The 72,089-nt window shown below is 36.9% G+C and overlaps 1 protein-coding gene across 1 annotated transcript; it reads left to right on the top strand.

The window, feature by feature from the left end:
- The first annotated feature begins 20,474 nt into the window (after positions 1-20,474).
- Positions 20,475-47,517, top strand: LOC129882535 (putative tRNA pseudouridine synthase). The gene is made up of 8 exons (XM_055956876.1): positions 20,475-20,724; positions 20,805-20,840; positions 35,486-35,598; positions 35,709-35,857; positions 45,001-45,145; positions 45,524-45,946; positions 46,460-46,886; positions 47,098-47,517. Exons 1-7 carry the CDS (start codon positions 20,538-20,540, stop codon positions 46,883-46,885), a joined length of 1,479 nt encoding a protein of 492 aa, XP_055812851.1. The 5' UTR covers positions 20,475-20,537; the 3' UTR covers position 46,886; positions 47,098-47,517.
- The last annotated feature ends 24,572 nt before the right edge of the window (positions 47,518-72,089 follow it).

Consider the following 72,089-nt stretch of genomic DNA (forward strand, 5'->3'; position numbering starts at 1 on the left):
GGAGTCTTATGAAATGAAAGAATAATTTAATGATGATGAAGGGCTTCTTAGCCAATGAATGGATTATATGTGTAAGGACAATCCTCACATGTTTGAATTAAATAAAAGGTTTTAATGAGTTATTCTAACAAATGATGATTTGATGCCTAAATTTATATGAATGCTTATGTTATTATGATATTTTTATGCTATTCCATATGATTTGACCTAGCACCAACTATATCATGTAGATAGGTACACGACCTAAAGGGTCCTTAAGTAAGTCTCATGTTGCACTAACTATGCGCCAACATAGGAGCCCTTGTAGTCTTGGTCTAGTGGTTCCACAAATAGCCCTTAAAGTTAAAGAAATTATTAAATTTGAAGGAGTTCTACCCGGAAAGTAGTCTCCCCATGCCAACATATGGAGTTATATTGAATTCCATAGAATAGCTCGCATGGTCTTAAATATCGGTTATGGTCATATCCCACTAAATGAGTATTTAAAGGTTATTCGCAAGAATGATTATACATGCATTTCATTATGTTTCATACTATACGAATGTTCAAATGTTTTTCTTGAAGTTCATGCATACCTACATACTTAGTACATTGAAAGTACTAACTACATGATATCACTATGTAGGGACCAGTGTTGCTCCACACTCTCCTCCACATGGCTAGTTGATCCATTGAAGGCTACATAGTTGGTGAGTTCCTATGTTTCGGAAATAATATCCCTTTACCTATTTCTAGCTTATGATATATATAGACTTTTGGTTATTTTTTGGTACTTTTGGCACTACATTTGAGGGTTACTAGGGACATGTCTTAGCTCCCGCTAAGTCTAAAGAAAGTGTAGGTATTGTTGGACAAATAAATGATGCATTTGATGTTGTTTATGACTCTTGTGCCATGATATTTCCCTTAGTCCCACTATTCCCTATTTCTTCCACTTACTATTGAATGTTATTATCTATGACAAGCTAAATGAATGTTAAGAGTCTTGGATGAGGTACCTCCGGGTGTCTTACTCGTTGTGTCACACCTAGGCCCTAGGCTTGGGTCATGTCATACTTGGTATTAGAGCTCGAGGTTTTGAAGTTGTTCTTGGAGGTCAACATACCGCATCGAATAGGGTCTTATTCATGATTGTGAAGCACGCCACAACCATGAGTAAGAGGCTATGGGACGTTTAGAAAAGTTTTCACTTCTTTCAAATTTATGGTGTGCCCTAGAGTGGTTTAAGACTTCCTCTAACTAATGCATCGCCTTATGTCATCTAGATCATGCCTCCAAAAAGATTACCCCTACAAGCGCAAGTGTTGTTGCTGAGGAATAAGCTCCTCAGGTTCCCGAAGCTCCACATCATGAGGAGGGGGTGACACATGTGGAATTTTGCAACATTATCACATTATTGGCTCAAGTCGTAGCCAACCAAGGAAATCAAGCCGCTGCTTCTCTGCCTCAAGTACCTACTCCGGTTTCTAGGATTCAAGACTTCAAGAGAATGAATTCTCCCAAGTTTGATAGTTCTAAAGTAGATGATGACTCAATAGAGTTTATTAAGGAGGTTTATCTTATCGTGACCATCATGGGTGTGCCTCCATATGAGAATGCCAAGCTAGTGGCATATTAATGAAAAATAGTGGCAAGGGTTTGGTATGAATAATGGGTCATCGATAGGGGTGAAGATATGAAGCCAATAGAATGGAAAGAGTTCAAAGGTGTCTTCCTACACAGCTTCTTCCCCTTGGAGCGAAGAGAGGCAAAGATCCAAGAGTTCATCATTCTTTGCCAAGGGAGTATGAGCATGAGAGTATGCCCTCAAATTCACCAAATTATCTAAGTACGCTCCCTTCATGGTCTGTGATCCAAGGGCAAAGATGAGCAGGTTCATTTCCTGCATTTCTAGCTTGGTATCCAAAGAGTGCAAAACGGCCATGTTGGTCAAAAAGATGGAAATCTCCCGACTTATGACATATCCAGAACAAATCAAGGATAAGAAGTTAAGGGAGAGGTCGAGAGGGTTCAAGAAGTCTAGGGTTGATGGTGGAGGGTTCAATTCTCAATGGTCCGGTTATGATAGTAATGGCAAGGGCCAAGGTGGGCAATAATTTATGGGGCAAGGTTCCATCAATAATCCTCCTCCGAGGTTCAACAAGGACAAGGGTGAAAACTCAGTGGTTTCCTGAGAAAATATTGGTGCTTCAGCTTTCCCCACTTGCAAGAAATGTGAGAGAACTTATCAAGGGGAATGCTTAGCTGGCTTCAATGCATGTTTCAAGTGTGGTAAGTCGGGCAATCATGCTAGGGATTGTAAAGTGATAGTACTAGGCCTCAAGTCCAAATTACTCATGGTCAACATGCTCAGGGAGGTGGCCAATGCACCAACCTATTTTATGGTGTGCAGGGGAGACAAGAGGTTGAGGAAGCACATAATGTTGTTATAGGTATGTTAAAGGTTTTTTCTTTTGATATGTATGCATTGTTAGATTCGGGTGCAAATTTATTGTTTGTTACTCCATTCCTAGCTAATAGGTTTGATATGCTACCCAAATGTTAGTAGAACCTTATTTGGCATCTACCGCCATTGGTGAGTCGATTGTTGCTAGAAAAGTCTATAAGGGTTATCCCATGTCTATCTTGCATAAACTTGTTCTTTGTGACCTCATAGAGCTTAATATGGTAGATTTTGATGTTATACTTGGGATGGATTGGTTGTATGCATCTTATGCCTCTATAGATTGTAGGACTCGTCGAGTCAAGTTTCAATTCTCAAATGAGATCTATTCTTGAATGGAAGGTTCATAATTCATTAGTGAAGGGTAGGTTCATTTCTGGTCTTAAGGCTCGAAAGTGATTGCTAAGGGTTGTATTTACCACATTGTGAGGATTATGAATATTGACTCTGGAAGTTCTTATCTTGAATCGGTTCCCATGATCAATGAGTTTTTCAATGTCTTTCCTGATGACCTTTCTGGTATCCCTCCCGAAAGGGAAGTTGATTTTGGTATCAATCTTCTTCCCAATACCCAACCTATCTCCATTCCTCTTAACCGAATGGCCTCGATGGAATTAAATGAGTTGAAGGAACAATTGAAGGACTTGTTAGAAAAAGGGTTCATAAGGCTAAGTCTTTCACCATGAGGTGCTCCCGTATTGTTTGTAAGGAAGAAGGATGGACCGCTTCGGATGTGCATAGATTACCAGCAATTGAACAAGGTAACCATTAAGAACAAGTACCCAATCCCTAGAATAGATGATTTGTTTGATTAATTACAAATGGCAAGTTATTTCTCCAAGATCAATCTTCGGTTCGGATTTCACCAACTAAGGGTGAGGGAGAGTGACATTCCTAAGACGGCATTTTGAACAAAATATGGTCACTTTGAGTTCGTAATAATGTCTTTTGGGTTGACGAATGCACCGGCGGTGTTATGGACTTAATGAATAGGATGTTGATAAATTCATCACCTTCACCTCCCTCAACTCTAAGGGAAACAAACGATCAAGAAATGCAACTTTGAAATCCTCCCAACCTATAGGGCCTCTTTCAACCCTTTCGGCCTTCCATTGGTCAAACCACACTCGAGTGACACCTCAAAGTCGGTAGGCCACCTTCTCTTCAGCAGACATCCCCATAAAATCTATAATCTTATATACCTCATAAACAAAGTCTTGGGGATCCTTATCACCTTTCAAACCATGGAACTCGGGAGGGTTCATCCTTGTGAAGTCTTTAACTCTTGAAGTCGGTGTGATCATATTTGGAGGAGCCATTTCTTCTTGGTTGACCACTATGTGAGCTAGCATAGTGATAGCGGTCCAAAACTCCTCATCAGTTACTTGATCGGGAAGAGGACTATTTTCTTAAGGGATTTGTCTTCTCGAAGGCATGTTCTGAAAAATAACAAGGAACAATCGTAAGAAAGGAAGGTCTTAGAGTGCCACTTTATCGCACGACATGCATCATGAAAGAAGTGAGAATTCCTAAAATGCCTCACAGCCTCCCACTCAGAAGTGTGGCATGCTTTACACCCATGACTAAGACTCTACTTAACGCAGCATGTTGGACACCCTAGGACACCTGAAAAACTTTGTCCTCTGATACCAAGGTTGTCATGACCCGACCTAGGGCCTAGTCGTAACATGGTGATCGAAACCCCAAAGGGCTCTAACCAAGTCTCTTGTACATATCATAAGCATACACAAGGAAAAATAAAAGCGGAAACATCATAAGAGAGTCTAAACTATAAATAGAAATTTAAGAATGTCATATGACAACATAGACTCGAAATATTTGTCCAACTAGATGCCTCTACTCATGAACATGGGCAGGAATAAGACATGTCCCTAGATCACCCTCAATATGAAACATAACAAAAGGCTTTGAAATAATAACCAATTCGATGACTAGTCCCCGATAGATAAGGACTCACCATAAACACCGCCGATAGAAAGGCTTAACTAGCCACATAGAGGAATATGATCTTCAACCTCAACTCCTATATTATGAGACAATGTAGGCAAAAGTATGCATTAGTATGTTAGAATGTACTAAGTATGTAGGCAATGCAATGCATAAAAAACTATGTTTGTGCAAATGACCATTTTAAAATAGCATAATAGGAGAAGTAGTAAAAATTATAAGTAGTCTTTAAGAAGGATCAATGCATAATAAATCATAAGAGTATCATATAAAGTGAAATATAGGATTAGTCATTTAAAACATAAAAAGGACCATACATATGTGGGATAGAAATCATAACCGACAATAAGACCATGCGAGCTATAACATGGAATCCCAATATTGCCCCTACATCGGAGGAAAGGGGAATCTACTTGCCAAGGTAAACTCTACCCCGCTAGGCGGGTCTTGCATATGTTATATGTAGATCCACTAGCTAGGCCAAAAAGGCAATCCTACGGTGGCACATAGTTATGAGACAAGAGACTTTATATAAATACCCCGTATTTTGAGTCCCCACCTCAAGTCCACATTTGGTGTTAAGTCAAATCCCATGGAATACATACATAGCATAGACTAATGATCATACTTTAAATCATAATTCATGCAATAGGAATAGAGATCATAAAATCCATAAAATACCATACTTTAATTTGATAGAAAACCTTGAAAAATTGATTGGGCTTCATGGATGAAAAAATCCATGAATCAATACCCACATACCTTAAGTGAGAACTCCAATTAATTTGGAAGAACTTGAGAGTTTTGATGGAGAACTTGAGTGAATTTACTTTAAGTCTTCAATGGAGTCCTTGAGAGTCTTTTGTAGAGAGAGAAATATTTGAGTAGGTGAATTGTAAAAGAATGAATAGAATTAGGGCTTTAGGTTAATTTATAGAGTTGAATTAGGTCCTAAAAATATCTAGGTTCATTAGCTAATAATTTAGTAAAAAGTCTAAAGTGCCCTTACTAAAAAACTAAATTTGGCCAAAAACGCATTGTCAGGTCCCGAAGCGGAGGCAAATAAGTCCGCGACGCGGACCTTACTGGTTTGCGCAGTTCCTTGAGAAATCTATCTTTTGATCTACGGGTCCTAAAAATCCACCAAGACTATTTTCCTGTAGGTTTTGATCCCCTGATCGATATTCCAAATTCGGGTTTTCCCAAAATATTAAGGATAATTCATTACTTGAGCGGCCTATTCCCAAGGCATTCTTAAGGCACTTGAGAGCATTTTGAAGGTGTTACATTTACTCAAACCTAAGGTACTTTATTCATGATCAAATGTTTAAGACTCTTATGTTTCAGTTTTTCTAAGTCTTCATATGCATTCATGTTCATGAAGTTGAATTTTAAAGTCATATTTTATACTAAGTTTAAAGATCTCATATTTATGCATTTTAAGTGTCATTGTATTCATATTGAGTTGCTAGTCCTCGTGCCATATCCTTTTCTATGCTACTGATTCTCATTCAAGGACAAATATTCCCAAGGGGAGATATTGTAAGACTCTAGAAATTTAGAAAGTCCTAAAACGAGGAACAAAGAATGAAAATGCAGAAAACTGGCTCTAGGTGTCGACCCCAGAAGGCCATCACGGGCGATGGTATGCACCACACCTCGTGGAGTACCACCGTGGTGTCATGACCTATGCCTAGGGCCGAGACATGACTTGGTGAATGAGGAACCCGAAAGTACCTCAAACAAGTCTCTTAGCATTCTTTTAGCCTTTCATAGGTAATGACAATAAATAAACAAGCAGAAATCATAATAGTAAATCTTCAACTTACATATGTCGGACAATACCTCTAATTTTTAGATTTAACAGGCTAAGACAAGTCCTTAGCTCACCCTCAATCATAATAGAAAGAAATGTCATAGTAAGTGTCTAAAGATCTCAAATATCATAAGCTAGAAAGATAAAGAAGTATTATTCCCGAAACATGGGAATTCACCAAAAGTAGTCTTCAAATGAAATCTTAACTAGCCATGTGGAGGAGAATAAAGAGGAGCACTTATCCCTACATGGTGATATCATATAGGCAAAAGAGTATGCGTTAGTACTTTGAATGTACTAAATATGTAAGCATGCAAGAATAATGAGGAAATATTAAAACATTTATGTAATATGAAACATAATGTAATGCATGCATAATCAATCATATAGATATCTTTTAAAATATTCATTTTGTGGAAAAATTATCATAACCGACATTTAAGATCATGCGAGCTACTACATGGAATCCAACATAACCCCTACGTTGGCCGGGGAGACTACTTGTCGGGTTGAACTCCGTCAACTCTATTCATTTCTTTAACTTTAACTTTAAGAGCTTTCATGGATCCATTAGTTAATGAGACAAGTCATTGTTAATAGGATTCTCTTATCGAATCCCACCTCAATGACCCATTCGATGCTAAGTCAATCCCACAGAATAGTTTAATATTTCAAAATAGTCATAGCATAGAGCATTAGAATTCAAAATATCATATTAGATAGAATAGCTCATTAAAACATTTAGTGATCAAATAGGCAACAATTAGCCTTATAGCATAAAGAATCCATCATTAATAGCATTTAATCATTTTTTTATTTTATAAGACTCTCTTTTATCATAGACATTGCTTTCATAAATATTCATTTGGAGTCGAAGCTTTTGAATCAAACTTTATTGAAAATATAGTAAAACTAGGTGGGTTCAAATCACTTCAACTTGCAAACATATAAATGAATATGTATAAATACTTTGAAATCCATTAATTAAAAATCATGCTTTAAACAACCCATCATAAATTTCAAGAACCTTTAAAGAGATAAATAGAGAAATTACTTGCAAATCATCAATTCATACATATGAAATCATGTTGCATTAAAATAGATCAATAATCATTAGTTTAATCATGATTCATGATATTAAGTAGAAATAAGAATTATCCATAAGAAAATCTTACTTAAAATCAAGAGATTTAATTGAAATAGCTTTAGACTCTGTGGATGGAAGAACCCATGGATAAAAACCCACATACCTTAGAGTAAAGCTTAAAAAAAATAAACATAATTTATTATATAATCAAAATACTTTAGGCATGAAAGTGGAGGAATACTCTTATTGAAGCCTTACACACCTGGAATCCGAAGCGTTACTCAGAATCGAAGGACTTAATAAACACTCTTGAATCCTAGCATTTTCTCCTCGTCGGAGCATTTTGTGTACTACCTGAAGTATATGAATCACTAGAATAGTATTTCTACCATACTAAGAACTAAAACTATATTTTGAGAATGAGTAAAGAAGTGTATAGAGAGAAGAATTTCTTGAGAAAGCTTGATTAACAAAATGATGAAATAAAGTAGGTATTTATAGGTGTGAAGGGGGAACCTGACAATAATTAAAATAAATATAAAGAAAAATCTAAAAATTTAATGAAAGATTGTGATATCATAGGTGACATCAAATGAAAGACTATTGATGTTATGGTGATGTCAAATGGATCTAGATCTTTCCATTATTGGTGAGATGAACCTTCTTTTAACGGAATACCCTTTTTCAGAACTATGTTTGAAAAGGATAAGTTCCTCATTAGGATTTGGTGTCTTCATATGAATTGTTTCTCTCAAAGTCTAATTTCATGTCATTCAAGAATCAACCGATTTAGAGTAACCTACAGTGCAATACGATTTTTCTTCTATAAATACTTTATTTCATCATAACACCATATCTTGCAACAATTAATTTATTTGACTTACTTAACCTTCAAAACTTAAAATATAATCTTCATAAAAGTTGTAGGTAATGGTGTTCGAGTTATTTAAAAATTTGAATCACCTAATTTGGACTGTCCTATTAAAAGTTATGCCCAAAATAAAAAAGTGATATTATTTTCATCAAGAATTGGAATATCATATACAAACGTTTTTAGGGGGTGTTACACGTGGTGGTAATTTAGAGGCTCAGACCAGCAGGGAAGGGACCAAATGAGCGACCACGAACCATGGTGAGCACCACAGGCCGTGAATCCCTCTATGGTGACCCATCCCTAAGGCCCTAAAGGAAACTTCCTAAGGCAAGGACCACAGACAACCACCATGGGCCGTATAGCTCTTCACAGACCGTGATGTGTTTCCGTAGTGGTCACTCTACAGGTCTCCTGCAGGACTTGCACCGCAATCACGTTTCATAATCCATAATGCCCTTCATAGACCATGAAGGTCTTTTTGAAGAAAGTTCAGAGACCTTCCCTACAAACTCTCAAAAACTTTTCCCAAGTCAATCATCACGGGACCCCACCACGGTCCATGGTAAGCATCACAGACCGTGAAAGGTCCTCGTGGAGCCAATCTGGCCAGACTTTTAAAAGAGATATTTTGGTATTTTCCTTGTGTTTTAACACAAAGTGGAGTGGTTTTGAAGGCTAAATTCACCTATCTAAAAGACATAAGTCTTTCTATAGCCATTCACTCTCACTCTCATTCTAAGAACTCAAACCCTAACCTCTCAAGGTCTTCCTCTTTACCAAGAAAGCTAGGGATTCACTTCAAGAAGATCAGGCCTCCATTTCTCATCAAGTTTGCATTAAGGAACTGTTTCTCCAAGGTATGTGGGTCTGATTCATGGGTTCTTCCAACCATGATGCCCAAGTGAATTTCCAAACTCAATATTTTAATTTAAATGATGAAATATTATGAGTTATTATATGATGATTCCAAATGCATAGATTATTATCTATTTGAGGTTTATTTACTCATATTGATATATATTGACTCTCAATTTTATGAAAAGAATGATTTATCAAGGTGTTATTATGAAGGCATGAAAATAGCTTTAAAGATGTATCGGTGGGTTGTTTTAAGATGTTTTAATTGATGCATTTCCATTACTCTCATGCATTCTAGTATTGTTTTAAATGTATTTTTAAGGTTGACTGAAATGAGCCCACCTAGTTTTATTATGTTGAAATGAAGTTGAATTGAAAGTTTTGACTCCAAAATGAATGTTTATGAATAAAGGAAATCTAATAAAATGAAAGAATGATTTAATGATGATGAAGGGCTTCTTAGCCAATGAATGGATTCTATGTGAAAGGACAATCCTCACATATTTGAATCAAATAAAAGGTTTTAATGAGCTATTCTACTAAATGATGATTTGTTGTCTAAAGTTATATGATTGTTTATATTATTATGATATTTTTATGTTATTTCGTGGAATTTGACCTAGCACTGAATGTAGCATGTAGATGGGGACTCGGCCTAAGGGGTCCTTATGTAAAGTCTCATATTGTATTAACTATGCGTCAACATAGGAGTTATAGGCTAAGGCTAGTAGATCCACAAATAGCCCTTAAAAATAAAGTTAAAGAAATAATTAAAGTTGATAGAGTTCTACCCGGCATCTAGTCTCCCAATGCCAACGTAAAGGGTTATGTTGGATTTCATAGAATAGCTCACATGGTCTTAAATATCGATTACGGTCATTTTTCCACAAAATGAGTATTTAAAGGTTATTCGCATGAATGATTATGCATGCATTTCGTTATGTTTTATACTATATGAATGTTCAAATGTTTTCCATGAAGTTCATACATGCCTACATAGTATATTCAAAGCACTAACGCACTTTATTGCCTACATGATATCACCATGTAGGGACCGGCGTTGCTCGTCACTCTCCTTCATGTGGCTAGTTGATCCATTGAAGGCTATATAGTTGGTGAGTTCCTATGTTTCAGGAACAATATCCCTTTACCTATTTCTAGCTTATGATATGTATAGACTTTTGGTTATCTTTTGGTACTTTTGGCACTACATTTGAGGGTGAGCTAGGGACATGTCTTAGCCCCTGCCAACTTTAAAGAAAGTAGAGGTATTGTTGGATAAATAAATGATGCCTTTGATGTTATTTATGACTCTTGTGCTATGATATTTCCCTTAGTCCCACTATTCCCTTTTTCTTTCGCTTACTATTGAATGTCATTACTAATGAAAAGTTAAATAAATGCTAAGAGACTTGGATGAGGTACCTCTGGGTGCCTCATTCATTGTGTCATGTTTAGGCTCTAGACTTGTGTTATGTCAGGATCAGTCCTTATGAAAGTCATTTATGAACTTAACACCCCAAAACAGAGACCCAACCATAGCTGAAAACAAAACTAAGCTGACTATTCTAGAAACCAAAAAAGAAAGTAGAAGGGTCTTTAGAGTTCTTATTAGTGGAGGTGTTTAGCTAATCAGAGTTCTTCAAACTTCTACTCGATCCTCTCCTTTATCTGGTATGTGTGTCTATGGATCAGAGTTTCCAAGGTAATGGAGTCAAAAAAAACTAGAGGTAAGATATGCGGACCCTTTAAAACATTCAAAACATGAACTCTTTTGTACAAATCTAGGATGTTAGTTTCTATTTTCTCACGTGTTGTGTTGTTTTTCTTGAAATGTTAGACCGATCAATACGATCAAGAGCCACTCAAAATCTCTCACTGGATGTTGTGGTATTGGGTTCCAATCGAAAAATTCTTCATGGGAAGGAGCCAAGATCATAGAGGAGCCTGAAGTAGAGGTTTTGCAGCCTCTACCACCAGTTCCTAAACCACCTCCTCCATTTCCTTAGAGATTGAAAAGGAAAGTTAAAGATGGGAAGTTTTTAAAATTCATATCATGCTAAAAGAACTCTTAGTGAACATTCCATTAATCAAGGCCTCGGAGATGCTAAGATATGCCAAGTTTATGAAGGACTTGGTCACAAAGAAGAGGATATTAGGTTTTGAGGCGGCAGATAACATGCGTCATTGTAGTGCCCATAACTATAAGGTCTGTGGTTTAGAAGAAAGAAGACCCAGGTGCATTCACTATTCTAGCACAATTGATGCATTCAACTTTTTCAAGGCTTTGTATGATTTGAGAGTTGGTATAAATCTCATGCAACTAGCCATCTATAAGAAATTGGGATTAGGAGCCCAAAAATCGATGAAAATCAGACTATTGATGGTAGATCGATCATTCAAGAGGCCTGTGTGTATTTGTGATGTATTGGTGAAGTCGATAGTTTCATCTTTCCAACTGATTTTGTGATCCTTGATTATAACATTGACTTCAAGGTTCTGATAATTTTGGAAAGACCATTTTTGTCCACAGACAAAGCATTGGTTGACATGGAGAGTGGTGAGCTCACTTTTAGGTTAAACAATGAAGAGGAAAATTCATTGTATGTGTAACACACCCAAAATATTCTAACTTAGATCAGCCCAAAAGCCATAGAAAAAGATTGAGTTTTGCACCAGGGAGTTCCTATAGATCCTACCTACAACCTGTAAAAGCTTCCACAGACCATAGGAGGGATCGTGGGATTGAACCTTGGCTACTACTTCAGAGGTTGAAATCTACGAACCAAGTCTACGGAGAGTAGAACTCCCTACGGACTGTAGACCTGACCCGTAGACCAAGTCTTGAGATTTAGTAGACAAAGTCCTGAGACCCTCTCTAGATCCCTTTGCTATGACTCGTATGATGGTTTATGACCCACGAAAAGAGTTTGTCGACCCAAACCTAAGATGACCCTCAGAGTTTTTCTATGAATGGTGTGGTACGACTCGTATGTGGGTCTACAGACTGTAGAATATCCCGTAGACCAAACTTCTAGAAATTCCAGTCACTCTAGTAACTTAACTTAGCTTCTCGAGAGGGCTCCTACGACCCATAGAAGCTTCTACGGATCGTAAGAGGTACCCGTAGACGACATCTATCAATTTTAATAAAGGGTATTTAGGTCTTTTTCCGTCCTTTCCAAGTCGAAACCTTGACATATTGGGACAACAAATAAGCCCCTTATCAGTATCATTCAACCCTTCTCTCCTCATATTATTTTCCAGAATTAAAGCAAAATATTAAGAGAAAAAGAGCTAGGGTTCCAGGAGCATTCATCGAGTCCTTCAAGTTTCATAAAAACTTTATTCTTCCAAGTATGTAAGGCTACTCAAAGTATTGGACTAAGTTCGTCCTCACGTCCAGCATCAAAATTCAGTCAGTAAAGGATTTATATAGGGTTTTAACCCAAGTTTCTTTGAAGTCGTGAGTTGAACCTGGATTTGTTCTATTGAAATTCGAGTACTATTATCGAGTATATGTTTCCATCATGTGAATTCTGATTTTCTTAATGTATAGTTCATGATTATTCCTCCATGAACACTACCTTGTTGAGAAGTTAAAGTTATTGCATTGTTATTCGTTATATATGATTTTTAGAACTTGAGTAAATAACGTATTTTGTATTACTAATTTATAATGCATGCATTCAGAATTTCAGTAAAGTCAAGTATTTTTGCATGTTTACCAAATGTATTATTAGCATTGAGAAAATCCTTTGTATTTTTATGAAGAGCATAAATAGTTTCAAAAGCAGATTCAGCTAGTTAAAAGAAAAGTTCGATATAGATTCAAGTAGCATTTTTGAGCATTGACTCATTACAAATAATATTTCTATTATTGAGCATAGTGCATATTTTGGGAGTAGTATTGAGCACCTATTTGGGTATGAATTTCGATAACTCCAACCCCATGACATACATCGTCAGCATAGATAGGATCATACCGTTATTTTGAGCGACTCCTCACTCAGTCTCAAAAGAGGACTTCTTAGATGAATCCATAAGTTATTGTCCTATACTCTAGCAAGGTATAGGATGGCTCTGGCAACGTGGGCATAATATTGTATCATCACAAGGCTCATAGTGATAGTTGTCAGTTTGAGAAAATCTCCAATAAAAGAAAATATTACTTTTATTTGAGTTGCATTTTTATCGCCTTATGTTTTTATTTTATTTAAAGCTTTAGTATTTCGTTATACTTGCATGTCATACTTTCAGTCGAGTTATTTGCAACGTTCTTTCAATTGAGTATTCAATATGTATGCTTCTATTTAGCCATTATACATACCATACACTTCACGACCTAACATCTTTTGATGTTGCATCATTTTATGATGAAGATACATGTGTTAGATATCATCAACAAAAGTTTCTTTGAATATCACACTTCTCAGCTTTTGGTGAGACCTTCTTGCTTTTGGAGGAACTCTTTTTTTCGTCTATTTCTTTCATTGTTTGTAGTTCTTTTGAGGTAGTCGTGGGCCTGTCTTGATATCCATTTATTGTTATTTAGAGGCTACATAGACAAAGCAGAGAGAGTTAGTTCAGTATTTCAGAATTATATTTTAAATATTGACTTTTGCCTTATATATTAGAGTATTTTCAGATAGTTTTAGGAGTTTATTCTTAGCATTTAAATTTCTCACTACTTTTAAAGTTATCGCCATCAAGTTAAGTCTTCAGCTTAGTAGTCAGCTAGGACAATTGTTTGCTTGGGACCAACAATGATTTTTGAGTACCCTTCAAGCCTAGGGTATAGACTTGGGGCATGACAAGGTTCCAATCCATGAAACAACTATAAGACATGAGTGTGGTGTCCATGATTGACATAGTTGACAAAGAGCCCATTGAGGTGTCTATTGAGCAGAGGTTCATTGTGAAGACTTTAGCTGTCGTAATCAAGAATTTTGATGGTGACTGTATTAAGTAGTACAAGGAGACAGTAAATGCTTTGCATGGCATAGGATCACATCCTTATGCCCCTAAGAAGATGAACCTGAATTTAAAGAATAGACAAACTCGCCAAGCCAAGCCATCGATTGAGGAGCCACCCATGTTGGAGTTGAAAGAGTTGTCTGGTCATTTGAGGTATGTATTCTTAGGAGAAGGAAACACTTCACTGGTTATTGTGGCTGCAAATTTGAGTGTGAAGCGAGTTTGAGCACTAGTGACAGTTTTGCAAAGATTCAAAAGAGCAATTAGTTGGACCATCATTGATATCATTAGTATACCTCCTAGAATCCGCACACATAATATTCAGTTTGAGAAAGACTATATCTCGATCATAGAGCACTAAATAAGGTTGAACCCACCGATGCAAAAGATGATGAAAAAGGAAATCATCAAGTGGATAGACGTAGGTATGGTATATCCAATCTCAAACTAGTGTGTCCCTAAGAAAAGAGGAATGTTAGCGATGGCAAATGACAAAAATAAGGCAATACCTCTCAAGCCGATCATAAGTTGACGAGTGTGCATGGACTATCAGAAGCTGAGCAAGTGGACATTGTAAAGCATTTTCAAATGTCGTTTATGGATTAGATGTTGGATAGATTGGCAAGTAAAGGTTGGTACTATTTCTTGGATGGTTACTCTGGCTATAACTAGATCTTTATTACCTTAGAGGATCAGGAGATGACCACTTTTACATGTCCTTATGGTATCTTTGCATTCAAGTGCATTCCATTTGGATTATGTAATGCTTCCTCTACTTTCTAGAGGTGTATGATGTCCATCTTTTATGATATGGTGGAATATACACTCCAAGTATTTATGAATGATTTTTTTTGTATTAGCTGATTTATTTGATGAATGTTTGTTGATTCTTAACAATGGACTAAAAAGATGCGAAGAGGTCAACCTGGTTCTTAATTGGGAAAAATGCCACTTCATAATAAATAAAAGCATTATTTTGGGCCACAAAATATCTGAAAAAGGATTGGAGGTTGCCAAGGTCAAGATTGAAGTCATGAGAAGTTTCCCTCCTATATCTGTGACAGACATTCAGAGTTTTCTTGGACATACAAGGTTTTATCGAAGATTTATCAAGAATTTTTCTAAGATTGCACAGCCCTTGTGCAAACTATTGAAAAATAAGGTAAACTTTACTTTTGACGAGGATTGTTTGAGGGCTTTTGAGTGTATGAAAGAAAAGATGATATCAACTCCAATCATCATTAAGCTAGACTGGTCAAAACTATTTGAGATGATGTGCAACGTCAGTGGTGTCGCATTGGATATTGTACTAGGATAAAAGTGAGACAAAATCTTTCACCCAATATATTATACAAGCAAGGCACTAAATGAGGCTCAAACAAACTACACTGACATAGAGCAGGAATTGTTGGTTGTTCTTTATGACATCGAGAAATTTAGAGCGTACCTATTAGGTACAAAAATGATTGTGCAGATAGACAATATGCATTGATATTCTTAATTGCAAAGAAAGATGCAAAACAAAGCTCATCAGATGAGTTCTGCTGTTTCAAGAATTTGACTTTGAGGTCAATGACAGAAAAAGCTGTGAAAACCGGCAGCAGATCATCTATTCTGGTTAGAGGTAGAGGAAAAGGATGGTACTGAGCTTCAGATTGATAACTCATTCCCGGATGAGCAGGTATTAGCCGCAATATGACACAACAAAATGATCCTCCTTGATGCTCTTATCTATAATTCTGTACTAGGTGTGCTAGACAAGCATAATTAAGCATTCACATTTTTAATTGATAGTTAAAATACATCTTGAAATTAAAAATTTATGAAAATTTAAAATTAGAAGTATGATACTATAGTAGCATAAGGAAAGTTGAAAGTTTTAAGAGTTCTTACAAATAAATGCAATATTGATTGAAAATTTTAATCTATTAGATATAGATCTTGATTCATTGTTACTATCAAATATATGTCTATACCAAGAAATTAACTTTCTCTTTTGAAAATGAAGGAAATTCTTTCAAAAATCATCCAAAAAATAATTTCATGTACATTTATATTTTGCAATGACGATAAATAATGCAAATGATCAACTAAATCGGGCCTAATATTGAATTAATTATATCAACCACACCATATTTTTTCACTTGACAAATTTTATCTTGCGCTTTTGAGAGAAATACTAATATCGAAAACCAAAGTCCTGGATCTCATTTAGGACAAAACAACAAAATAGTTGAAGAGTACATACACGATGATTATCGTCTATAAGGAAGTACAGGATAAGATATATTTCATTAAATGTTTGTACCTCATAAAATTAAACCGCATAAAAAAATCACATGTATTTAAGTAAACTTTGATTGACCATCTACTTAATCAACTTGACCTTAATCAGCAAGTAATTATACGACAATCCATATTAATGACTTATATAAATGTGTATTTTACTTTTTAATATTTTAATGACATCATTTACAAAATTGTGCACTTACAATTAGTTAATAAAAAAAGAGAAAAGGCTCATAAATACTCCACATCTACGAGAAAAGGCTCATAAATACCTTTCTTCTATTTTTGGTCTAAAGATACCCCTAATCTATTTTTTGGCTCAAGAATACCTCTAACTTATTGAAAAATAGCTCAAAATACCATTCCTCCACATTTTAGTCTAAAAATACTCTCAACCTTTGTTATTGGTTCAAGAATACCCCTTCTTCTACCTTTTAGTCTAAACATACCATCAACCTTTGTTATCTCTTTATATTTGTATATCTAATATTTATGATTTTAATATCATTAAAACTTTTACCATATAAAAAATTTATAATTCTATTATTGAACTATATCAAATTTTTTGTAAATAGTAAATTTTTTCCTGACTAAAAGATTAAAATCTATTTAAAAACTTCTATTTAAAATTTTAATCAATAAATAGTTACATATTTCTTTTTAGTATTGATGATAAATTGTTAAGTCAATGAAATATCGATTAGAATGTGTAATCTCCAATATAGTTTTTACTCGACTAAAAAATTTAGTAAATAGACATCTTATTAGCAAATATTCTACTTATAATTTGAATCAATATATAATTATTTTTTTAGTGTTGAGGATAAATCGTTAAGTCTATAAATATATTAATTAGCCAAAATTTATCTTTTTTCTTTTAATCTCTATTACTATTGTCAGGACCCAACTCCGTAGTCCATGACTAGTGTCCGAACTGGACACTCGTGTACACACCTGTTATCTATAGTTAATCCGCAACTAAACATGATATGGAACTTATACAGATGGAACGCTTTCTCAAAACTGTCACAAATATATATATATATATATATATATATATCAAAGTCACCTGTCTCCTGAGGAGTCACAACCATCAAAAGATAACATAGTACGTAAGCTGACAAGGTTGCCACTACATACAACATCCCAAAATATGTATATACGCAAGTCGACAAGGCTGCCACTACAAATGGGAACGTTCCAAAATATAAGTCATATAGACACAATGGCAGGACAAGGCCTCGCCGTACCCTTGAATAAACATATATGTACATCAAAAGGATCTGTACCAAAAGTCAAGGCTCCGGGACAATGGAGCACTCCAAGACAGTTGAATAGAAGTCCAAAGCTGGCGGATCACCAAAGCGCGTATCTGCACTTGCGGGCATGAAACGCAGCCCTCCAAAGAAGGGGGGTCAGTACGAGATAGGTACTGAGTATATAAAGCACGAAATACAATAAGAAAGATCATAACTGAAGTAGAGAGTCCAGGAGACAAGTATGATAATCAAGAACTCACTGTACTTGTGCCTTACGAAACAAATCATGCATATCATTATCATATACCATACCCGGTCCATTATGGGACTCTGTGCCATAATCGTATCACCATATTATCATATCATCATAAACATATACCGTACTCAACCCTATGATAACAACTCGATGAATAAAGTCACGTACACGTATACCGTACATGGCCCATCATGGGATTCGGTGAATGATGTAGTAAACTGTGCATGACAACATACCTGATCCAGGACTCGGTGAAAGATGTAATAACAATATGCACGAGCAAAGTAGTGAGTAACCATATGCATTTAGATCATCATTTCAGACCCAATAGATAAGTAGGCTAATTAATACTTGAGTATCAAGGCAATAGTCATGTTCAGTACTCTTTGAATGTCATTATGAACTATATTAAATAAAGCCTCAGGGATCATAGACACGTATCAAGATAATGCGAGACAACTGATGAGAGTTAAGGACATTAATCATTATAGGGTCTTTAAGAATAGGGACTTTCACATACCAACTACTGTCTAACGTATAAAAGACTCAAGGGCAGTAGCTCAACTACTTAAAGAGTTTTAAGGTCAAGAAATGAATAAGACTCATGAATCATACTCAGAACTTATGAATGGAATTACCCCAAAGCTCATATCGTATATCTCTTATATCTAAGATATGCCAAAAGAAAGAAGGGATAGCTTTACATACCTTTAGCGTTTATTCGCAATACAACACGTATATGCTGCCCAATAGTGTCTCAACCTATATTAAGATGTCAAAAACTATGGTTAAACTACGAGAAGATTCAAAATGCATTCTAACGTTAGTAACTCCTTTCTAGAAATTAGACGACGTTTCCCTTATATTCAAACCAACCACACAATGACTAAGCCAACACCAATAATCACACATTCAAGTACTATATCGAAGCAATTCAAGACAAGACTCGAGAACACTCCAAACAGCTTGCATTCACAATATTCGATAACCATCCACATATGACTACTACTTATTCAAGTTATCTTTAGTGATCCATAGTCTTAACGTTTTCATCGAAACAACCCTACAACAGCCCAACCAACATACAACACAACGTATAATCTTAACTATCATTAATCTTCCAAGCTCAATAAGAACAACAACAACATATCTAAACAGCCCCCAACTAACAACGTAAAGAGATACCCGATAATCTCACGAACACCTACGAACATGCCAAACGAACCATCTATGTTCATTATACATTACTTAATACATTCTTTCCATCCAAGTTCATGAACTATACCAGCAACCACCCGTTAACAACACCTTCTTATGTGCAAGAAAATTACATTAACATCATATTAACTCCTACAACAGCCCACAAAACAATTACGACTTCAACTTTAACCATTTAATTCCTTTATTCTCATCACATAATTCATGACAACAACAACCAAAATATTAATTTAAATCAGTTCACCAACTTTAAATAAAATAGCCCCTACGATTTTAACAACATTCCAACACCAACATACATAATTTCATACATCCAATTCACATTTACACATTCACAACACGTCCAAATTCATCCTAAAGCATATAGAAAATGATCAACTCGAACCTTAACAAATTGGCTCCTTAATTTGCTGAATTTAATGACTTCAATTAATTCAATCTTGCTGCCCCTAGGATCAATCCCACATTGCTATGGACCTTCTACAGGATTGAATTACCTTGTAATAGTAATTTTCTTATCACAAGACTTGAGACCTTCCATGGTCAGCCATGGCCGAAGCTTCACCTCTCTCTATCTCTATGTTTCTTGAAATGTTGAAGATAAGAAATGAGCTCTTAGTCACCAATTTTACATTATATATACAGCTCCTAAGAGTGACAAGTGTCCCACTCAAGGCTAGAGCCAATCAAATTTGGCCATGTCATGGGTGGGGTCCACACAACCACTAACACTTAATTAACATTAATTTAATATTTAAATAATCTCTAATCCTCACTTAATAATCTAACCACAATTATTTAATTCCTAATCTCCAATAATAATATTTTTACACTAGATAAGATTTATAACAATTAGTTCTAATTTAGAAATTAAAAATTAAGGGTTTCTATATCGTGTCCGAGAAGGGTTCTGTCTTTAACTCGCGTCGATTCTTTTGAGAATAACTTGACATATAAATATACGGGGTATAACAACTAAAATATTTGATTACATAAATAATTCATTTTTCATTTCAAATATAGTTAGACTTAAATATTTTAAATATTTTTGGGTGAGCTAATATTAAGAATTTGAATAAATAAAAAAATTATATTTTAGAATAAATAAAATAATTAATTAATTAGTAAAAGAATTCAATTATATTAAATTTGGGTTGATGATATTTTAGACTAAAAGATGGAAGGAGTGGTGTTCTTGAATCAAAAATAAAGGTTGATAGTATTTTTAGACCAAAAGATAAAGAAAAGGTATTTTTGAGTCATTTTCAATGTGTTAGGATTATTCTTGAGTTAAAAAATAGGTTAACGATATTTTTAGATCAAAAGATAGAGGGAGATATTTATGAATCTTTTGTCACGAAGGATATTTATGAGCGTTTTATAGTAATGACAAAATTACTGTTGTGCCCTTGATTGGACTCAGATAAACAGAAATGCCAGTGTCTGCACTCTGGATACTAGTCTCCGGTTTCTCAGCGCTCGTTGGTAACCCATGGCAGGCCTTTGTGTACGGCTTCCTCAAATCCCTCTCACAAATCTCAGATCCTCACGCCCTCTAAAGATAGTGCGCTGCTTATCCGCATCACCTGAAGATTTATGCGTGGAAAGCAACAAATGGGAGCCTTTCATCAAAAAGAAAGTTGTGATGCGCGTGGGATACGTGGGCTCTGATTATCGAGGTCGTCTCTTTTTCTCCACAAGCTGTTACACTGAAATAGCTAAATGTTTTCCCTAATATCACAAAAATTGTTTAATGCAGGTTTGCAAATGCAAAGAGATGAACATCAACTGTCCAGTAAGATATTGTTTCCCCTTCTGTTTTCAATTTAGCTATTCCTGTTTTGAATTTAGCTATTGCTTACCCTGATCTGAAGATGAATTCCAAATTTACTCAGGCAATACCTTTGCTTGACATGCATAGGCTGTTGTTGCGATAAACAATGCTTCTAGTCAGATGTTCTTGGATGACGATGAATAGCATTTGATCCCAATATGAAAAAAAATGCAGCGACACTCTTCCTTTCGTCTAGGTCCCCTATGTAATCATAAACCCATCAACATTGATTTTCCTCCTTCCGTGTACAGAAAACTGTGACTGGTTATGCTTCACAAATAGCTCAGAATGTGCTTAGGTGCAAGGAGATAAAACTTGTTTAGGTTTGTCCATATATCATTCTGATAAGACTGATTGCGTACACATATCAGGTGAGCAGGGGATGCAGCAGACTTCCTACTATCTGAGTGTTGTTCAATCAATATCTTTGTATAATGGAAACCTTGTTTAATTTCATGCTAGTATTGAATGGTGTGCAAATTGGATCACACTATCATTAACAAGCATTTCTTACTCATATTGGGCATCAGTTCTGAGCTGTTAATTGCATTTCAATCTGATTGTATAATGCCTCGTGAGTAGGTGCAAACACTTTCTCGCTCTCCTATTTGTATCCTTTGCTACAAATCTTACTTGATCTTTGTATATGTCTTCATTTTTGTCTTGAACACCTATTGTCCTAAACTCTTTTTGACCTTTGGCGTTGAGCTTGAGATCTTTTAATGGTTGACATCTCCTCATTTTATTGCCTACTTTGAATGCTCTCGGACATTCTTTAAAGTCTGTCTTCTTCAGTTACCTCATAATTTACCATCCAACCGGATCGCACTTTGGTGAGGTCTCACGAGTAGCTTTGCATGACAAGTTAAACCTCCTTATGTTATTCTATATCATGCTGCTTTCTCCACCATGGGTTTGCTATTTGGCATCAATATTTTTAGGTATATGATGCTTTGCTTCGTCTTAGTCCCACTGCCAAAGCTCTTCTTGTAAAAGATTCCGTGCTAATTATGCTCGTCGATGTACTGAGGCTGGACAGTTTTTGTACAATTTTCTAGCCAAGAATCACACACTTCTCTCCTTTGCCATTTAATTTCTTCTTTTTGCATTTGGTACATGTGCATTAGCAATGCAAAATAAAATTTCAAATAACCCATCAAGTCTTTTTCCATTTCAAGTTTCTTTAGGTGTCATGTTTTAAAAAGCAAATGTTGCAACGCCTCCTACTGAGGACATGCACACTTCAATGCTGCTTCAGGCTATATTTTCTTTGTCTCTTAATCCCAGTAGACTCTCACCATATTCATGATTCAGTTCTCCCTTTCACCCACTTCATTTTGTTGTGGAGTGTAGGTCACAGTTATCTATCTCTTAATCCCGTTAAACTCATAATTTTTTTGAAAAATACTGTAAGTCATACTAACTTCCTTCCAGCTTCGTTATTTTTTGCAGTTTATTTAAACATTTTGAAAGCTTTGGATTCTTGTCCAAAAAACACTCCGAGGTTTTCTTCTTTACTCAATCATAAATGTCGCAAATTACCATTTTCCACCATTTGAAGTTCGGTTATAGACCAATATTTATTTCAGTGGACAAGTTCTAGAACTTCTCCTTGTTTTTGAGTCCCTCCTTTTCAAAAAAGACTCCTTGTGCTTCTTCTGATGACACTATCTTCTCAAATACCAGATTCTCGTAAATTTGGAATACCAGTAACTATGTAAAAAATTCTTCTCCTCGAAACTTGAGTGCTCATATCTAAAATGCCCCAACCAAGCTGTTTCCTTTAGTTCATAATTTATCTTTAAACAAGACAATGGAATGTCAACCATCTTTTTTGCACAGTCCCATAACAACTGGCATATGACATTCCTTCTTCTCATTGTTTGGCCTTCAATGGGTTATGTCCCTCTCTATTAAAGATGCTTATGCTAGCTGGATATGTGGAGAGTTGACAACACCATCAAAAGGATCGGGAGGATGACCCCAACAATAATTTTTTGGAGCATTTGGAAAGAGAGAAACTGCCGATGCTTTGATGGAATATCAACTCCCATAAGTACCATTAAGACTAGGTGTTTAGTTGGTCTTTTCATTTGGTACTTTCTCTCCCCGTAAACAGTATGGATAATTTTTGGATTTTGTTTAGCTCCCTAATTCTAGCTCATAAGGGTTTAAGGGGGGTATCTTTTTGACTGCTTTACAGGTTTTTGCTTAGTTAACTTCATGTTTTTTTTCTTGTCTGAAGCAACTTTATTTTTAGCTGTAACTGCTGCGTCTCCTTGATGCCTTCTAATACAATTTAATTACTTAACCAAAAAAAAAGTAAAACATGACTATTCAACATGTTTGCCTTTTTTTTTGGGTTCCCCCACCTAGTGTTTAGTACCCGCATTGTAGTGCGACTAATCCAAATTCACGCATTGTAGGTCCATATCTTGATGCGGCTCCCAACATGATTTTTTCCATACCCATGACTCGAATTCAAGACCTTTGGTTAAGGGTGGAGGGATCCCTACAATTTTCCACCACAACTCAGTCAACATGATTTGCTTACTTGTGTTACAAGTGTGATTCTATCTTTTGAACATGACATCCTTAATTCACTTGATAGGCTTCTATTAGCAGATGCTTAGTAAGCAGGTCCTCACAACATGGTCAAAAGGGTATATAAGGGATTGACTTTAGTTATCCCTTTTATTTTTGGTCTGACATTTTCTATTATGGGAAGTTTTGAGTTATCTCCAAATTTCACAGTGTCTCTGAAGATTTCTCTCAAGTTGAGGAAGTTTTCTTGTTACCACACATATCGTTAGTGCAACCCAAGTGCCATTTGTCTTTGGCAGTTACCTCTTTTATTGTTTTTCTTTTCGAATATCTTTTACTTGACACGCATGTCATAGAAGAGTGAAGTTTAGCTGAAACTAGATAGAACTACTTTGCCTGGATGTAGATAACTAAGATATTTAGGTTTGATGTAAAAGTAGACTGATAACATAAATGAAGAAGTTACACTTAGAATAAAATAAGATAAGGCAATTAAAAAACCAAAATAACTTAATAAAGCAAAAATGCTCCTAGGCACTCTTTCCGAGGTAAACCTCTAAGGGCGCTTCTAGTCCTTGAGAGCCCCTTCTCTGACTATATTCCTTCACCAAAATCAACTTTCACTTTATTGTTTTAGCATCTCTTCTTTCGATTCTGATATGGGAGACAATTTTATTTATTTCGCGGCGGGATTCAAATCATACATCATAAGAAGGTCTCAAGAGCTGAGACTTGGTACGATTGGGTGGAAAGAGGACGCAATATGATGAAAAGAACGAGCTTCAGCCAGAGGACGATGGAATGGATATCCCAAGTAAGAGAAGCCTTGAAAACTAAAGGAAACTTAGTTAAAAGATGGAAATTTCATGACCATCTCTAAGATATTTTAAGTTCAAGAAATTTCAACAATTCTGGTCGATACATCAGTATTATTAATATGCAAGGGAAAAGGAGAACAATAATTATCATCCCTGAGTGGACTTTCAACTTAGGATGGTTGGATATTGCAATCAAAATAACAAAGTTCATAAATGCTAAAGGTAAAAGGACAACCATTAATTCATCGAATTACAGAGGAAGGACTACTATTCGCGGATATTGATAGGAACAATAAATGGACTATAAGAGAAATGAATGTAGTGAAAACCCATAGAAAAGGGAATTCTTTAGTTATTACTAATGTCGCAAAACCAAAGTGAACTCCTAGCTAGGAGTGTTGTAGGTAGTCTCCTTGTGGAGATTACGGAGATTCGTCGATGGTCATCGAGCACTTGGAAGCATCTTTATGGCGTCAACCTTTATGAGATGGGCCACAAGTCCTCTTCGAGTTACCCTTCAAGAGGGATGCAGACCATGTCGTAAAAGAAAGTTGGTTCTGGAAGAAGAACAAGTTCCATCTTAACTGGTGGACGCTGACGCCAAATTCTATAACGGAAAATCTGGAGCAGGTATGGATCAAATTGGTAGGTTTGCCACTCCAATTCTAGTCCCAAATGATATTCCAAGACATCGGTGAACTTTGTGGCGGATGGATCCAAATAGAGGAGGAAACAGAGCTCTGAAACCATCCGAAATAGGCGAGATTGAAGGTGAGAAGAGACTAGGTATCTGTCTCGAAGGAGGTGGAGTTGATTCATGAAGGGAAGATCTTCAAGATTCAAATTTGGAACGAAGCCCTAGCGAGAATATTATCTAATGGGCCAAAGGAGAGTTTGGCTTTAAACTGACAAATAATTAAGAAATCCTATGATGTAGGAGGGGGGAATTTGACTTTCACAGAAGCATTAAACCATGTGGGCACATCAGATTCCCAACAACTTTTGAATTCTTTAGTTGCTCCAATATGTGACTTTCCACCTGTAATGGGTTCAGAATCACATGAGATGGCACGTGGCCTGGGTTTAATAAGAGAAGAGAGAGGAGTTGGACCAAAGGAAATTGGGCCAGGACCTAGTGGCCCAAATTGTAAATTCCTTTGGAATTCTAGCAGAAGATAAAAGCCCAAAGGATCCTTTAAGTGATGAAATAAAAGCTCATCAGATTAGTCCTAGCTCTTCTCTTTTACAAAACAGGGGAAAAATATCAGTTCTCCATTGACAAAGCTCATGCATTCTAGTGAAGAAGATGATGACCAAGGTTTTCAGCAGAACTGATAGAAAATATGGAACCAATTCTTGATATATCAACCCCTCATTGGATTCGTCAAAATATAATCAGATTGGATGAGAAATTTGGGGTCCATTTTAGTGGCTGTGAGGAGATTGATGGGAAGAGACAGAGCTCGGCCAAAGTAACAAAGGCTCTGATTCTGATGACACTCAAAATAAAAGGATCTATGGAATTGAAGAGGCTAGAATCTGGGAACAATTTTTTAGCTATGGTACAAGGAGCGGGGGGATGCAACATCGACCAAGATTAATGAAGGTCAACGTTGTCTCATGGAACGTGAGGGGTCTTAATGATGCTAGGAAGAGACACATGATCAAAAGCCCGATGAATAACTGGAAAGCTGATGTCTTCCGTTTTCAGGAAACAAAATTACAAGGGGATATAAGGAATTTCATCAAAGATTTATGGGCAAATAGATAGGTAAGGTTTGTACAATTGGAAGCAAGTGGAACAAGGGGGGCATCATTATTTTATGGGATAACAAAATCTAGGAAGGGGAGATCTGTGAGATTGGGGCTTATAACATTACATTTACACAGTGTTATCAAAGGCGAAAAGCGCAAAAAAGCTCTAAGGTTTATTGGGGCTTTAAGCGCAAAGCGCAAATAAAGCGTGTGCTTTAATGAAAAAAGGCGCAAAGAGACAAAAAAATACAAATATATATGTTTAGTCCAAGACTAATATAATCATAAACATGAATGACAAATATATGACCAGAGAAATTGAAAAAAAAACTATGATAAAGTGAAATATCAGTTTTTTGGTGTCACTTCCTTAGAAGAGGCTCATTGGCAAGAAAAAGTTTGCCTTAGAACCTTGATGACGACACTGAAGCGCACATAAAGTGAGGCGAAGTGCTCAACACGTTTGAGCCTCGCTTCAGGGCTTAAGCGCGCTTAAAGTGCTCCTTTGACTACACTGCATTTACATTTATGGGCAAATCACAAGATTTCAGCTGTCATATGTTTGGAGTTTATGCTCCAAACAGTAGACAAGAAAGGGAGGAGGTTTGGTGGGAACTGGGATCTGTAAGAGGACTATTCTCAGGTCCTTGGTTGGTGGGGGGTGATTTCAACACTGCTAGATTCCCCGCGGAGAAAAAGAATTGTACCAGATTCAATAAGGTTATGATGGATTTCTCATAATTCATAGAAGACATGGAGTTACTAGGCCTACCACTAGCTGGAAACATTTTCACCTGGAAGAGACGAGAAGGTCATGACACAACAACCAGACTAGATAGGTTGCTCATTTCAGAAGAATGGGAAACAACCTTCAAGAATATCAAACAATCTATCGTACACCGGGCCACTTCAGATCATTACCCTTTGATACTTGAATGTGGCAATTGGGAAAGGTCTAATTCATATTTCAAATTCGAGAACTGGTGGATTCAAACAAAAAATTTCAAGGAGAAAGTAAAGTACTGGCGGGATTCCTATCCTTGTAGAGGCCGACCTGATTTTAATTTATTAGAAAAACTAAAGTATTTGAAAGTTAAATTAAAAGAATGTAATAAAACTAACCAAGGCAATTTGGGGCTCCAGAAGCAGAGTATCCTAAGCCAGCTGGCAGAACTGGAGACGATACAGGATCAAAGACAATTTTCAGGTGATGAGGCCTATGTTAAAGCTGTCCTCATACTAGAGTTTGAAGAAAATGCTAAAAGGGGGGAGGAGGCAAAGGTCCATGGAACTGTGGTTGAAAAAAGGAGACAAAAATGCTTAAGTTTTTTCATAGAACTACAAATTGTCACAAGAGATACAATTACATTGATAGGTTGGTTATAGAAGGTGAGTGCACTAAAGAACCAATAGTGACAAGAGAGGAGATTGTTAAGTTCTATCAAAGCCTGTACATAGAAACAGAGATATGGAGGCCTCAGTTTAATCCCAGATCAGGATCTGCAATCAGTGAATAAGACAACCTAATGCTACAAAGCCAATTCAGTGAAAATGAGATAAAAGATTGTGTCATGGCATGTGCTAGGGATAAAGCACCTGGCCCTAATGGTTTCACCATGGCTTTTTTCATCTTGTTGGGATGTAGTAAGCAGAGAAGTGGTTGTAGCAATACAAATTTTCATGATCAGAAACTATTCGAAAAGAGCTTCAATGCTACATTCATAACTCCGATTCCAAAGAAGTTGGGGCTAAAAATCTGAAGGACTTTAGACCTATTAGTCTAATAGGTAGCATCTACGAAATCATCTCAAAGGTGTTGACTGAGGTTGAAAAAAGTGGTATCTAAATTTGTAGATGCTCACCAAATGGCATTTATCAAAGGCAGACAGATCATGGATGCCATTTTGATAGCTAATGAATACGTGGATGTGAGACAGATCAACAAGATTCCAGTCATCCTCTATAAGCTGGACATAGAGAAAGCCTATGATCACCTACACTGGGGCTTCCTTTGGAAAACTATGGAGAATATGGGCTTTGGGGAGAAGTGGATAAATTGGATCAAATTTTGCACTACTACTGTGAAATTCTTTGTGTTGAATAATGGATCACCCTTTGGTTTCTTCAATTCAGAGAGAGGACAAGGGGATCCCTTATCCCCTTTTCTTTTTGTACTGGCAATGGAGGGACTCAATGATATGTTAAGGACAACTCAAAAAAATAGTTGGATAAGGGGTTTTAATGCTAATATGGATGACAGACAAAGTTTATCAATATTTCACCTACAATATGCAAATGACACTTTAGTTTTTTATGTTGCAGACAAAAATCAACTGAAATATTTAAGAGTCATCTTGATTCTGTTTGAAGCAACTTCTTGCCTTCACATTAATTGGAGTAAAAGCTTCATTTACCCGGTAAATGAGGTACCTAGGATAGATAGTTTGTCAAACATTTTGGGAGGGTAAATTGGAGAGTTGCCTACTGTATATCTTGACATGCCATTGGGGACAAGAGAAAATCAAAAGGCATGTGGAACAATTTGCTGGAGAAATGTGAGAAGAAGCTTGTCAATTGGAAAAGTCAATATTTGTCCTTGGGTGGTAGAGTTATTCTCATAAACAGTGTCCTAGATGCTTTACCTACCTATAGGATGTCCTTTTGCCCTACGCCAGCTAATTTGAGAGACAAACTAGACCACAAGGTAACGTATTCAAACAACCAGAAGATCCATTTGGTTAAATTGTATCAAGTCATAGCCAGCAAGAAAGAAGGGGGGATTGGGGACAAGGAATCTGAGGGTTCAAATAGCAGCCTACTAATGAAATGGTTGTGAAGGTTTGCTTCTCAAAACAATCTCTGTGGAGACAAGCAAGACAAGATATGGCATGGAAAACTGGTGGATCAGCAAAGCCACTTCACAGCCATACGGTACTAGTCTGTGGAGATCAATAAGGAATTTGTGGCCAAAATTGATTAATGATTGTAAGATCAAGGTGGGTGATGGAAGTAAGACCTTGTTCTGGGAGGAAAGCTGGGTGGGACAGAGACCTCTAAAAACAGTTTCCCTGATCTTTTTTGTTTGAGTATCCAGGAAAAGGTCACTGTTAAAGAGATGAAAGATGACCAGAGGTGGAACTTCAGATTCAGGAGACCATTGAATGACTAGGAGGTGAGTAGAATGGTTGGATTCCTAAATACTTTGGAGCAATGCAAGGATCTCAACACCAGTGAGGACCAACTAGTTTGGGTTCTAGACAAACAAGGGAGATTTCCAGTTGGATCAGCTTACAGGAAGTTTCAGAGATCAAGACTACAGTAAGGAGGTTGGCCATGGAAGATGATATGGAGTCAAGGTTCCATTCAAGATAACTAGTTTCTTTTGGCTTCTGGCCAAGCAGGCTGCACTAACTCAAGATAACCTCATGAAAAGAGGCTTCCAATTGTGCCCCAGATGTTCTTTTTGTGAATGCAAAGCAAGGACAATAAATCATCTCTTTCTAACACTGTAGAGAGAATGTGAAACTTTAGCAGATCTTCATTAATCTTAGGGGCATTAGCTGGACTATGCCATGTAATATAAAAGAAGCCTTAGTGTGTTGGAACAGGGATGGAAATCAGTCAGGGCATAGAGAGAGATGGAAGATTGTCCCAAGTTGCATTTGGTGGACTATTTGGCTAGAAAGGAACCAGAGATGTTTTGAAAACAAGAGTTGCTCTTTCGAGAAAAAGATGATGAATTGTTTGGTTCTTTTCTGTTTTTGGTGTAAACATGAATATCCTCAAGAAAAATATATTCCAAGCATTTTAGATTATTTATGAGATTATAGGAGGCTAGTTTGTTTTGTAAGTATTACTGGACTACGCTTGGGGTATACCTTTATCAAAAAATAAAATAAGATGGTTGAATGGAGAAGTGTTGTTGGAGTATTATGTGACAAAAGGATATTTACAAGAGTAAAAGGTAAGTTTTATATAACTGTAAGACAAATATTGTGTTAGAGCGAATGTTGGGTCTCTAAAGTCAAAAGTATTCACAATATAAGTGTTACAGAATTGCGGATGCTAAGGTGGATGCGTAGTCATACAAGATTAGACAAGCTTAAAAGTGACTATATTTGATAGAAGGTGCAAGTGTCGGTATTGATGATAAAATGAGAGAAGGTTAATTGAGATGTTTTGGTCATATCTTACATCGACCTCTAGATGCACCGATTTGTAAGTGTGAAACTAGTGCGAATGGTGATTTAAAAAGGGTATACCTAAAATCACGTGGAAGAAAACTATCTTGAAAGACTTTTAATCTCTTGAAGTTCGCATGAATCTAGCAAACAATAGGGCAAAATGGAAGGAAAAGATCCAACGATTGGAAAACGTGGAGATGTTTCCCTCGTGTCTTCTTGGCACTTCTTTCAGCCCATCTCCACATTTTGAAATGTTGAAACATTTTGCTCTAGGTTTTTGTCCCAACCTTCTTTTCTTCTCCCTTTCCTAGTCCAAGCTTTATTCCTTGATCTTTCTTCTACCCAGGTAAGGTGTTGTATGAAGTTGAATTCTCCAAGTGGTCCTTTGATGCTCTCCCACTTTGACCACAAGTAGTCCCAATGCTTTTAGCTTCTTAGCTTTGCTACGAGTGAAGGATCTTGAAACTTGACCACTACCTTGGACGCCTTCACGTAGTTAGTGAGGATCATATGACCGACCTAACTTGTTTGGATTGAAGCATAGATGCGTAGTTGTTGTTGATTTGATAATTGAGAATTTGACATTTACAACTTCAAAATACAGTGGATAATAATGTTACCTTCTCAAAAAAATAATTTAGTGGATAATGGGCTCGCCTCCTACCCTTTCTTAAATAAAACTTAGTTCCACAACACAATTTAAACCTTTGATGTGCATCTACCACGCATCTCATGATGTACTACCTTTGCTAGGATGTGACGGCTTCTATTACGTATAGGCAAAAACACTTGTTCACTCTTTCATGTTCTAGGGGTTTCACTTTTTCACCCGTATAATTTCTTTCTTTGCTGTTGTTCTGTCTACTACTTGAGTAGAGACTTGAAGGGCTTGAGAAACCTAACACATCTTTTTGCCTTATCCCCATATACCTTGACTAATTCTTAGACTTCCTCGAAGCTTTAGACTTGGTGTAGAGTGCCAATTCGGAGTGCATGAAGTTTCTACCTGTAAGTGACAGAAGAACCTTGGTACTTTTTTGATAGAGTCTCATATGTGCTTGGAGGTGTCTTTACAAAGAACTATCTCCAAGATCAAATGATCTATTACCTATAGCCTTTTGATTTGTTAATTTCAACTAGTCTATGTCATGACCCAGGCTAGACCCTAGACGTGACATGGCGAATAGGATCCCTAAAGACCCTAAATAAGCCTCTTAACACAAGCATGACTTAAGATAACATAATAAAAAACATAAGAATAAAATGCAGAAGATAGGTCTCAAAATAGAAATCTCAATATAACGATAATCTAAGCATAACATCCGATAATGCAGGAAATACATGCTAGTTTGACATAGCCTCTACTATCATAGATGGGGTATAAGACAAGCCCTGGCTCACCAAAATAAATTGAAACGGAAATAAGTCTGAAAAGAAAGACATAAAAAAAGAACTCATATCGTGGTTGTGCCCTCGAAGCATGAGGACTCACCAAAGTAGTCTAGTATCGCATAATCAATCCTAGCCACGACCGTGGGGAGGAACGTTAGAACCTATATTATGACAACAATATAGGCACAAAGAAGTATGCGTCAGTACTAGAGGATGTACCGAGTATGGAGAATGTCCAATGTATGATATAAAATGTGATAATGCAATGACCAAGCTATAACATAATAAAAATCCTTTAGAACATTGTAAGAAACATGAGACATGGTCAATGCAAAACTTGTAAGAAAATCATAAGTCAAAAGTAACATAATGAGAGAATCTATGTCTTTGTGAGAGATACCGGTAACCGACATAAACCATGTGATCTATAACATGGAGTCTAGTGACTTTCCCACACCGAAAAGAGGTTGTCCTACTTGCCAGGTAAAGACCATTTACATGGGCTATTTGTGGATCCACTAGCTTAAGCTTTGATTGTCCAACTTGGGACATCCAAAGGGGGCACGGAGTTATGGGACCTAGGTGATTGCTCCTAGTCTACTTGGTGTTAGGTAATCTCTCAATAAGAATATCATAATAAACAAATCATAGTCTTTGAGAAAAAATGTAAGAATCTAGTAATACCAAGTTTTTTATAAAATACATAAAACCATAAGAATAGCTCCTTAAAACATATCATGAACCTCAATCCAATCAAAGTCATAAGCGATACTTAATCAAAAGCATCTAGATCATGATAAGCTTTGCATAGAAAATCACACTCAAAATCAAAGTGGCTAAATCATGGAAAACCTTCATGATGAGATTACTTCTCTTTTGAAGCAAACCTTAGTTTCATAAAATTCATGATACTTTATCTAACAACATCCTTGAAACCATAGTTCATAAATTTATGATGCATGCATAGTTCTTAAATATAGTTTATAATCATAAAATAGGCATAATGCATGGGTTCAGGTAAATTTCATCAAAAATGTGTAACAAAGATTAATTCATGTATAATAAGATCAATTGAAGTGAAATACATCATAATTGATTGAACCCAATGCAAAGTCATCAAAATTCAGGGTTTAGGAAGAAATCATAAGAGGGATTTGAAAATAATTTGGGACTCTTGATGAAAGAAGATCCATGGAATTTTATCCGACCTACCTCACTGAAATCTAGCCTTGAAGCTTGAGAGGAGACTTGATTTCTTGGAACCCTAGCTTGGAGAAGAAGATGACCCTCGAAGATAAAACCTTGAGAGATTTTAGGAACTTTTTGAGTGATTGAGAGGGAATGGGTAGATTTTGATTGGTTTGAGTAGTTATAGGTATTAGAAAATAACCCAAAAACGACACAACTTTAATATTAATAGAATGGGAACTGTCCAAAATAGCCTTGAGAAAAATAACTAACGGCTAGGTCTACGGGTGCCTCTAAGGACCGTAGAAGCCTATACGGCCCTTAGAGGGCCATCGTAGAAAGTACCTTGAGTTTCTAGGTTCTATATCCAAGGTCTACGAGTCCCTTATACGGCATGTAGAACCTTATACGACCTGTTCCAATCATCCGTAGACTGAAAGCACTAAATGTAAAATGTTTGAAGAATCCTTTCACGATCCGCTTTTACGGTATGTAGAACGTTACACGGATCGTGTAACCCTCTACACCCTCTTGTTCTGCCAACTTCCAAGAATTTCAAGTCTCTGAATCTCCATCTACGACCCCTTCTACGGACTGTAGGACCTTATACGGTCCATAGATGATCTCGTCCAAAGCATCAATGGCCAAAATTTATTTTTCAAGTCTCAGGCCTCCTTTTAACGATTGCCTCCTATGGTCCGTAGGTCCTTGTATGGACCGGAACGTAAGAGGGCTCGTGCAAACCGACACCAGTAGATTTCTGCAACATTTTCTTTCGTTTCAACTTTCCAACTTCCGGATTATTAAAATCTACCGCTGCCTTTGGTGCTTCAGTTCACATGACCACTTGTGGTGAACTCCTAAAGCTATTTTCACTTTTCTTTTGACTTTAGAAAGCTTTCTGTTGACACACTCCAATGGTCATAAGGCCCATCAAATCGTGGAACATAATGCTGGATGAAGCTTGCAGATGCGATGAGAGAGAGCGTATATCAAAACATAGCTGCTGCAATAAACATATTTAAGTGTTCTCAAAGTATTTATGGTTCTGTTCTGGGGTTTTGAGAAGGGGTTGGATTCTCAATTTTTTTTTTCTGGACAAGTGTTAAATGCTCAGATTTTTTCACATGTTATCATAGTGAACGTCATACATTAGCTCCTTCTGGTTTATTTCTTTGTGCTTTCTCTCTCAATTTAGTCTATTTGTCGCTCTGAGTTCCTCTTTCTCAGCTTAGCCCATCAAGACACCAACTTTACGGCAAACTATGCCGCTCGAACTCTTCAAAATTGTCAATGAGTGCATGTAAGATACTCCAAAGGTTGTGCATTTTTGGAGAATTTGACACGGGTGCAACAACATTTTTGGAGAGTCCAAGCAACATAGACACAAGCATACTCCTTAGGCTCTTGAGCCACTTTTCTCCTTGCATCAGTTCCACTATTCAGCCTTCACTTTCTGTTGAATATATTCTTCAGTCCGTTGAGTCATTTTGTTCTTCTAAAAGATTACAACAACAACAAGATACCCCATGAAATCCCACAAAGTGAGGTCTGGGGAGTGTAGAGTGTACGCGCTTACCCCTACCTCTTGGAGGTAGAAAAGCTATTTCCGAAAAACCCTTGCCTCAAGTGACAAGAGAAAAAAGAAAAAACAAATTTCAATTCATGTGTAAACCCTAGAACAGGTTAACGAATATAAATGTCCCATATTAGTTGTTAAAAGGTATTTTTGGAATGGCCCTCAACTATTCCACTCGTTGCCAGAGTTTAGATTGGAGGAGAGAATTCTTGTTTATATACCAAATGTTATAACTTAAGACGGAGGATCAAAGAATTGAATATCATATAAGTTAAGATGGAGGATCAAAGAATTGAATATCACAAGAGACAGAATAGATGAACTCCGGATGTAAATATTCATCTAAATCTAGACTTAACATTGGCTGAACATGTTACTAGAAAACAATAAATTGGGCTCATGATCAGTTATCAACCTGCTACTTTTTGAAATAAATTGATATTTCTCTCCTGTATACTATGATTCAGTTCTTAAAAGATCTAACTGGGAAAATATATTACTTTATCAGAAGTTAATTTTTCGCATTTCTCAATTACTTCCAACCTTCTCTATGGTGAGAGGAGAAAAAGAAATGGAATGGAAGTGCTACGTCTTTTTTTTTTTCCTAGAATTTTTCTCGAGGCATTTATGATTGCTTGACTTGTGATAACTAATGGCAAACTCTCACTATTTCTTGATTTTTGTTGGTCTTGTTATTGGGTTTTCACTTAATGTTACTCATGATATTCAGCATAGAAGTGCAACTGGAAATGGCTTATATACTAATACAAGATTATTTAGTGATATTTATGATTAACGTATTCACTAATAGCAATTTTTATCTGGGTCGCTTGATTGTCTTACTTGGGGGATTAGCATTTGGGTTGTTAAAGTAAACATATTATCGAGTGAATTGGAACTTGCAGGGTTTAATGTATAATTATACTTGTAAATTTGGGTCATCTGCTTCATGGATATGCTTTATTGGAGGTGAATTTTTCTTGGAATTTTGTTCAGTGTTTTGTGTATGATAATTTGAGTTAGCCTTCCCTGTGGTAATCCTCTATTCTCTTACCTGCTGCATAAAACTTGACTTGTACACTTGTTCCGTCAGTCTAGATGTCATGTGTGGGGTTTCACTAAACCATTACAAGTTCTCTAATGCAGCCATTGAAGGTGAACTGGAAAAAGCTATCTTCAAAGCTGGTGGTATTCGAGACAGTAATTTTGGAAATTTATATAAAGTTGGCTGGGCAAGAAGTAGTCGAACCGATAAAGGAGTAAGCTAGAGATTTCAAATAGCTTGCGCATCACATTTATTTTTGTTTTCACCCTAAAAGTATGTCTTCTCTTGCCGTCATGCTGATTTTATTTCAAAAATACATATTAGGTTCATTCCTTGGCGACCATGATATCTCTTAAAATGGAGATTCCTGCAGATGCATGGGAGGATGATCCAAATGGGATCACTCTTGCTAATTGCGTGAACTCAAATCTTCCAGAGAATATCAGAGTTTTCAGTATTCTACCCTCAAAAAAGTTAGATTTTGTCTCTTATTTCTGAATTGGCCTGTGACTTTCACTTTAGTTCTTGTCCAATTGATAACCATAAACAGAAGCACATTCACCTAGAGACTTTTGTTCATCCTGTTCTTAGTTGAGAATTGAATTTTCATCATCATTAGTTGTGGAGGAAAACCATGTAACTTAGGCATGTAAGAAACTTGTAAACACAGATTTCAAGCTTAGAAGTGAAAACAATAACATATTTCCTTCCTTCCCGCGGGTTATAGCAAGTTTGTTGGGCTAACCTGAAACAAGCATAGCTCATAAAGTAAGATAATACTCCCTAATGTACTTCATTGGTTGGAAGGCTACGACATAGCATCAAAAGCATTCTAGTGCAGACTGTTATGTGCATTATGTTTTCCTATCCTTTCTGCTGATCAGTTGTTCATGCCTTATGGTTTGGTTAGTGCATTAGTTACTTGTGATATATGGGTAAACGTCACGACTCAAAATCCCTAAGCCATGATGGCAGTACACCCAACCCGGTAGGCGAACTATTTCCAGTCTTATTTAATTTCCATTTAATTTATGCAGAAAAAAATAAACATGTGAATATGGTGCCAATGACATGTCCATGGCTACCTCAAAAGAAACATAAGAGTCAACATGTAACGCCTTGAAAATTTCCATGTCAAGACCCGAACCATTCTTCATAGCCGTATAGGCTTGAAACCGATGACTACTAATTTCATATATGAATTGGGATAAATTCCTAAGTATTTGAAGTGTATTATATGTATTTAGGGGTCATAAGGGACCTCTAACACCAAGCCAAGTCCAAAGAACTTCCACCGGCTAAGTTTTCATACGAGTCCGGAATGAGGTCAACTTCAAACGACCATATCTCCTAGAATATAGTGAATTGGGTGGACCATGACCTATCAAATTAAAGGTCTTTGAGTCTTCTTTCCAACGCCACCAAGTTTGCCTCATTCTGAGTTGTCATAACTGAGTTTCGATAATCATAAATGCGGAAAATGACGGAAACAACACCTGAAGTCAGGTGATATGAATCTAAGAGCCTCTAAAAGGAAACATAAATTTGGAAGTAGTGATGCACTGTTAGAGACAAAACAAGACAAAAATGAAATAAACAAAGAAAGAGAATTTGCTATTGCGGATTTGTCCGTCAGCTCACCCCGAAATCTCCAACTCACGAACGCTCAAAAGCAACCGCGGGCTCCACTGGGATGGGCTACAACATTCTTCTTTTTACTCCTCCAAGTGACGAGATTTCCCCCGATAAATGTACAATATCCGGACGTTGACCTCCTGTCAGTAGTAGAACCTGCCTAATCTGCATCTGTAAAGCCTTCAATGCCCCTACATTGATGCTTTTTGAAAAACAATCCTTTCCCGGCTGAACTTTTAATATATCTTAGAATCCTGTTGACCTCTTGTTGGTGCTCTTCCTTTGGAGGGTGCATTCATTGACTAAGTTTACAACAAAGTTATATCAGGCCGAGTGTGTGACAAGTAGATCAACTTCCTCACTAGTCATTGACTTTGGTCAACTGAATTTCGTTCTTTGTTTCCAAATTTTAAATTCGTATCAATAGATGTTTCAGCTTGATGACAACCACTCATCTCTGTCTCTTAGATCTAGTACATACTTCCTTTGTGACACCATAATGCTTTCACTTGATCTCGCTACTTCCATGCCAAGAAAATATTTCAAATGGCCAAAATCTTTGTTCTCGAATTCTGAGGCCAATGTTTTTTAAGTTCTTCATTTCTAACAAGTCATCTTTTGTCAGTAAGGTATCATCGACATACTCTATCAGGATAGTTGTCTTTCCTCGAGAGAATGTCGAGTGAACATGGTATGATCTGCTTGCCCTGAAGTGTACGCTTGTTTACAAAATGAGTAAACTTCTCAAACCAAGCTCTTGGAGATTGTTTGAGCCCATAGAGAGATTTCTTTAGTTTGCATACTCTAGTTCCATACCTTTCTTCAAAACCCAGAGGAGGATCCATGTAGACTTCTTCTTCAAGTTTTCTATTCAAGAGTAAGGTCTGCGTACATTCTACCCTCCCCAGACCCCCATGTTGTGGGATTTCACTGGGTTGTTGTTGTTGTTGTTGTTGTTGAGTGCATTCTTCACATCTAGTTGTTGAAGGGGCAATCAAGGTTGGCAGCAATGATCAAAAGAGCCCTGATTGAGTTCAACTTGGCAACTGGAGCGAATGTCTTGAGATAGTCAATCTCGTAGGTTTGAGTGAACCCTTTTGCGACCAAGCACGCCTTATACCTCTCCAGGGACTCATCCGATTTGAATTTGATGGTGAGCACCCACTTGCAGCCCACTATTTTCCTTTCACGTAGTAGTTCCACCATTTCCCAGGTTTCATTTCTCTTAAGAGCATTCATCTATTCTAGAATTTCCTTCTTCTACTCGGGAACGTTCACAGAATCTTGCACATTTCTCGATGTCTCCATTCCAGATAATTGAGAAAGAAAAGCAATATAGGAAGGGGACAAGTTTCTAAATGACACAAAATTTGACATGGGATGGTTTTTGACTTTTCTTACCCCTTTTACGTTTGGCAATTGAAAGATCAAGGTCTAGAGTAACAAGGGGTAAATCAAAATAGGTTCTAGAGAATTACCTTTTATATTGGTGAGATCTTGCGGGGTGGACATTTGGTTTTGATGAGAGTCATCTCTTTTCTTGGTTTCGATTTCTCCTCATGTAAGCCTGTAATTCCTTTGTTTGTTCCCCGTCCTTGTCATTAATTGTATCATGAAAAGGCTTTAATGTCTCAGTTTCCATATTTTCATTATTTAAGTTGGGATCTCTTACCTTATCTAGGTTGTTATTACCAAAAGTACTATTTCCGTGTCGATCGTAAAATCAGGATCATTTTGTTTCTCACATGTGAGGTCAAGAGAATGCCTCTTATCCTTTGAATCTTCACTATGTTTCTCCCAGTTAAGATGAGTGAGTTTCGAAAAACAATTAAGATTCAAAAAGTTGATATTTATTGTGACAGTAAATATTTGGATTTGGATTACAACACTTGTATACCTTTTGACTAAGAGCATAGCCAACAAAAACACATTTTTTAGTACATGGATCAAGTTTACTCCTATTATGATCATGAACATGAACAAATACACTACGTCCAAAGACTCTCAAAGATAGACCGACAGTCAACCTAGAAGTAGGAAAGTATGCTTGAACATACTCAAAGGGGTTTTGAAACCTAGAACATAGGAAGATATCCTATTAATAAGATAGGTAGATTTCAAAAGAGCTTCTCCCCAAAGAAATTTAGGGACTTCACTTGTGAATTTTAAGGTTCTAGTTACTTCCATAAGATGCCTATTTTCTCTCTCAATTACTCTATTTTGTTGGGTGTGTCAGGACATGAACTTTGGTGCATTATTCCTTTGGAAGTGAAAAAATTGCCTAGCTGGTCATTAAAAAACTCTCTCATTATCACTCTCAAATATTTGAATCTTCTCATGAGATTGTGTCTCAACCATAACATAAAAAGGCTCAACCATATGTTTTGTTTCCCCTGTCTCTTTCAGTAGGTACACCCAATTTAGTCTAGTGTGATCATCTATGAAACTCACAAACACATTTTTTCCATTTGTGGTTGCTACCCTAGAAGGTTCCCAAATATCGCTATGGATTAACTTAAAAGGTTTTGTGGCATGGTATTTTTGGGAGGGAAAAGATGAACGTCTGTGTTTAGCCATTTCACAAAATTCACATCAGAAAGAGAATGTACTTTTATTCATAAACAACTGTGGTAACATGACTTCATCATCAACTAGAACAAAGTTCAAACAAGCTGAACGAAAATTTATTGATTTGTCACCATATTTGAGAAAATAGAGATCTTCAGACTCTCCAGCATTGCGAATCATCCTCCCTGAGATCTTATCTTGAAATATGCATGAAATAGACTCAAAGATAATACGGCAATTGAGCTTGAGTCAATTTGCTGATGAACATAACATTAAGAGACAATTTTGGAACATGAATGACTTCAAAAAGAGTCAAAAAGAGGGGTTAGTTTGATTGTCCCTTTTAGTAATTGCTAAGAGGGATCCATCACCAACTCCGTCTTTTTTCTCTTTTTGATGACAAGGGAACCTGCAGCCGCTACCCTTTGGGTGCGCACAAAGTAAAACCCCCGCTCCTATGCAATAGCTCGCAAACTACACAGAAGAGGTAACCCGCACTAGGCAAGCCCGGTGCGACGAGCTCGACCCAGAATGCAAACCCCTTGCTTTCGCTAGCAAGGGGTTTCGAACTTGAGACCTCCAACATGGAAGTCCTAAGCCCAAACCACTAGGCCAATTCTGTCCTTTTTATTTCCTGCTGAAGGAGTTTAAGTTGAGAAAAATGGTCATTCCATGTCATGTGATCACTGGCCCTGAATTAATGATTCAAGAACTTATACCAGTTGAATTTGTACTCACAAAAACAAATGGTACATCACCTGATTGTGACAAAGAACAAGTGGGAGTGGAAGGATCAGGCGTACTGGTTTATAGTTGAGATTGGAGAAGTTTGTGTAGTAGCTCTAATTTCTCCTTGGTGAATGGTGGCATTTTTGGAGAAGATTGCAGCCTTGGTTCTTCATTGGTACCTTGAAAGGACTGGTTGCCATGGTTGTCTGCCCCCTTATTTTCCAGCTAGGCGGTTTCCCATTGATTTTCTAGCATGTCTCACAAGTGTGCCAGTATGTTTTGCAATCTTTTTCTTGTCATTTTCATTTTTAGCAACGACTAGAGCAGAGGAATCTATATTTTTTGCTTCCAAATTGGAAGATATTTTTAGAATAACATTTCTCCTTGTTTATTCTCACTTAATCTCAAAGAAAGTTTCCTTCAAAGTAGGCAGTGGTTTTTTTCCAAGAATTTGAATTCTTGGTTCAATCCTGCTAAAAATAGATATACCCTCTCATTTTCTTTCTTTTTCATTGCTTTTACGCTAACATTTCTCTTCCCTTGCCTAGCTTTCCCCAATTTAAGTTTTAATTAAAAAATCTGAGAGGCATTTACTACATCAAATTAAGTCTCTCTAATAGCCTCCCAAACATCCCTAGCAGTGGGAAGAACAAATATGGTTTACCTATGTCAAATTCCATGGAGTTTAGTCGCCCAGTGGCAATCACCAAACGGACAAATTGCGCCTCCCAAACATCCCTAGCAGTGGGAAGAACAAATATGGTTTACCTATGTCAAATTCCATGGAGTTTAGTAGTCAAGTGGCAATCGCCAAACAGACAAATTGCGCCCATTCCAAAATAATTCTTGTCATTCAACTTGTGACAAGTAACTTGAAAAGATAAATGAGAAGAATCACCACATTGGTTCATTGTTATCTCAGTCGAAACTTTGTTACAGAACTCTCGGCTTCTATCGATGCCATTGGGTGACGTAGCCAGTAAATGTTGTTTTAGTCATAAGCAACACAAGAATAAAGTTGATTTGATACCATGTAAGTTTTGGTACCAAAATTGTACATTCTTATTCTTATGTAGAGATACAATTATAGTAGAGAGAAACAAATAAACTAACAATCTGATTCCTTTATTCTACGAGATTTGAGAATCAAGGGTGACTTTATCTGATGTAATTTTCTAAAATATCTAATGGCGTATTAGATCTGATTTTATCAGATCAATTTAGATCTTACAAAATCAGATGTTATCATAGTCAGATATTCACAAATCAACAAGTCATAACTTTGTCTCAATAAGCGAAAAATGACAGAAACATACCCAAGATCTGGTGATGTGAATACAAGAGCCTCTAAGAGTAATTGACATAAATCTGGAAGTCAAGTCTCCTTGCAAGTAGACTGGTCATCCAATACCTTTCCTGCATCTTAGGCTAATTTTGGATCTTATTTCAGTTTGTATGCAGAAAGATCAGTGATACAATGTCTGAAATGTAATAAGACAGAAATGAAATAAATAAAAAGAGAACCCGGTGTTGCGGATCAGCCAGGCAACTCACTTCAAAATCTCCAAGTCACAAATGCTCACACACGACCGTGGGCTCCAGTAGTACATAGATCTGTATCTGCACAAAAGAGTGCAATAAATGTAGCATGAGTCAGAGAACAACATTTACTCAGTTAGTATCATCGATCGACCTTTACAAAGTAGTGGTGAGGGTTGGTCTTTGAAATGTTTACGATTACACTTAGAGATAAGATAATCTTCAACACTTAATAGTTAACAAAGAGAAAGATATAACTCATCGATATGTAAGAAATCATTTAATCGGCTGATGATGGGGATTTAACACAAAATCAACTCAATCAAATGGAGATGTGCATATCAATCCAATGCATATCATTTAAAGTGGCAACTCATGGACAACACCAAATAGCTCAATATCCTCAACACCCATGTACAGCTGGATGGGCTTGGGGTTGCTTAGCTCAACGATTTATGTGGGATAACCGTGTTGTCCATACGCCGTACTCCATGTGCAGTACATACTATATCAATATACTATCATTCTCATCACAGATGATATCAATATGCACCTATTATGATCAATAACTCATATCTAACACAGATAGTCTCCATGTGCTTATCTCATATCAATTTCTCAATCATAATTATTATCACCAGATAAAAGCATGATAGGAAATTTCATTAAAGTATGAGTTTTCAATTAATAATGTCATCTTATATGCAATTAGCCCAAGATAAAGCCCATCTGGCATCAATATTCATGGATTTCTCATTTAGCATGATAGGAAATTTCAATAAGTATGAGTTTTCAATTAATAATGTCATCTTATATGCAATTAGCTCCTAAGTTGCTCGGACTCGGGTGCGGGTGTCCGATACGGTGCGAATCTAGAGGTCGGATCCTTCATGATCTAAATTTTAAGATTTGGGGATATGGATCCATGTATGGATACATATGTGGGGATTTGCCTAAAAATAATAAAATATCTAAAAATAGAGTTATAAAACATAAATTATGAGATATTATGTGGAGAACTTGAGGAGAATTCTGGAAGGAGATTGAAGGAAAAGGAGTGACATAGAAATTTCTATATAAAAGGTATTCCATTTTCATCAATTTCACTTTAGCTTTTGTATTGATTACATAAATCATTAAAACTGTCCAAACTTTCCCCATCGATTTTGGTCAAAGTACTAAAAATCGGTTGACCAAATCGGACACGGATCCCACACCCACACCTATGTCGTGTCGACACGGGTGCGACACCAAAAGTGAAGAGTCTGAGCAACTTAAATTAGCTCAAGATAAAGCCCATCAGGCATCAGTATTCATGGATTTCTCATTTAGCATGCATTTCCTCTTACCTATCAACTCTTGAAGTAATAAATCAATTAAGCATTTAAACCTGTCAAGTCACCCAATGTTTGCATAACCTCTCAACACCTCGTTTATACGTCACACCCTTACCCTTAATACACTACATTAATTTTTTAATTAAGGAAAACTATCTCCTATCGGAGGTCAAGTGCTAACTTACCTCGAGCCAAGTGCCACAAAGTCAACAACTAGCCTTTCTTTTTTGTAATGCTTTTGATAGCTCCAAATCTATTAAAACATATGATCTACTTGATTAAACGGATATAATCATACCGGTATTGACATGATAAGAATTCGGTCAACAAAAACAGCCACAACAGTCAAAACCAAAAAGATCTTCTAGAATTGGATTGCTCATAGCCTATAGGTCTCAAATCTCATTTTTCATTTGATTCCCGTCACTAATCGATCCCCAAATTCCCTTATTTAACTCTCTTAAATTTGAGGTTAATCCCCCCCCCCAAAAAAAATAAAAAATAAAAAAAAAATAAAAATTAGAAACCCAGTCATGGATTAAAATGCTAATTAAGTCTAAGAAATCATGGGGAAATACCAGAATCAAGGTTAGGTACTTACCCTCTTGTCAATTTGAGTTGCTTGTTTCAAAATCCGAGATTTACAGCTTCCAAAAATGTAATTTAAATAGTAAGTTCGAATTTGGGATTCTTAAGTCTACCCAGGTTCCTTCTCCATGAACGTGCGGCCCCCCTCTCGCGATCGTGGGCCCTTGATTCCCTACACTTCACGACTGCGAGCTCCCAGTACGCGACCACAGTGACTCATGGGCCATGCTCCCCTTGATGATTGCGTCTACCTTCCCACACAACCATGAGTCATGAGCCCAGGCCCCCTACACGACCACGGCACAGTCCATGCAACCGCGAAGCACAGAAGGGGATGGCACCAACAATAAAAAATTTGGTGTCTCTCCTTCATTGTTTTGATGCCCGAACCCCTAGGATGGAAACCAATTATGCAAATCCCTTCAAAAAACCCCATAAAACCGTTGCAATACTCAAATTACTAATCCAGGGGCCGTCTGGGCATATATTTGACCGTGGTCAACTCTTATTTTCCAAATTCACTAGTTTGCTACCCAAGTGTCCGAATCACTCTCCCTCGAGACCATCCAACCAAGTCCTAAATCATTTTCTGAATTAAAGGAACTTTCAAAACTCGATTCCGAGCTCGTTTACTCCAAACGTTGAGTTTGATCAAACCTTTTGTTTCCTCCCAAACTTCTAGTTTTAAGTATTCTTTTCCAAAATGCATCCGTGCCCCTCGGGATCCATGTCATCCGTTTCCACTAGTCATAATTCACATTTTGAAGCGATGGGATGGGTCATTTAGGGGAAAAGGCTTCTAATTCTCAAAACGATCGGATCACAGAAAATCTTGGCCCTTGATGCTGGTAAGGAAAGGAGTTGCTCATATTTGTATTCTTTTTGAGTCGTTCAGTTATTAGTAGGAGGGACAGAGCTTCCTTCATTACATTGTTTCATGATATTGGTTAATTTGTCCAATTTGCCAGTCTGTCTGCTGTCTTTGATCTGTCTTTATTCAGTTTGAAAATGCTGTAGCAGTTATGGTTTTTACTTTGTGTCAGTTAGTTGTTAGTATGTGGGGGAGAGGTTCCTTCATTACATTGTTGCATGATATTGATCGATTTGATCATTTGCCAGTCTGTCTGCTGTCTTTGATATGTCTTTATTCAGTTTGAAAATGATATAGCAGTTATTGTTTTCTGTTCCTTTATAGTTAATTCATTTTAAACGAGCTTCAGGAGGTTTGATGCCAGAAGAGAGTGTAATGCACGCAAGTATTCTTATCTCATTCCTGCTGAAATCATCGGGATAAAGAATGATTCAACTTCTTCTGAAATCGAGTACCATTTAGCCAATTTTAACGACTTACTGAATTCTTTCGAGGTACTTGAGACTATCAGATTGATCTTTTTTTGATGGCTGTGCTTCATGTTCTTTGAAATTTTCTCATATATTCCCTGTTTTGACAAGTGATTTTGTATCATGCTCATATGGCATACCTTACAAAACTTTAATTTTGCTCTGGTCTGTGCCTTCAAGAGTTCCCAAGTCAGACCATGATGAATTATTCTCCATATTAATCCTAAGAGGACTGACTTTATGTTTCACTGGGGGAAATAGAAATAGTTCACGAAACTTCAGCAAATGTTACTTGCCAATTCAGTAGATGAGTGATTTCATTTTATGATAGCTAGTCGTTTTTCGTTGATAAAAAGCAATTATTCTGCTCTCTTCACTTGCTGTTTGTGCTCTGGGTTGCAGGGAGAGCATCCTTTCCACAATTACACAATACGATCTAAGTACAGGAAACAATCTCTTGCCAGAAACGCGTTAAAAAATGACAGTCTCTTAAAAAAAGGGAGGCCTTCTAGTGAGAAAGAAATATCTCGGTGTGAGGAAAGTGATGGAGAACAAAACCATAAAGAGAAGGGGGTTGAGACAATTGTTGAGGCTGAAAATAAAAATCCAGCAGGCAACTGTAATGAGAAAGCTAGTCATTCAAAGGATCTCAATTCTGTTTTTCCAATTCAAGCAAGATGGCTCCATGAACCCGATGCAAGAGATAAACTTAGCTCTGCTCATTTCCGAAGGATTTTTCACTGTCATTGTGGAAAGTTGGAGAAGTTGCTTGGCATGAATTATGTTGAAGTTTCCATCTGTGGAGAGTCATTCATGTTACATCAAGTAATTGTCTTTGATTATCATTTTTCCCTGTTCATTCTTTCTAATGTTTTAAAAGGGAACACTCTTAGGTGCCACTTGGTAAGCTAGGATCTGTCTGTCCACAGGAAGAAATGTATTGTATTTGCATTACCAAGATTCTCATTTGCCCTGATGTACTCATGTCAATTGGGGTGGGCATAAGTGTGAAATCCTTCTTATGGATCCTGCAAAATACGCCAGTACCTTTTTTTATTTGATATACCAAAATTTGTTAGAACTTTATTGTGCATGTTGTATGCTTATATATGGGGTACTCATCCTTGACTCCATTCATCAGACAAAAAGATGGCCAGTGATTTTTCAATATGGCAGCTTAATGACCAAGCAGAATGAACTGCTGTTTACTTTCTTGAGTTTCATTACATGCAGCTGTTTCTTGTGTTTATTCAGTTAAATGTGCTTTGTTGTGATCTGTGTTTATCTTGATAAGATATGTTGTATGCATCTAAGCCTAAATTGTTGCTCTTTTTTCAGATACGCAAAATGGTAGGGACAGCAGTTGCGATAAAACGCAATCTTTTACCACATGATATTTTAAGAATGTCGTTATGCAAGTTTTCAAGGATTGTCTTACCCCTAGCCCCATCAGAAGTTTTGGTTTTGAAAGGGAACAATTTTGCTTTGAGAAACCATCCAGGCAACATAATAAGACCTGAAATGTTGACATTGTTGGAATCAGATGATATTCTCAAGGCAGTTGATGACTTCTATTACTCTACAATGTTACCTCAGCTGTCTAAATTTTTAGACCCTTCAAAGTCCCCTTGGAGTGACTGGGTAGAAATACTGGATTCAAACACAAGCATTCCAGGCTCCCAATTAGAAGAAGTAAGGGTTGCTTGGAAATTGTGGAAGGCACACTATGATAGCAGAACTAAGTTTCCATCAGTATTGGCTTAAGGTACATTACCCTTCCTCTCATGCATTATCGCTAAATTCACCAATTTGATGTTCTGTTGAGCCCTTTCCTCTCTCCTGGATTGCTGGAGGTTGGGACCAGGTCAGGTGTTTTGCACCATCTTGTATCACATTGGGTACTTGGTGCACAACTTTGAATTGGTGGTTTTTTATGGAATTGTATCATTCAAATGATTTGTGTTTCTCCTGTGCAGAGTCTGGTGTCTTCTGATAGTCAAATAGTGGGAGAGTAAGATTGTCGACCAGCATCAAAGATAGAAACCCTCTATTTGCTATTTGCTAAAACAAGGATGGAAATTCTCAACTTGGAGGCCATTCTAAGGGAATCCATCCATTTTTTGCAGTACAACAAATATTATCTCTAAGAAAACGATGGACCTTTTGGGTATGCAATAGAAAAAATGTCGAGAAGCCCTGTTCCACAATGAATATTACTGCCTTTTAGTTTAAAATTTTAAATCTGACCACCAGACAACAATTACTCTGCCTGCTTCGCATATGCAATAGTAACTGTGACTTTGCAATTATGTTCACTTTTCACCAAGGAGTAGTGGCAAATGTGCTGGGAAAAGAACTTTTTTTAAATAGCAGAAAAGGGTTGAAATTGCGTCTTATTGAATTTGGTACAAATATGTCCACTTAGTAAGTCAAAAATGCCAATGATGATTTCTTCTTGCTAAAAAATGCATTAAAGCTAACCGACGGATTACAATAAAATGAAAAGGGCCAAAACTGTCCCTGATTTATCGGATTTGGTTAAAAGTACCCTTTTACTGCATATCAAATTAAGTCACCCTTAACTTTGCTAAAATTGATTTTTCTAAGCAATTTTGTTTGTTTGACAAGGAAGAAAATAGTTTAGGTTTGAAGAAATTTATAGAACACGGACAAATATTTTTTGAACCAAGTTTTCTTTTATAATTCAAATACAATATAATTCTCCCTCTAAGTTGAATAATTTATGGTTACTTATCAATACGGACAACAAAAAAAATTTCAACAAAATGGTCATATGTATATTTAATGAATCGATATGTATATACAATCTATTGATATTGTATAAATACTTTATACTGTATAGATGATGTATAATTATGTATCAGAGAAGTATATAGATTGTTGATACAATAAAATATACATTGCAAATTATTATTTTTCCATCCCAATCAATTCAAATCTTCTCTAAATAGTTCCAAAATTCAAATATGTGCTACTCTCAATAGTTTGAGTCTTTTGATATATTATTCACTCGAAATGATTTACATTTGCGGTACGTTAATTTTTAATGTTGAGCTTTAAACCTGAAAGAAGAATGAGGAGAAGGAAGGAAAGAAGGAAGAAGGAAATAAGCAAAAATAAGAAAGGAGGAGGAAGAAAAGAAGAAAGAAGGTAGAAGCTATAGTGACCGGAAGAAGAATACAAAGTAGAAAGGAAAAACAGTAGCGGAAAAGCATTGCACTTGAAATTGAAAGTGGCCAAATGAGCATTTTATGTAATTAATGATAATTGAGTAAGTTGGGTAAGTAATATTGATCCAATGAACGGTTTTTCTAATTTTCCCAATAACTTATCCAAAACTTTAGTAATATTTTCACAAAAACAATTTGAAAAAAAAAACAAAGTAAGTAAGGGCAGTCCGGTGCACTAAAGCTCCCGCTATGCGCAGGGTCCGGGGAAGGGCCCGACCACAAGAGTCTATTGTACGCAGCCTTACCTTGCATTTCTGCCAGAAACTGTTTCCAAGGCTTGAATCCACGACCTCCTGGTCACATGGCAGCAACTTTATCAGTTACTCCAAGGCTCCCCTTCTTTGAAAAAAACAAAAAACAAAAAAAAGTATTTCTAAAAATTTACAAAAGGTAGTTTAAATATTACTCTCAAGTAATATAAATATTATTGTACTAAAAAAATAACTTTAAGAAGTTACACAAATGTCATGCATTAGAATTGTGAGTACGTATTTCATTGACAATGTCTAAGAGAGAAGAGCAACTGGTCGCTCCAGCTTGTCAAAGCAAAAAAGATCAGTAATAGGATCAATTTTGAAAAGTAGCAGAAAAGTTGCATATCTTCATGTTTACCAATTCCAACATACCTGTTTGATTAAGGGTGTGTTTGGTATGGAGGAAAATGTTTTCCTAGAAAATGTTTTCTTGGAAAATAAGTTGGTTTCTAACTTATTTTCTCATGTTTGGTTGGTGAGAGACAAATATTTTCCGGAAAATATTTTCTATTGTTTAGTTAGTGAATGAGATTTTATTTTAGAAAATATCTTTTATTTTTTGCTAGAGAGTACAAAATATTTTTTAGGAAAATAGTTTCTGACATAAAAATCAACCCCCAGTAATTGACTCGGAATTCGACCCCGACACCAAATGTGGGACCCAACTCGACTTTCAACCCAAAATTCGACTTTCAAATTTAGACTCGATTTCTACTTTAGAACTGAAATCTGACCGTACTCGACTCCAGATCGAACTTTCAAATAATTTAATTTTTTAAAAAATAAATTTTTAATTTTTTTGGGAGCATGGGACGGGAGGGGGGGGGGTGGCAAGGGGGTCAGGGTAAGGGTGGAGTGAAAAAAAAATGAAAACTTCAAAACTTGAAATATTTTTTAAAAATAAATTTTTAAATTTCTTTTGTGTGTGGGGGAGGGGGGGCTGGTGGGGTGGGAGTAGGAGGTGGGGTAAAAAAAATGAAATTTTTAAAATTTGAAATATTTTCAAAAATAATTTTTTTTGTGTGCGGGGGTGGGGGCTGGTAAGGGATCGAGGTAGGAGGTGGGATAAAAAAATGAAACTTTTAAAATTTGAAATATTTTTCACAAATAAATTTTTAATTTTTTTTTGTTGGGGGGAGGCAGATGAGGGTGAGGGTGGGGGCTGGTAAGGGGGAGGGGCGGAGGTTGGGGTAAAAAAATGAAAATTTTAAATTTTGAAATATTTTTTAAAAAAATAAAGTTTTTAAATTCTTTTTGGGGTAGGGTGGTCGGGGTAGGGATGAATTAAAAAAAATAATTCAAAATGTGAAATGTTTTTCAAAAATAAATTTTTATTTTTTAAAAGAAATTTTAACTTTTTTTTGGTGGGAGGGGCCGTGGTAAGAAGAAAATATATTTGAGGTTGGAGGAGAGTTTTGGAAATTGTTTTCCTTAGTTTTTAAAAGGAAGTCATTTTTCTTAAATTTGAGGAGAATAAGTTGATTTGAAAAATATTTTCCCAAACATTTAAGCCAACCAAACATGAGAAAATTAAAAAATATTTTATGGAAAATACTTTCCTCCAATACCAAACACACTCTAAGTGTGCATCTTTTATTTTTAGCGTGGTTATAAAAGCATCATATAAAATGAAATAGCAAGAATACCTTTCCAAAGTATTACTTTATGTGATGTTTATTTTTTTTGCTTCTCAAGATTGAAATTTCTTGATTTTGACCCTACATTTGAACGTGAAATCTTTTAGTTTTTCAAAATAAAATTTACATAACTAAAAATTACGTAAAAGCACTATTCAAATTACAATATTAAAAATATTTACAAGACATATGAAAAAACTATAATAAAAGATTAATTCATACGACGATTGAAATTCAAACACCATCACATAAATTAGGACCGAGGAATAGCAACTAAAATGACATGTTTTTACAAATACAAAAGACATTCAAATATATTGCATGCGCTATCATCGAGAGAACGTTTTGCTAGGATATATACTATTACCCCCATGGGATATGTACAATTAACTATGTAGTTAGATATAGTATTTATTATAGAATAATTTTATATTCAATGTAAAAAAAGATATAAATAGATCATATATTCGTTTATGTGTTTGTTATGGGATATGAAGTTGTACATTCTATTTAAGGCGAGAGAAAGGAGGGTCCGGGACGTGGATCAAGTGAAGTGCATTGTAACACCCCACACCTTTTCCATTGAGAAACCGAATATTTCGTCGTAAGTATCTAAGCTTGAACCATGTGGTGTCCTACATGTGCTTATATTTTAAGGTACCTTACAATGAGTGGGAAGTGTATTGGAGGTGGTTTAGGATCATAAGAGACCTCTAGTACTAAGTTGAGTTCAAAACCTTTCTACCAGTTAAGTTTTTCGCATTAGTTCATGAAATTGTCAACTTCAAATGATTATATCTCCTAGAATATAAAACATTATATGGTCTATGACCTATCAAATTAAAGGTCTGTGAATCTTCTTTTCAATGCCACTAAGTTTGCCTCATTTGGAGTTTAGAGTAAAACGTTATGCGCCTCATTTGGAGTTTGGAGTAAAACGTTATGCTCATTTTAGTAAAACTATAACACCTAGTACTATTCTAACTTAGATTATTCCGAGAACCAAGAGAAAAATTATGAAAAGTGAATTTGGGGAGCAAGTCCCCATTGCGGACTTGGGCATGTATTTTTGTCCGGATAAAATTTTGAGACAGTAGAGTACGTGATGTCTCCGCTTAGCGGAAAAGAAATTTTTTGAAAATCAAATTTGGGGGCCAGGTAGTGATTTTTGCTCGACATCTGTTTTAATGAGGGGTATTTCGGTCTTTTCTCCACCTTTTCCAAACTTAACCCAACCCATTTTGGGACTAAAATCCATCCCTTATTAGTATCCAAGGGGGTTTTCCCCTCATTAAGAACCTAAAATTTTTTGAGAGGAAGAATTGGAGGTAAGGAGAAGAGCTAGGGTTGATGAGTTTCAAGCCAAGTATTTGATTTTCACTAAGATAATCTTCATTCAAGAAATGTAAGGCTATCATAATGTTGGACTAAGTTCGTCCTCGTGCCCTACATCTTCATAATTCATTCAAGGCATGTAAGGTATCATAACGTTGGACTAAGTTCGTCCTCCTTCCCTACATCTTCATACAATCAAGTTGAATTCTAAGTTTGAGTTTTAGTCCCAATAAATTGAATTTTGAGTTAATTTTATATTTTCTTATTGAGTTCTAGTATGTGTTTGATTATACTTTGATGAGTTGAGTTCTTGAGATTATGGCTTCATGTTTGCATTCACATGGACCCTAGTTGAGTTTTGCATTAATTATCTTATGCATTGTTGAATTAAAGAATGATATTTTCACCATTTAAGTGAGAAAGAACTTGAGCATGAGTTGAGTTTTGAGAAGTCTCTTAAATTTCTATTTTTGAGCAATGAGTATTATTGATAAAAAAAATGAGTTGAGTTTGAGAAGTCTCTTAATTATTATTTTGAGCATGAATATTGATATATTTAAAACATCTATTTTGAGATTGAGTTGAGAAGTTAAATTATGTTTTTAAATGCATTCATTGGGTTGAGATTGTATCTAATTTAAAAAGGAGATGAGTTGAGAAGAGTTGAGTAAATTGATGTAAAGTCCAATGAGACTAGATGAGATGTATTTTGAGTATTGTACTCACTTGATGTATATGAGCATAATAAAGTATTTTGGAAGTAGTATTGAGCACCAATTTGGGTAAGAGTAGAGACAACTCAAACCCCATAAACTACGTAGACAGTGTAGGATAGGATCGTTCCATTGATTCAAACGACTCCTCACTTGTCCCAAATAAGAGGACTTTAAGACTATCACAATATATCTATGATGGCAATTCTTGAACCATTCTCAAACCAATCACACCTCAATTCCCATAAAATTCAGCTTAATATGGACAGTGCTATTCATAATTCCAACAACAAAATTTGGCTCTTGTGGAATAAAGATGTAGCATGTTCCATTATAGATCAGGATGAGCAGCAGATTACCTGTGAGATCAAACATGTTACATGGCATATTACCTATCTCACAACCTTTGTTTATGCTAAATGTAAAGATCACTTGAGAAGAGATCTTTGGGATAAACTACTGCTATATTCCAGTGTAGACAAACCATGGTGTACCATAGGGGATTTTAATGTAATCACTGGCATTGAAGAGAAGCTGGGGGGCATACCCTACAACATGAACAAAAGTTTTGAATTCATAAGTACTATTGAAGCTTGTGGACTCATAGACTTGGGTTTTCATGGTGCAAAGTATACATGGTGTAACAACAGAGATAATGATGCCAGGATTTGAAAGAGACTAGATAGAGCTATGGTAAATGATAAGTGGTTAGACATGATGCCTATGACTACTATTACTCATTTAGCTTCCACTGGATCAGACCATTGCCCTTTATTCATGGAGTGTGCAGAGAGACAGAGCAATGCCACTAAGTATTTTAAGTTTCTACACTGCTGGGTTGATAATGATAGCTTCCTTGATGTAGTGAAAACGTGCTGGGGAAAACCTGCTGCAGGAAATCCTATGAGAAAATTTCAGGAAAAAATAAAAAGAGTGCGAAACACTCTGAGTAGGTGGTCAAGACAAGAATATGGTGATATTTTCTCTTCCATCACTGATTTTGAGACAAAAGTTAGAGAGGCTGAGGATGCAATAATCAGTGATAACTCCAAAGATAATAGAACCAAGTTGAACTTGATCAATGCCAAATACATCAGGTATCTAAAGATAGAGCAATCCATCCTCAAACAAAAAACTCAACTCCACTGGTTTAAGGAAGGGGATGCCAACTCCAATTACTTCCATGCTATCATTAGAGGGAGAAGGAGAAGACTGTATATTCACAAAATTGAAGATGATCAGGATAATAGTATTCAGAGAAATGAGGAAATTGCCAAGGCTGCATGTCATTACTTTGAAAAGATATTTACGACAGACAACAAGAAAATCAATGAAGATTTCCTTAAGTACATACCTAGAAAGGTCAGTGACAATCAAAACCACATGTTGCAAAGGGTACCTACTAAAGAGGAGTTACAGAAAGTGATTTTCTCTATGGGTGGTACTTCTGCTGCAGGTCCTGATGGGATGAGTGACAAGTTTTTCCAGGTATACTGGGACATTATCAGCGAGGACCTTTTGGAGCTGATTCTGTTTTTCTTTAATGGCCATGACATCCCAAAATACGTCTCCCATACATGTCTGGTTCTACTCCCAAAAGTTGAACATCCTAACAGACTATCTGAATTCAGACCTATATCTCTCAGCAATTTTATTAGCAAAATAATCTCCAAACTCCTTAGTAGCAGACTGGCTCCCATCCTTCCATATCTTATTTCTGATAATCAGTCTGGATTTGTCCAAGGAAGAAGCATATCTGAGAACATTATGTTGGCTCAAGAAATTATGCATAACATAAACAAACCCAAAATTGGAGATAATATGGTTATTAAACTTGACATGGCCAAGGCTTATGATAGGGTCTCATGGTCCTTTATCTGTCTTGTCATGAGAAAGATGGGATTTGGGGAAACCTTCATAGACATGGTATGGAGAATAATGTCTAACAATTGGTACTCTGTCATCATAAATGGCAGCAGGCATGGTTTTTTCCACTCAACAAGAGGTCTCAAACAGGGAGACCCACTCTCTCCTGCTCTCTTTGTTATTGGTGCAGAGGTGCTGACCAGAATGTTAAACAACCTTCATCAGCACTATCTATACACTAGTTTTCAAATGGAGAAAAAGGGTCCTCAAATTAACCACTTGAGTTTTGCAGATGACATTATTATTTTCACCTCAACTTCCAAGTATTCCCTTCAACTCATCATGAAGACTCTTCAGATGTATGAAGGCATTTCTGGGCAGCTTATTAATAAGGACAAATGCCAAATCTTAATCCCTACCAATACACCTGATGATATAATAGATAGAGTAGTGACCATCACTGGTTATAAATGCACTCATGGGCCTATGACATACTTGGGATGTCCATTGTATATAGGAAGACAAAGGGTCATATATTTCACTGGTATAGTTTCAAAAGTGATTGCTAAAATTCAAGGGTGGCAGACAAAGATGCTAAGCTATGGGGGGAGAGCCACTTTGATCAAATCAGTGCTTCAATCACTTCCTATACATCTGTTATCTGCCATAACCCCTACCAGAACCACTTTGAAACAAATAAAATGCCTTATTGCTGACTTCTTCTGGGGTTGGGATAAGGAGAAAAGGAAGTACCACTGGGCCTCTTGGGAAACCCTTAGCTTACCATATGAGGAAGGAGGTATTGGTGTAAAAAACTTGGAAGATATATGCCTGGCAATGCAATACAAACATTGGTGGTTGTTCGTAACTAAGAGATCTTTATGGGGGGATTTCTTGAGAGCTAAATACTGCCAAAGAGCTCACCCTGTCACAAAAAAGTGACACTCAGGCCAATCTCTCATATGGAAGAACATGATGAAGAACAAAGGTGACATAGAACCTCACATTAAGTGGACCTTATGTTCAGGGAACTGCAGTTTCTGGTGGGATGATTGGCTGGGTATTGGCCCTCTAGCCAATCACTATGAATATATTCCAAGATTCAACAACTCCACTGTCTCCATGTTCTTGACAAATGGAAAATAGAATGAAGAGAAAATCAGGCAACAGGCCCCTCAACACATGATACACACAATTCTCAATACTAAAATCATGTACCAACAAAACACATTAGATCAAGCTCAATGGAAGTTGCAATCACATGGAAATTTCACTTGTAAATCAACTTGGGAAAATATGAGAAAGAAAAAAAACAAGACATTGACAGATAGGATGACATGGCATACTAACATCCCTTTCAAGGCTTCATTCTTGCTTTGGAGAGCATTGAGACACAAACTGCCAACCAATGATAAACTGATTTCTTTTGGGAGAGAAACTGTAGAGTGCTCATGTTGCTACAGGCCTGGTTTGGACAACATATACCACATTTTTGTCTCTGGAAGCTTTGCTAAACACATCTGGACATATTTCTCCAACTGGGGGGGAATCATGCAGGACCACAACTCCATTAGAGGCATCTTGATGAGATGGTGGACCTACAAACCAAACAATGCTGTACATAAACTCATGTTGCAAGCCCTCCCTATATTTATTTGCTGGAATGTCTGGAAGAACAGGTGTGCAAGTAAATATGGAGGAAAGAAATCTAGTACTACTAGAGTGAAGTTCAATATAATCAAGGAAATATACATGCTTATTACTACAGCTTTTCCATATATCCCATGGCCACCAGTTTGGAATGATCTAATTATTTGGATAGAAAACTGTAAGCATGACATAAAAGTAATCCAGGTTAAATGGCTCAAACCCCCCCTAACATAGTTAAACTTAACACTGATGGGAGTGCCATAGGCAACCCAGGAAAAATAGGAACAGGAGGCATAGTAAGGGATCATAAGGGTAATCTGATATATGCTTTTGCCTCTCCTTTGGGAGTTGGAACCAATAATCAAGCGGAAGTGCAGGCAACCAGTTCTGGCATTAATTGGTGCATTCAACATGGTTATAATAGAGTAATATTGGAACTAGATTCTGAACTTGTGATCAAGTGGCTGAAGATGGACATCAAACCACCCTGGAACATTCAAAACTACGTTAATGAACTCCAACAACTGGTCCAACTGCTAGAATTCTTCCAATGCAAACATGTTTTTCGGGAAGCAAATTTTCCAGCTGATACATTATCTAAGTACAGCCATACACTTGATAATACACAATACTTCTACAACCTTCAACAACTTCCATAAGAAACCAAGGGCTACATAAAGTTAGACAAGATAGGAATGACAAGCTTCAGGAGAAGAAGATTAAAAAGGATCAAACAACCTCCTTGAACATTTTTTATCTCTAATGTTCCTAACTTGGACAAAATCGGTATGACAAAATTGGGAAGAGAAAGATGTAGCTTCGTATACTTGATCTTCTTCATTTAGCTATGTATAAAATGTAGCTTATTTGAATAGGACTAGTGTAGGTATCTTTCTTGTATTCACATGGAAGGGGAGAGTCTCCCTCATTTATGGTTTTTCCTAGTCGCATTGTATCGAGAGGAGTCCTCTCATAGGTTTACTGCTTTTCTAGTATTTAGGAAGCACTTTCTAGTATCGGGGATGAGTTGGTCGACCTTAGTAGGTTTGCAGACTTATGAACTACCTTAATTCGGAGGTAAGGTTATGTCCCCCTCCTTGTATCTTTATATTTTATGTATAATAAGGCTTGGGGGTGCTGCTCAACCCCTGACTGTGCACGAGAGGTGGGAGCCTCGTGTAGGGTCCCTTCCCATAAAAATAAAAAAATAAAAAAATAAGAGGACTTTTGATATGGATCCAGAGATGTGACATCCTTTACCTTGAAAAATTATTGGATGGATATTGCAACAACATTGCTTCGTTGTACCATCACTAGCTTATAAGTGATAGCTGTCAGTTAGAGAAACTCCCCAAGAAGTAAAGTATTATTTGTTTATATATTGAGTTACATTTACTTATTCCTATCTTTTAAATCATTCTTTTAAACATATTGCATGCTTTGTTGAGTTGAGCCATTTTCAGAGTTCATGTTTTTAAAACATTGAGTTATATTCTCTTTCTCTCTCTCTTTCTCTCTCTCTCTCTCTCTCTCTATATATATATATATATATATATATATTTATATGAGATTTTATTTTGAGAAGTTAAGTTTGCATATACTATTTGTGCCCATATGATATCCTTTTTATGAGTTAAGTCTTTTGTTGATTGAGTTAGCCAGACCAAATAGTTTTCTTGGAACCAGTAATGGTTTCCTAGTGCCGTCCACATCTAGGATATAGGCTCGGAGTGTGATAAACTTGGTATCAGAGTACAGAGTTCAAGTGTCCTAAAATGTCTATAAAGCCATGTCTGTAGGATCATATTTATGGTTGTGAAGGCCCCCCTTCTATAAATGAGGGACTATGGGCATTTAAGAAAAGTTTCCCTTTTTTCAAATCCTAGATCATGTAATGGAGTCGTCCCCTAAGAAACTTATCTAGATTCGTGCGTTGGTTAAATTCATTCGACTACCCCTCTTACTCAAGATGATTGGAATAGTAAATCTCAGATCCCTATTGATGAGTTACTCTCCAATAAAGTTTTTCAAAATGTAAAGAGTACACCAACATTAGGAAGAGTTGATTAGTGTGCATAAGTCTATTGATTTGAAAGAATACACCCTCGTTCCTATGAATTGTGCATTGAGCCAGAGTAAGCTGTATTCCCATGCTCTCTTCTCTAAAATCTTTCTTCAGATGTTATCTTCGAGAGGGAAGTTATTTCTCTAAATGATTAGTTTCACCATCTTATGGAATTTGATTTGAGGAATTGTCATCTATAATTAATAGGATGATCCTAAACCTAGATAGAGGGAGTTAGAGGAGTAGAACTCAAATAGTGAGAATTGTGATTGATTGAGGTATGTAACTAGAGTTATGTATCTATAAGGTATCTAATGGGGTTAAGGGTCAAGTTCCTTTGACTTTGACTAAAGATATAGTAAGTATCATCTAGCTTTCATGATAGAAGGAAAATGAAAAGTTGTTGGTTAGAATAGGTTTGAGTATACTTGAACCTAGCAAGGAGTTTACGTTGATGTGTCAGCGTGTTAGTAAAGACCAGTTGTAGGTGGTGGACATAAGGAAGGAGTAGTCATGAGTTGGTAGATCTAAGCTAGGCTTATGATTTTGTAGAGATAGCCTCAGTTTATTTTGAGGAATATGAACATAACTACGCAATGAGGTATAATGAATGGGTGGAGAGTACTTAGGTTCTGAAAGGAAAGGTGATGATAGATTATAATTATTCCAGACTGTAAGGTAGAGATCGATTACTTGTCATGAGGTTTTGGCAGTCTAATATTTCTCAAATCTTATCTAGTGGTCGTAAGTCAGCATAGTATGTGAGAAGTGTGTTGATGTACATGTTTAATACTAGTCTCTAAGTTTGAATTTTATAATAGCATTGTGGAAAAAAAGAGAGGATAAAATTATGAGAGTGATAGTGTTATTTTTGAGGTTTGCTCTGGTAGGGTTGACATAGTGTATGTGAGAAATTAAGATATTAACCTGCAAGAAGTGTGATGCTACGAGTGTGCTGTATGTGACCCTTAGATGAAAATAGTGAAGTGAGTCTTAGATGAAAATAGTGAAGTGAGTCTAAGTCATTAGGTAAGAAGAGGCTTAAGATATGTATCTAAGATAATATAAAGTTGTATGAGGCTCTAAGCTTATGATTTTCTATTGGTGCCTATTTAGGATCCGTTAGTTGCCAATGGGAGAAAATTGAGGTAAGAGATTTATTTTATATAGTATCCATAAGAATTGGGTCGAAGGGAGTTATTTATAGATGATGATGAGTCTCCCATTATAGTCCAACTTTCCTTCAGTTAGGTATAAGTGAACTTAGAAGATGGTGATGGCGGAAAGATATAAGACATAAGAGTTAGAAAAAGAGGCTATGTAGGTTGATAAGAGCAACGATTATAGAAAGATGCCTACAAGATAGAAGGAAGTTAGGAGAAGTATCTCAGAAGAAAGTCCAGTAGTTGTTTTGTATCTTCGAGTATAATATAATAAGAGAATTTAGGCATCCTTTTGTATAGTGATACCCTGGCCATGTGGAGCAGTGTGCTTACATCTTAGTGTAGATAATCAATCCACAAGCTTAGGCTAGTAGCCAAAGTGGGTCTTGAGTTTTAAGAAGTGATGAATTGACCAGGATGAGACATCAGTGTTTTTCTATCTCTTACATTACTTATACTTCAGTCAAGGTGATACCCTACACCTGTTTTGTATATGAGAGCCATACACATGACCCAAATCCATGCACTTCATTTTGATTCATGTTCATGCTCAGTTCACAGAGTGAGAAGTGGTAACTTCCTTTAGCGATCCCGATCTTATTCCATAAATTTAAGAATTTCCAGCCTTATGTTATATGAGACATGATATAGGCACTCATATTTTACAGTATGCTCAGTTCCATAAACTCACAATAGGCTTAAAAGGCTAGTGATATTATATTACATTATGAATGTTTTCAGATCAAATTTCTTGAATGAATCATGCTTATGATCTATATCTCTAAGCCCTTCTAGTGATCCATTCTTTTCTGTCTTGATAACGATGTTGATGATAGTAGATGAGTTATGTCAAATAGGAGAGAGTGGGTGTTTCTTATTGTGATAGTTATGGTATGATTATTATAGTTAAGGTTATAGACATGGAGGAAGAGTGAGATGGGATATTGTTGTATGCAATAAAAAGGTAAGAGTATATTGGTGTGCCCGTTTTGTAGGAGTTAATGCAAATACAGATGTAGAGATGCTAAGGTAGACATGAGAATTCCTTAGTGATATCGACTTCAAATAAGCCATAAAGTGATTAGAATAATAGGCTTGAATGTTTAATTGCCTTTATGTGAGTGATTGATGTAGGCTATTGATGTCCTTTTGATAGTGGTTTCAAGCAAATGTGTTGGAATGGTTATAGCACTAGGCCCATGTAACATTTCTCAAAATGCTCACAAGTGCCTTAAGAATGCCTTGGGAATAGGCTACTCACGTAATGTATTATTCTTAAGCTTTTTGGAAAATCCAAATCCAAAATATCGATTAGAGGGTCAAAAACTATGAGGAAATGGTCTCGGTGGATTTTTAAGACCCATATATCGAAAGATAAAATTTTTAAGAAACTGCGCAAAATAGTGAGGTGCGCGGCATCTCCGCATCTCGGACTTGAACCCGCTGAGTGAAGTTTTTTTTCCCGAGTTAAAATCTATCCAAAATCTCATTCGCTAACAAATTGGCCTATCAGGGAGCACCTCCACGTCACTGACTTGGGCGATGTTTTTTTATCCGAATTCAGTTTTTAAGTAAGGACACTTTAGACTTTTCCCTAATTGTTAGTTAATGAACTTGGATATTTTTAGAGCCTAATTCTACTCTATAAACTACCCTAAACATTTAGTTCTATTCATTCTTTACAATTTACCTACTCAAATATTTCTCTCTCTACAAAAGACTCTCAAGGATTCCATTGAAGACTTCAAAGAAATTCACTCAAGTTCTCCATCAAAACTCTCAAATTCTTCCAAATTCGTGGATCTTCTCACTTAAGGTATGCGGGTATTGATTCATGGACTCTTTCATTCATGAAGCTCCATCAATTTCTCAAGTTTTCTATTAAATTCAAGTATGAGATTTTATGGGTTTTATGATCTCCATTCCAATTGTATGAATTATGATTCAAATTATGATTATGAGTCTATTTTGAGATAAATTAATGGTTATTGCATTGAATTGAAGAGTTTTTTCATGAATTCTCCTATATTGATCTTTAGGGTTCATAATGTGAATTATGGATATTTTTAATTATACTTCCAAATGATATTATCTTTATGAATTATGTATAGGATGATAGAAAGTATATGATCATGCATATTTTTAAGTCAATTTCATGATTTTCAAGTCAATCGATCATGCATTCATGTCTTACCTTAATTTCAAGTATAAGCTATGATCATGAATTTTCAAGTTATATTCTATGAGCTTTTTATTTAATGATTTCAAAGGTATTATCATGAATATCATTCAAATTGATTATGCATTTGAGTTTTCCTCTAAATTCAAGTAAGAATTGTGATCAAGAATCACAAGTACGTTCAAGGTATGAATTTCATGCAAGTTATGAAGTAAGGTGATTTAGGGCCCTATGTGGTGACCTAGGACCTAACTATATGAATTATGCAAATATGATTGTAATGATGAAAGGACAATTCTCACATTACAAGTATGTTATGAAAATGAGCTATTCTATTATTTTAAATCTATGATCATGACTATAATATAAGTCATTATGATTTATATGCTATGTATGTGTTCCGTAAAATTTGACTTAGCACCTAGTGGACTTAAGGTGGAGGTCCTACCAAAATCCCTAGTAGCAACCTCATGTCTCTTAAATACGTTCCACCGTAGGTTGCCTTCACGGCCTAGCTATTGGATCACATACAACTTATGTATGACCTACCTAGCGGGGTAGAGCCTACCTTGGCAAGTAGATTCCCTTTTTTCTTTGTTGTATGTGGAGACAATGAGATTCCATATTATAGCTCGCATGATATTATTATCGGTTATGGTTCCTATTCCAGATATGTACGATCTCATATGTATTTTCATGATTTCAATTATGCTTTTCAAATGCTTTGGTCATTATGATTTTCTTAGGACTTTACTTATCTCATCTTATCATGTGTTTTACTTGAAAATTGCATCCCATGATCTACGTTGCATGTCATGACCTCATACTTAGTAAATTCTAACGTACTAATGCATAATTTTTGCCTACATTATCTCATAATGTAGGGGTTGAGGTTGAAGATCATAATCCTCCACGTGACTAGTTAAGATTTCCCATCAAGCGGTATTTGTGGTGAGTCCTTATTTATCGAGGACTACTCATCGAGTTGGTTATTGTTTTCAAAGATTTTTGTTATATATCATATTAAGGATGAGCTAGGGACATGTCTTAGTCCCCTCCCATGTTCATGAGTAGAGACATCTAGTTGGACAAATATTTTGAATCTATATTGTCATGTGACATTCTTCTCTTACTATTAATGGTTTAGACTCTCTTATGATGTTTTTATTTTTACTTTACCTTATGTATGCTTATGATATAAACAAGAGGCTTGGTTGTATCACTTTGGGGTTTTGGCCGCTGTGTTACGACTAGGTCCTAGGTCAGATCTTGATAAACTTGGTAGTAGAGCACAAGGTTCACGTGTCCTAGGGAGTCCAACATGCCACGTCAAGTAGAGTCTTATTCATGGTTATAAAGTGCACCACATTTATGAATTAGAGGCTATAAGACGTTTTAGGAATTCTCACTTCTTTCATGATCTATGTCATGCTATAGAGTTTACCATAAGACTTCTTTTCCCTAATGGTCTTTCTTTGCGATTTCTAGAAGAATGGCTCCAAGAAGACCACCGTTTCCAAGGGGAAATAATGCTAATGAAGCCCAAGCTCCCCTGGATCCTCAAGACAATGGTTCTCTACCGAACCGAGTAACTAATGTAGAGTTCCGAACCACAATTACTATGCTAGACCAAGTGGTGACCAATCAAGGGATTGAGGCTCCTCCTAATATTCCTACTCCGGCCTCAAGAGTGAGGGACTTTGCACGAATGAATCCTCCGAAGTTTCATGGATCAAAAGTGATGAAGATCCTCAAGAGTTCATTGATGAAGTCTAAAAGATAGTGAGCATTATGGGGGTGACTTCGAAAGAAAAAATGGAGTTGGTGGCTTACCAACTTAAGGGTGCTGCTCAAGTTTGGTAAACTCAATAGAAGTTGGAGAGGGTGGATGAAGTTCCTATTAAATGGGAAGCTTTCAAACTTGCTTTCCTTAATCACTTTTTGCCTCTTGAGTTAAGAGAGGCTAAAGTGTTGGAGTTCATAAATCTTTGACAAGGAAATATGGGGATGAGGGACTATTCCCTCAAGTTTACTAAGCTATCCAAGTATGCTTCTTCATTGGTTGCTGATCCACATGCCTGAATGAGTCAATTCATATCGGGGGTGTCAGACTTGGTTTCTAAAGAATGTCATACCGCTATGCTTGTTAAGGAGATGGACATATCTCGGCTCATGAGTTTTGTCGAATAAATTGAAGGAGAAAAGCTCAAGGAGATGAGGATGAGAGATTTTAAGAGGGCTCGGTATGAAGGAGGGTTCTCCAATGTTAGGACTGGTGGTAGTGGTGGACGATCTCAATAAGGACAAAGCTTGGGGAGGAAGTTTACTAAGGATAGGGTGCCATACCCTAAAGATCAAGAAGGAGGAGGTGTGAATGCTAGTAGCCATTCTTTTCCTAAGTGTGAAAAGTGTGTAAAGACTCATGAAGGGAAGTGATTGATGGGAACGGGTGCTTGTTATGGATGTGGCAAGATGGGCCCTAAGCAATCCTAGTGCCCTTATGTTCTAACAAGGGCGGAGAAGGTCGTCCTCTAGGAGGCCAAGTGAAACAAGGCGCCCAAGCTCAACCTAAGGGGGACCAACGCAACAACCGAGTCTATGCTCTTCATGCTAGGCAAAATATTGATAAGACTTCCGATGTGGTCACGGGTATGTTACGAGTCTTTAACTTTGATGTTTTTGCATTGCTTGATCTGGGTGCCAACTTGTCTTTTGTTACTCCTTACATTTCTATGAGATTTAATGTGTGCCCCGAAGTGTTATTAGATCCTTTTTCAATTTATATTCCTGATGGTGATTCAGTATTAGCTAAGAGAACTTATAGAAATTATCTCGTATAGGTCTTGCACAAAGTTATTCCATGTGATCTTGTTGACTTGACATGACTGATTTTGATATCATTCTTGGTATGGATTGGTTACATGCCGCTTACGCATCTATATATTGTAGGACTCATGTAGTTACGTTTCACTTTCCTAATGAGCCTATTCTTGAATGGAAAGGTAATAATTCAATGATTAAGGGTCGATTCATCTCATGTATTAAGGCCCGAAAAATTATTTCCAAGGGATGTATTTATAATATTGTGCGAGTTAGGGACGTCAATTCCAAAACTCCTACTCTTGAATCGATCCCTATAGTTAATGAGTTTTTTGATGTGTTTCCCAATGATTTGCCCGGTATCCATCCCAAAAGGGAAATTGACTTTGGCATAAATCTCCTTCCCGATACCCAAGCTATTTCTATTCCTCCTTATCGTATGGTTCCGGAGGAACTTAAGGATTTGAAAGAAAAATTGAAGGATTTGTTGGATAAGGGTTTTATAAGAATGAGTATTTCACCATGGGGTGCTCCCGTGTGATTTGTTAGGAAGAAATATGGGTCATGTTACACCCCACACTTTTAAACTCGGAATTGTCTTATAAGTTCCTTAGATAGTATCATGTGAGCCGGATACGCTACGACACTATCAAATGACTCTAAGGAAGGGAGAATGTGATACCTCATAGTAGAAAAGGTTGGAAATGGAGTCATAAGAATCCGGAAGGAATTGGAGGCCAAGTAACAAGTCGTAAGACTTGATTTACCTACGTAAGCTACTAACTTGGAAGTCTTACATACTTAATCTATTAGATTACGTACCAAGCTTGCATAGCATGGATTACATAGGCTCTTAAAATAAGATAAGATTACGAACCCACGAGGGAGAAAAAAGTGCCACATGGCAGCTAATGGAGGAGTGCCACGTGGCAGCACCTCAAGCAAGCAGGTGACCCACCTTCTTGGGGTCAAGTAGGTGACCCACCTGCTTGGGGGAAGTGGGCCCCACTGCCATGTGGCAGCCCCTAATTGGAGGCATGTATGCGGTGCCCAATAAGGGCTGGACACGTGTCACCCTTAGGGGCTGACACGTGTCACCCTTAGGGGCTGACACGTGTCACCTCCTAAGGACACCTACATATATGTATATTGTGACTAAGGGGCTGCTTCTTATCTCAAAATTCCATCCAAAACTGCAGCAGCAAATAAAGGAAAGCAAACCCTAAAGTTGAAAGAAAATAGTGACAGCTTGGAGGAAACAAATAAGGTAAGTCCCGATTTCGTTCCATAAATTAATTATCTAGAATATACCACGATTATATGGAAGTATTAGTAGTATAAAATTAGGGTTTTTTGCAGCAAAAATCGGACAGCAAGCTGCCACGACGTTACAGCGCGCTAAAAAAAGTTCCGAGGCACAATTTCGGCGAGTTCTAGCCAATTCCGGGAAAGGTAAGGTCTTATCCTCTAATTTGAAGTGTATGATGTTATTATAGGGTGTATTACACACCTTTTGGGCTGCTGGAAGTTGGGGAAAAGTCGTAAAAAGTTCGACGTTAGAAATAAACAAAATTGAAATCGCTATAGTTGAATTGTAATCGAATAACGCGTTGCGCTTGTGGTGTGAGACTGTTGGTCGTGTGGTAATGTATTGTGATGATGGAAAATGAGTTAATTAGGGAGTGTGATCTGCTGGTTGCAGTCACATGACCCTCTTCTTTGCACAATTAAAGGATTCACGAAAAGAAGGATAAAAACCCTAGTTTTGGTATCGTAGTTCGGAATAGGTTGTTTGGGGTTTATATTATGTAACGTCGCTATAATATACATATATATGAGCTTCTGGTTATGTTATTGGTTGGATGTAGGTGTTAAGGACACGATTGGGAATTCATATAGGGCACGTTATAGGGGAGGTGCTGTCCAATTTTCGTTAACGCCTTAACTAGTTAAGGAACTAGTCGAGAAGGCGAGCGAAGGGATGAATGCTATGAATACTCGTGGGTAGTCTAAGTTGCTGAAAAGTCTAAGGTTGTTAACACTTTCATTACTTCTATGTTAAATAAGTTTCGAGGACAACGACGTGAACACTATTAAGGGGAGTCCATAAGAGGTATGTGAAGCTTCTCTTGGTATGTTTTTGGTATAGGTATGTAAAGCCTGTCTTTTCTCTTTTGGCATGTCTTAGATGTAAGAAGGATATGATATGAGCTTTGGGGGTAATTCCATTCCCAGGTTCTGAATATGACTTCAGGTACCTCACTCACTTTTGAATGATTAAACTTTAAATTAGTAAGCTGCTATCTTCGAGTCTTCTATGTGACTGTATAACAATTGATTCGACTAAGCTCTTATTTGTAAAAAAAAGAAAGGCTCTGAGATAACCAATGCCCAGACTGCTATAAGATATTTCACATTGGTATATGTCTAAGATTTCCAAAAACTCCCTTTTACATACTCCTTAGTGACAGTTAGAGAGTATACATCAAATACCTTCTGCCCTGATCCCTAGGTTATCTGCCCTGATCCCCAGGTGATGGTTCACTTGATGACTTCATTGAGTCTCAGATAATGATTTAAACTGTGTTTTGTTTCTCACTACTCTACTCGTGTATACTGTAACACTTCTTTTATCGAGTCCTAGGCCGGGTACGTTATCATGCACAATTCACTACATTGTTCACCGTGCCCCTCACTAGAGGGCCAGGTACGTATGTATATATATGATGATGTGTTGTAATAAGGTGGTGATGGCGTCGGGCCTATGATGGTCCTATAGATGTGATTCACCGAACCCCTGAAAGGGCATCCTATATTGTATAAATTGAGCATGCATGCTTTTGTGAGTCACAGAGTACACGTACATGTCTTCGATTTGATAATTTGTTCCCCTACTTCTCTATTTTGAATATACCTCCAGTGTATTATGTTACGTTTTACATACTCAGTACATATGTCGTACTGACCCCCTTTCTCGGGAGGCTGCGTTCATGCCCACAGGTACAAATACAGGTTTTGGGAGTCCGTCAGCTTAGGATTCCATGCAGCTCAGCTGGAAGATGCTCCATTGTATCAGGGCCTAGTTTTTGATACTATCCACTGATGTATAAAATTGTTTTGTCCATTCGGGGGTACGGCGGGGGCCCTGTCCCGCCATATATTGTCATTTATATTTTTAGAGGTCTACAGACATGTATATGTGGGTTGTGTATGTCAGTTTGATTCAGCCGGGTCTACTTGATATATAATATACGTGATTATGTTATGGCAGCCTTGTCGGCTTGTATGTCCTGTCATGTTGTGATACAAATGAAAAGGGCTACAAGTTTATGAAAATGTTATCGCCCAATGGGGCTCTATTGCATGATATTATCTTATTTACGATTCAATGTGACCACAACTAATAGATATGTGTACGGGGGGTCTAGGTCAGACCCCAATCGCAGCCTATGGGGTTGGGTTGTGACAGAAGTGGTATCAGAGCAGTTCATCCTTGGATTGTCTGCAGATCGTGTCTAGTAGAGTCTTGGTTATCGATGTGTTGCGCGCCACATCCATAAACAGGAAAATACAGGACATTTAGGATGTTACCTTTCCTTCACATCTGAGATCGTGCTTTAGATCCGAGTCATAGGAAAATTCCTTATACTAACCTTGGATTTTAACAGAAGGACAACACCAACAGAAGGAAGTAATTGATGACATGGAAAGTTATGAAGCATGCAAGTAAGTAAAGTAAAGCCACGAAAGATATCCATCGGGTGAGGTATTGAAGTACTATTGAAATGTAAAGTTGTAACCTGAAAGGAAAGCAGACAGGAAGCGCAACAGATGCAGTTTGAAGTTGGACATATAAGGTAAGTCCAATATTTTTATATTATTGTTGACGTTGAAAGCCCCGTGTGGCTATGATATGCGATGACATTTGAAAGCCCTATGCGGCTGTGATATGATATATATATATATATATATATATATATATATATATATGTTAGCCCTGTGAGGCATTGTTGGTATTTCCTGCGTGCAGGTTTTGGGATAGTAAGAAGTGTAGAGGAAACTCTGCCGAAATTTTCCCAATACAAGAAGGAGGGAATAAAATATAGTTTATAACATATCTTGGAAGTTGATACCAAGTACCCCCATTATGGTTAACTAAAGTCGTAAGAGGTACCCTTCAGGTCGTCCATAAGGGGTACCCTTTTCACTCGGGGAAGTTTGTTACGGAGAAACAAAAGTCTGTCTGAGCAGTACAGTTCAGACCACAATATCTCCAGCTGTAACTATGCTGTAGAAAAAAAGAGAAGCTCAGGTTGAAGGGTAAGGTGTCTAGTAATTGAGCTTCACTCTTCTTGAAAGCCCCAAGCCCTCAATTACTATCGTAAATTAGACGAGTTGTTCATAACTTGAGGATAAACTTGAAAGGAGACCAGGTCGGGCAAGTATTAAAAGGGAAGTATTGTGATGTTTAAGAGGTTTTGGTTTCTTCCAACAATGATTGGAAAATGGTTCACGATAACAGTTTATAGTTCTCCACCGACTAATTGGGAAAGGAACTTCTAATAGAAGCACCTCAAAGAGATGTCAGGAACTGAACATGAATACGAATTAAAAGGGGGATATATAAGTATGAATTGAACAGTGTGATACGAGTATGCATGGATAAAGTGGAACCACTAGTAAGACGCACTTAGTACGCGTTGACTAAGTTAAAGGCTTGTGTTGAGAATGCAGTAAGAGCATGGGGCTTAAGATACAAAAAAAATGACGCGTGTACACAATGTCGCCCCAAAAATAGTAGAACCCTTAAGGGACAAGGATGGAAAACTTAAGGAACGAATGGCGCAACTTCTATTCGCCCCAAGAAGCAAAGGATATAGGTTGGGATAAAGCTACTACTTCAAGAAAACCTTAGATAGTCATCATCGGAATACTAGCACTGTCTAATTGGAATTGGAACGACTACAGGTGCGAAGTAATTCTGGGAAAAGAAAAAGTAGAAGGTGGCCTTGGATGAGTTGTTCCTTGGGTCACATTATTCAAGTACCGATTAGTAGACAGGACATCATATTAGATATGGAAAGGTTCTCGTTGCTTTGTAATTTAGCCAAGGCTCCGTACGTGGATAGTCCGATTATAAAATATAAAGATAGACGGAGACATGATGCAGTACCAAGTAGATTGAAGGAAGAGATTGGGCGAAATTGAGACTGGACAAAGAGACATAGAGCGAGGTACAAGCAGATAAAAGTATGAGTACCTTCTAAAGGGGGGGGGGGGGGAAGTTAATGAGAAAATAGCAGAGGTAGGAAGAAGCAATTGATATGGAAATGTAGTTGAGATAGACGTCTAAACTTCAATAAGATATCTTGCCAAACCAAGTTGGAAAGGTCCGGAAGCTACCAATAATTGGATGGAAGCCAGAATGCTACATAAGGCAGCGTTAAGAAGTTTGTGACGAGACCCTGAACAACATAACACTAGAAGGCGGCTGCGTATAAAAACAAAAGAGTGTAACCATGAAAGGATATCAACCAACTTAAGAGACATTATGAAGGATAATGACAGTATGCTAGACCAAAAATAAGAACGTTGGTTATAGAGTTAGTCGCAAATGATGTTGCGATAGATAAATAACCAAAGAAAAAGGAATAGAAAGACTCCTATGGTAGAAAATGAGGAGAACACAAAGTGAATAGAGGATAGTAGAGCTAAAAATCTACGCCAATACTGGATGCAAAATAACAGACGAAAGGACAGGGAAAAACATAAAGACTCGCGAGACAACGCTGAGGTAAATATAGAGCTAAGTTGAGTGCCCCACACATTATGGCAAGGATTACAATGAAACATAGCACGAAGACTTCCCAAGGAGGTCACCCATCCTAGTATTACTCTCGGCCCAACACGCTTAACCTCAAAATTCTGATGGAACTTAATGCGTTAGTGCTGGTATGATCATGCGAGATGGAAAAATTGAAACTAGCGGCGGAGGAACGATATGAGATTATGTTCCTGGAATACTATATGTTACGTTGAGGGTATTGTAAAAAGGATTTAAGCAAGACAAGAAGGATTAGCTAACTGCTAACTGATGACGCACTCAAATGCCACAACTCTTCAACATAGAACCAGTTAATGAGAGGAAAACCGCAGAATAACTATATTGGCCAGTGGGCGAGGGAATTTCGACACAACTTGGCAGCCAACTCTGAGGGCGAAAAAGCAAAACCCAAAAGGTAAGGGTACCAGCTGATATAATTTACGAATGACAGGAAGCAATACCCAAGGTCGAAAATTCCACAATATGACCAGGACTACAAAACTCACTTCGCACTCCAGCGCCAGATAAATCTGGAGGGAATGTTACTTGTGGATTAACGATATTAGTCCCTGCTCCTACGTTCAAAGGTTACCTACTCCGCCGAGAAGGTGTAAAATTGTAGAGTAAAAGAGTGGTAGGCCTTATGGAGTCCCCACAACTATTGTCCTAGGCAAGGGAGCCCAAGTTGCAATTAACTATCAAGAGATACAAAGATAGGTTAAGCCAAATTACTGAGATGGAATTAGTGCTACGGGTGGAGTAAGACATGGCCACGAGTGGACCAAATATCTACCCCGACATCGAGTGTAGGATAAGGGAGAACAAGGTAAGGTAAACATGAGGACTAGTTAGGTAACGCTAGGATACTTCTTGTACCCTCTCATATTCTTATAAAGGTAAAGAATGACATAAGATAATGTGTCTAGAGGATTACAAGCGGGGGTAAGGGAAATTGTGAAAGGGTCTAAGTAAAACTGGCAGAACTAATTGGTTACTACAGGATGACGAGCTTATATGCCAAAATTCCTTTGGAATTATACCAGATCATGTTAGACAAATCACAAAATGACTACAAGAGCCATTATATGAGGGGACTGCAACATTATTCGGTAGCCAACCCTAAGGATTGGAAAAAAAGAGGGGAAGAAGGACCTAAAAGATTGAATGCCAGTTAAAGTTCTGAAAAGAGTCGAGAAGGACTATACGAGGCTAACGGTTCCCAAATTATCAACGTCATTATGAACCTATTTTATACTCTGTAAGAGTAGGGTGCTATACGGGTTAGTGTGAGTAAGCTAACAAATTATCTCATTTGCTTTCAAACAAAACCACCTATGCAGTTGGAACTAGGTGAAGTTATAGGATAAATAGGTAATAAGGTTCCGTGAGGTTTCCCTGCTAATATCTCAGATAGAGAGACTTCAATTATGATTAACGTCTAGAGATCAGTCTAAGAAAAGATCGGGAGCACAGATAGGTCTTCGTACCGTATTTTTCCTTGAGCTGCTGAATCTACTGAGCATACTATTATATGGTTGTCTTTAAGAGGAACTGAGATGATCGTCCACCACTTATTGAGTTTAACTACCATAATGGCTACCACTCTGGTATCCCAATGACTCCGTACAAGACTGGTAGAGTAAGACGTGTAAGTCCCCTATTGGATAGGTAGATGTTAGAAAGACTAAGCTAAAAAGGCCCCAGCATGATTAAGCAAGCTATTGACTAAAAGCCCAGAGTCGGCAGGAATGATATACAGATAATCGACATAGACATAAAAAGTTCAAACTGATGATTAGATGTTCATAATAGGGTCACCTAGAAAAGGAAACTTAACCCAAAATATGTTAGACTATATCAAGTTGCTCATGAGGTGGGCAACACGGTTGGTAAGTTGAGCTTACCACCTTATTTGGAAACTATGCGCCCAGTCCATCAGATAGGAATGCTTCGCAAGGGTACTGACGAGTCACCCAGGGTATATTCCATAGCTGATGTCCAGGAGATGGAATCCTGTGAGAAAACACCTATCGCCATCTTAGATCGGCAAACTGGAAGATTGTAGACTAAAGACGTGCCTTCCGTCAAGATATGGGGGAAAAACCAAAAACAGAAAGAGGATAACCGGGGAAACTGAAGAGAACATGAAACACAAGTATTCGCACGTGTAACCGATATCAACAAGTAACCCCAGCTCCTAAAATACGTATA

The sequence above is a fragment of the Solanum dulcamara genome, chromosome 3, assembly GCF_947179165.1.
Source record: "Solanum dulcamara chromosome 3, daSolDulc1.2, whole genome shotgun sequence".
NCBI lineage: Eukaryota > Viridiplantae > Streptophyta > Magnoliopsida > Solanales > Solanaceae > Solanum > Solanum dulcamara.

Bases quoted from the DNA above. Each gene is read 5' to 3' on its own strand.
- LOC129882535 (XM_055956876.1), top strand. From the start codon at position 20,538: ATGGCAGGCCTTTGTGTACGGCTTCCTCAAATCCCTCTCACAAATCTC. The intron at 35,599-35,708 runs GTAAGCTAGAGA...AATACATATTAG, and splicing joins GTAGTCGAACCGATAAAGGA to GTTCATTCCTTGGCGACCAT. The intron at 45,947-46,459 runs GTAATTGTCTTT...CTCTTTTTTCAG, and splicing joins AGTCATTCATGTTACATCAA to ATACGCAAAATGGTAGGGAC.